This window comes from Colobus angolensis, unplaced genomic scaffold (genome assembly GCF_000951035.1).
Source record: "Colobus angolensis palliatus isolate OR3802 unplaced genomic scaffold, Cang.pa_1.0 Scaffold385, whole genome shotgun sequence".
Taxonomy (NCBI): domain Eukaryota; kingdom Metazoa; phylum Chordata; class Mammalia; order Primates; family Cercopithecidae; genus Colobus; species Colobus angolensis.
In genome coordinates this window covers 795,503-848,080 of record NW_012117210.1, presented here as the reverse complement: position 1 = coordinate 848,080, position 52,578 = coordinate 795,503, and the positions used below count along the sequence as shown (strand labels likewise).

The 52,578-nt window shown below is 43.5% G+C and overlaps 4 protein-coding genes and 1 long non-coding RNA gene across 10 annotated transcripts in view; 3 read left to right on the top strand and 2 right to left on the bottom strand.

Annotated features, from left to right (window-relative positions):
* The window catches only part of BTK (Bruton agammaglobulinemia tyrosine kinase), a 38,465-nt gene extending 31,882 nt beyond the window's left edge, over window positions 1–6,583 (bottom strand). For 2 of the 3 annotated variants that reach the window (XM_011954545.1, XM_011954543.1), the window contains exon 1: window positions 6,421–6,583. The gene's annotated coding sequence lies outside the window, so the exon portion shown is untranslated. The remainder of the gene's footprint in view (window positions 1–6,420) is intronic. The other variant, XM_011954544.1, reaches the window with a different exon arrangement.
* Window positions 6,584–11,474: 4,891 nt separating this feature from the next.
* On the top strand, window positions 11,475–16,254 carry RPL36A (ribosomal protein L36a). Its single transcript, XM_011954542.1, is given in 6 exon segments — window positions 11,475–11,673; window positions 11,675–11,701; window positions 12,110–12,215; window positions 12,406–12,473; window positions 15,803–15,925; window positions 16,187–16,254. Coding segments are annotated over 6 exon segments (432 nt in total). The 5' UTR covers window positions 11,475–11,586; the 3' UTR covers window positions 16,208–16,254.
* Window positions 16,255–18,262: 2,008 nt separating this feature from the next.
* GLA (galactosidase, alpha) lies at window positions 18,263–28,201 on the bottom strand. Its single transcript, XM_011954536.1, has 7 exons — window positions 27,777–28,201; window positions 24,561–24,735; window positions 22,370–22,547; window positions 21,108–21,199; window positions 19,244–19,405; window positions 18,829–19,026; window positions 18,263–18,559 (listed from the first exon to the last, which is right to left on the bottom strand). The coding sequence occupies exons 1-7, from the start codon at window positions 27,968–27,970 to the stop codon at window positions 18,269–18,271; spliced, it is 1,290 nt and encodes a 429-aa protein (XP_011809926.1). The 5' UTR covers window positions 27,971–28,201; the 3' UTR covers window positions 18,263–18,268.
* Window positions 28,200–34,380, top strand: HNRNPH2 (heterogeneous nuclear ribonucleoprotein H2 (H')). Of its 4 annotated transcripts, XM_011954541.1 has the most exons (3): window positions 28,289–28,386; window positions 32,179–32,273; window positions 32,401–34,380. In XM_011954541.1, exon 3 carries the CDS (start codon window positions 32,463–32,465, stop codon window positions 33,579–33,581), a length of 1,119 nt encoding a protein of 372 aa, XP_011809931.1. In that variant the 5' UTR covers window positions 28,289–28,386; window positions 32,179–32,273; window positions 32,401–32,462; the 3' UTR covers window positions 33,582–34,380. The 4 variants fall into 4 exon arrangements, with proteins under 4 accessions (XP_011809928.1, XP_011809927.1, XP_011809930.1 ...); XM_011954538.1 differs by having other exon boundaries at window positions 28,200–28,374; window positions 32,179–34,380; XM_011954537.1 differs by having other exon boundaries at window positions 28,200–28,386; window positions 32,179–34,380.
* A 4,156-nt stretch (window positions 34,381–38,536) lies between these two features.
* LOC105520676 lies at window positions 38,537–39,410 on the top strand. Its single transcript, XR_001003173.1, has 2 exons — window positions 38,537–38,608; window positions 39,138–39,410. It is a non-coding gene; the product is annotated as an uncharacterized LOC105520676 (long non-coding RNA).
* Window positions 39,411–52,578: the final 13,168 nt, after the last annotated feature.

The window sequence follows — 52,578 nt, the reverse complement described above, 5'->3', positions numbered from 1 at the left end:
TCTCTCTTTCTTTCTTTCTTTCTCTCCTTCCTTCTTTCTTCCTTTTTTTTTTTTGAGACAGAATCTCATATTATCACCCAGGCTAGTGTGCAGTGGCACGATTATGGCTCATTTCAACCTCTGCCTCCTGGGCTCAAACGATTCTCATGCCTCAGCCTGCCAAGTAGCTGGGATTACAGGCATGCGCTACTGCACCCAACTAATTTTTTGTGTTTTTAGTAGAGACAGGATTTCACCATGTTGGCCAGGCTGGTCACAACCCCAAGGTAGATTTCTTTGGAGATTTTCTTGAAGATATACCCCCCACCAAAAAAAAAAAAAAAAAATCATGCCCAAGAAGATTCTGTCTAACTAGTGAATTTCTAGAGTCGCTTGTTTCCTTTCCTGGATGTTTCATTGTTGATGGAATGAAAGCACAGTGTTTAGGTGGAACATCCACCCTTCTCTGTCCCTAGGGTTCTTATTGCTTACTGTGAATATAAAACTTTGATCAAATATACCTTCTATTTTTTTGAGACAGGGTCTCACTCTGTCTCCCAGGATGGAGTGCAGTGGCAGGATCACCACTCACTGCAGCCTCCACCTCCCAGGCTCAAGCGATAGTCCTACCTCAGCCTCTCAAGTAGCTAGGACTACAGGTGTGCACTACCACACCCAGCTAATTTTTAAATTTTTTTTAGAGACACGGGTCTCACTTTGTTGCCTAGGCTAGTCCCAAACTCCTGGATGCAAGTGATCTTCTTGCCTCAGTCTTCTAAAGTGCGGGGATTATAGGTGTGAGCTGCTGCACGTGACCTCAAATATACTTTGTTTTATATTATGAAATATTTCAAACAGAAAGTACAGAGTCTATAACATTACAATCATGGACTCACCGCTTAGCTCTACAAAATCCTAACACTGTGCCATATTGCCTCAGGTGTTAAGAACTCAAATACTATCTATATAATCAAGACCCCTTTATGTACTCCAAAATCTTAGTCTTCTCCCTCCTCAGAGATTACCAATATCTTGAATTTGGGGTTTATCATTCCTAAGTATGTTTTCATATTATTATTACAGATGTAAGTATCTGTAAAAGATATATAGTATTGGTTTACATGTTTAAAATTTACATATGGCCAGGTGCCGTAGCTCACACCTGTAATCCCAGCACTTTGGGAGCCTGAGGTGGGTGGACGGCAAGGTCAGGAGTTCGAGAGCAGCCAGCCTGACCAACATGGTGAAATCCTGTCTCTACTAAAAATACAAAAACTAGCTGGGCCAATGCTACTCTCCCAGCTACTCAGGAGGCTGAGGTGGGAGAATCGCTTGAACCCGGCAGGCGGAGGTTGCAGTGAGTCCAGATCATGCCATTGCACTCCAACCTGGGCAACAAGAGTGAAACTCCGTCGCAAAAAAAAAAAAAAAATTATATATATATATTTATATATATATAAATTTATATAATATATATATGGTACACATTCTTCAGCAACTTGCTTTTTTCCCCTCAATATAATATGTTAGGCTTTATTTATCTGGGTAGTTCTACTTCATATGTTTTAATTCATTTTTACATGCATAAAATATTCTATATGATTAATACCTTCCAATTTATTTATTCATTCTCCTGTTGATGGACTTTAGGTTGTTTGTTTTCAATGATAAACCATGCTGCTGTGAACATGATTGTGATTTTTTTATCTCAGAATGAATTCTCAGTTACTTAGACAAAGTGGCAAACCCAGGTCCAGCTTATCTGTTGGACTATGCACTTTGCATCATTCCTTCTTGCCTTTTCAGTCCTGTCTTCCCGATGCTTCACTATGAAATGTGGTAGAATTATCAACTATCTCTAGTGGGAGCCTAAATTTGGCCTACAGAAAATCTCTTCCCAGTCCCAAGAAGCATCCTTCAGGTTCTAACTGAGATTTCAATTGAGAATTCCTTGGCCTTGGGACCAAAAGAGAAGTCTTCTTTAAAATATCATAACCGGCCAGGCATGGTGGGTCACACCTGTAATCCCAGCACTTTGGGAGGCCAAAGCAGGTGGATCCACATGGTCAGGAGTTCGAGGCCAGCCTGACCAACATGATGAAACTCTGTCTCTACTAAAAATACAAAAATTAGCCGGGCGTGGTGGTGCGCGCCTGTAATTCCAGCTTCTCAGGAGGCTGAGGTAGGAGAATCACTTGAACCCAGGAGGCGGAGGTTGCAGTGAGCTGAAATTGTGCCACTGCACTCCAGCCTGGGTGACAGAGTGAGACTCCATCTCAAAAAAAAAAAAAAAAAAGAAAAAAGAAAAAAATCATAACCACGGCAACAAAGCAACCTAATTAATCTTGTTAAATTCCCAAGATGCTTTTGTTCGGGCCCCAGTGAAACCTAATTATTTTATGATAAGCTTCATAGTCAGGGCTACAGGGGACCAAATTTGTGATGAAGGCATCAAGCCAAACTCAATTTTCTGGCTGCATGCTGACCAGGGAAACTCTCCTGCTGTAGTCATTTACAGGAGGCCGTAGGACTCTCTGGTTCTTCCATAGCAGTTCATGTTTTATTTATTTATTTATTCATTTATTTTCGAGACAGAGTCTCGCTCTGTCATCCAGGCTTCAGTACGGTAGTGCAATCTTGGCTCACTGCAATCTCTACCTCCCAGTTTCAAGCAATTCTCGTGCCTCAACCTCCTGAGTAGCTGGGATTACAGCCACACACCATGACGCCTGCCGCGGCCTCCCAAAATGCTGGGATTACAGTCTTGAGCCACTGCGCCTGGCCTTATGTTTTTAGCATTTTACATTTTCTTCTGTGGTTTTGGAAACTTCTAGGTCTCTGTGATTCATCATCTCTTTTTGTCTTGCACTAGCGACAATATATTCTGGCCAACTGATGATGGAAGGAGAGCCAGAGAGCCAATCTGCAAGTTTATAGTCAGTGCCAGATCAGATCGGTGGTAATACTTTCAATATTTTCCCTCTGCTCTGAAGGTGACTGCTGGGGTGTCTGTCTTTCACTCTGGACTTGTGTGCCCCTTTGGCCTTCTTTTTCAACCTAGTTTTTGTTTTCCTTGGCTTAAACATTTTATTTATTTTTTCCATCGATATCAAAATAACACACGCAGCTGGGTGCAGTGGTGTGCACCTGTAGTCCCAGCTACTTAGGAGGCTGATGTGGGAGGATCGCTTGAGCCCAAGAGTTCAAGGTCAGCCTGAGAAACATAGGGAGACCCTTATCTCAAAACAAAACAAAATATAGTAAAATAAAACATGCGTATTGTAGAAAATATGTCAAGTACAGGGATATAAAAAAGAAAAAATCAATTATAAACTCATCCAGAGGCATTAATATTTTGGCATATTTCCTTCCATTTTTTTCTGTGCATGTTTCTTATAATATTTGAGATCATATTGCACATTCAGTTAATTTACCTATTTTTCGTAACATCTATGTATGTATGTATGTATGTATCTATCTATCTATCTATCCATCCATCCATTCAAGGTACCTTTTTCCAAAAAAAATCTAAGATTCTTATTTAACATTATTCCTAATTATTTTCCCATGTTATTAGGATCTCTATACAAGCATCATTTCCCGAGTCAAAAAAGTATGTGCATTTTGCATTTTGATGCATACTGCCAAAATAGTTTCCAGAAACATTGTCCCAATTTCAGCTCCAAATAGTTTTAGAGAACCCTCTTTCTCATTATCCTCATCTCTTTTCTGGTCCATTTCTAATCATTTTTAAAACTCTGGTTTTACTGCAGACAAGTCTGTTTTTTGTTTTTTTTTTTTCATTGAGTCAATGATCTTAAACTCCAGTATATTCCAACCTCCAACTTGTCTAAAACTTAACTTCTCTTGACCCTAGAATTTCCTTCTTCTAGGGTGAGCTAACAGACTACAGTTTGTTTTCAGTTCAGGGAGGTAGGGCAGTGAGATCAGCTTCTCCTTGAGATTCAAATAACCAATATAATCCTAAAGATATCTTGTGAGAACTTTCTAAGAGCAGATAGAAGAGCCTGGGATTAAAGCTTCTAGGTTTCCAATGCTCTCAGATCACCCTCAGCCACTGCACATGAATCTCCATAGAAACTGAAAGTCACACGTGGCCCAATTGTTTCAGGGTCCTCAGAGGAGTTCTCCCTCCTCCTTCCCCTCCCCAGATGGCTTCATGCATAACCAAGTAGCTTTGGAGTCAAATATGTCAAGGCCTCTTTTCTAGCTTCTTGTTGAGCACTGTGTCACTGAAAATTCTAGTTCTTCCTTATTTTCAGTAGTTAGCAATCAGATCTCAGCAATCAGATCATTGCGGGAGTAGAAGGGGGTATCTGATAACTCTTTGGAGAACACCCAAACTTTGGTTTTTGAAAGCTATATCTTCCCTTTATACCTAAGTCACTTCCTGATATGGGTCCAGTCCACTGAAAGAAAACACTATAGGAAATTTGCTCGAATGGAAATAGCAAATCATACTGATAATTTAAAATTGCACCAATCCCCCATAAGTGGATGGAAAGTTACATTAGTTCACACCATAGGAGTTTACAAAGAATTCCAGATTGGTTGTGGTGGCTCGTGCCTGTAATCCTAGCACTTTGGGAGGCCCAGGCGAAAGATCACCTGAGGTTGGGATTTCAAGACCAGCCTGACCAACATGGAGAAACCCTGTCTCTACTAAAAATACAAAATTAGCGTGGTGGCGCATGCCTGTAATCCCAGCTACTTGGGAGGCTGAGGCAGGAGAATCGCTTGAACCCGGGAGGCGGAGGTTGTGGTGAGCCAAGATCGTGCCATTGCACTCCAGCCTGGGCAACACAAGCAAAACTCCGTGTCAAAAGAAAAAAAAAAAAGAATTCCAAACAAAAACATCAACAGCCATATGCAATGGAAATTTGGACTTCAACACAAGCAAGCAGTTTAAATAGTTTGAATATAAAAGAAATCAGAATAGATACGGCAAGCCCTAAGGGACACTGTTTGGGTATAATGCTTTAGGTTGCCATGAGCAAAGATGACAGCCACTGAGCTGTGTAGACCCCCCACAGCCGCTGGGCCTTGCTGCTGCCCTGCCTCTAGACATGCATGGCATGAGACAGAGACTTTCAGCTTTGAGAGCTAGGTGGCCAAGATATTGGAATTTCATTTGGAGTCTGGGCAACTCATCCAAGGATGTCTTGATTGGGGTCACCAATCACTTTTATTCTAAATGTCCTATAATTTGCCCTAGGTAGGCCCTCTGGGGGACATTGGCAGGTCTGAGGCAGAGTAAAAATTATAGCAAATACTGAGATCCAGCACTTACCATTGCCAGGCCCTGTTCTAAATGCTTTACATGTATTTGCACATTTGCTGCTCACAACCGCCTTATGGGGAAGGTACTAGGCAGGCAGGGAGGAGGAAAGGGAAAGGGAAAGAAAAAGGGAAAAGAGCAGGGGAAGAAAGGAGCAAGAAAAAGTCAATGTAATTCGGCAACTATTTATTAAGTGCTAACTGTATGTCAGAGTCTATGGTAATCAACAGAACAGAGGAGGGTATAGTGAAGAAGGGATACAGGTAGAGAAAGGAGGACGAGTGGGAAGAGGAGGAGGTTGGAGAGGAGGAAAGGAAAGGAGAAATAATGAAGACAAGAGAAAAGCAAACCATGCACATGTAGGGCAATGATAAGAGGAAAGGAAAGGAGAAATAATGAAGACAAGAGAAAAGCAAACCATGCACATGGAGGGCAATGATAAGAGGAGAAACCTTTGCCAGAACCTCAGGGGTTGGCCGCACTGTCCGGGCTGAGGCAGAGGCTGCTTTCTCCTGGCCCAGTCTTTTACTCATTGTTACCACGAGGCTGGCACAGCTTTCACACAGTCCTTTCAACAAGCCGGCTCTGATCCTGGCAACCTTTGGCCTGGTACAGCTCAAAGCAGGGAGCCTACACCCTGGCCTAGCCAGGCCTTTCCCTAGCTCACAAAGGTCAACTGCATAATGTGGAGCATGAGCTTTTACCATGTTCTCAGAGAATCTGCCTCTTAGTATTTCTTTTTCTAAGGGCTTCATTGACCCATGTATCCCTATTGAGTCTTCAAGCACTATTTGACAGAAGAGCTTGTTTTTATCTGACTGCTCCCTGCAATATTACTTTTCCACTAAGTTTGCCAGCGGTACCCCTTTCTAACATTTGCTACCTGTTCGGATGGTCACCTCATGTTACATTTTTCTCTTCCTGTTCACCCCACCCACAGCTCTTGTCAGAAAGGACCTTTTCGGCCTCTCTAATCACCAGACAGGACTGCCAGGCCCTTGTGCTGATGACACTCCCACCCTCCGTCAGCCTCCTCTGCTAGCTGATAAATGGCACCAGCCATGCTGTCTCTCTGTTTTTTAGGGGTCCCAAGAAAGGTACATTGCTGCTGCTGCCTAGCCCCTGCCATACCCCAGACCCACCTCAGTCCTGACTTAATGCAGGTAGCTTCCCAGATGCATTGAGATGCCAGGACTTGGAAGGTGGGACTCGATCGCAGCAGACACTGGCCCTGGAGACATATTCTTACAGTCCAGAGAGGAAGGACAGTCTGAGCAAACCCCACCCTTTCACAGCCACTCAGTTCCCTTTTTTTGTTTCCTGACCTAAACCAATGTCTTTTTTTCTTCTCAGCAGCATGCTATCTGGTTCCCTGCTGCCGTCCCTATTCCACCCCCTCAACTGTCCCCGCCCTTCATTTGCTTGGGACCTCTGACACTACTATCTTGAGTCTGTCTCTGAAAGAACCTTTCTCAACATGACTGGGGCCACTGAGACTCTAGATGGGGCTGGCCTGAGCAGACAGGTCATCAAGCTATCCTCCTAGAGGTAAAGAGACAACATACCTGAAGTATTATGAAGACAGTCAGCACAGGGAGAGGGTCTTACAGGAAAGAGGAGAGATGCTAGGGGCTGGCAGACACAGAGCAAAGAGATTGGCCAGGAAGAGCGTTTTCGAGTCTCCTGTCCTCCGGGGCAGAGGAGTCTCAGGGACACACAGTTGAACTTGATAGTGAAGGGACCCCAAAGGACAGAGCCAGACAGAGGTAGAGACAAGACTTCCCCCTGCTGAGTCATTTTCTAAGAAAGCATTTTTCCCCTACAGATAAAAATGTCGGAATATAAGCCCACAGAAATACTTGTGCCCTTCCCCATTTTCTGTGGATGTTGATTTTCTTCTTTTAAGATTCAGCCTCAGGGATTATCTCTCAATGTACACCTTTCTCTTGAGTCATGTAAACCGGTAAAGCAGACTAGTGTCACTTGAAGCCTGGAGGTTTTCTCAGGGGCCCCCTACTTTATGCTCCAACTGCAATGTTTCCCCCAGGGATTCTTCTAGGAAATGCAACCAGTATTGAATGCAGGCCATTACACTGGAGCCCCTGCTGACTGATCTGCCTGCCCACCTTGACATCTTGGGCACTACCATATTTCCTAGACCCAAGGCACTGTATCCTAGTGTAGAAACAGATCACAGGTCCCACTACAAGTTCATCCCAGCTTTTAAGTCAACAGGACCTTATTTTTTTTCTTTATTTCGTCTAAAAAACAAACAAACAAGCAAACAAAAAAATGGGATATATGTGCAGAAGGTGCAGGTTTGTTACATAGGTATACGTGTGCTGTGGTGATTTGCTGCACCTATTGACCCATCCTCTAAGATCCCTCCCCTCACCCCCAACCCCCAACAGGTCCTGGGACCTTTTTTTTTTTTTTTTTTTTTTTTTTTTGAGACAGGGTCTTGCTCTGCAGCCCAGGCTAGAGTGCAGCAACATGATCATGGCTCACTGAAGCCTCCATCTCCTGGGCTCAAGCAATCCTCTCACCTCAGCCTCCCTAGTAGCTGGGACTACAGGCACACATCACTGTGCTGGGCTAATGTTTGTATTTTTTGTAGAGGTGGGGTTTCACTATGTTGCCCAGGCTGGTCTCAAACTCGTGGGCTCAAGCGATCCTCCTGCTTCAGCCTCCCAAAATGCAAGGATTACAGGGGTGAGCCACCTCTCCCCGTCACCAACAGGACTTTAAATAAAAACATTTAAAGCATTTGTAGACTGATGATATAGTGGTTGATCCTCACATTTGCACAAGATAGATGGACAGCATGTGTTGTACGATTGCCTTACTTTATTGACAACTTCTATCCTTTTGCTAGTCACCCCCAATAGCTGCTCCACTCACCTGTCTGAGGGTTGGTCACAGGCATTCACCTTCCCTCCTCTTTTCTTCATCTTATGTCACTTGTTGTCACATGCCCTGTCCCTTCTCAAGGTCCATCTTGGGGTGGGGACTGGGAGGTGACAGGCATCCAGTGGGAGAGCTAAACAAGAGAGAGAGAGGAGCACAAGGGAAAAGAGTAAGTAGACGTAGGCTCTTCTTCACCCTCTGCCCACGACCACTCCCCTAGCACACTCATCCATACTGACAGGAGGACTGTACTCAGCACAAATGAACAGCTGAGTGTCACCTGAACAGATTCCCAATGCAATATAAGGTTCTATTCTTGGTGCTATCCTGTTCGACATTTTTGTTGATGATCTTTGAAGAAAATATAAAAAGTAGCCCAGTTAGTTTATGAATGGTGCAAGGCTCTGTGTGCTAGACTGGATGACAGAAGAGGGCAATTAGTTTCCAAAAAGATCTTGATCACCTGGTGTGAGAAGCCAAAATCCACAAAGTGTATTTTACCGGGGCTAAAGGTGATGTATCACAATTGGGCCCCAAATTTGAACTTCAAATGACTCCAGGAGAAAGTGGAGTAGCAGTAGCATTTGTGAAAATGTTTCAGGGGTTTTTGCTGATAGTAATCAAAAGGCATGTCATGTCAGTTAACACGGCTTCCAGAAAAGCCAACGTGACATTGAGGCTTCCTTACAGAAGTAAAATATCTAGACAGAGGAAGGTAACATGCCACCTACTCTGCAAAGCCAGACCACACCTAGAGTCCTGCATCCAGTTCTGAGTACCTCGTCTTAGGGGAAATTAATGAGCAGGAACATGTCCAAAACAGAGAACAGCTCAAGTGATCCTCCCACCTCAGTGTCAGCATTGGTGTACAAACTTTCACTTATAGGATGTATAAGCTCTGGGGATCTAATGTTCAATATAGTGACCATAGTCAATAACATTGTATTATTGAAATTTGATAAGAGAGCAGATTTTAAGTGTCCTCACCACCCCTATGGTAACTATGGATGGTGATGGATGATAAATGTGTTAATCAATTTGACTGTGGTAATCATTACACAGTGTATACACATATCAAATCATCATGTTGTACACCTTGAATATAAACAGTTTTTGTCAATTAAATATTTTTAAGTAAGCAAAAACAAGCAAAAACCCCACAAAGCCATGTAACACGAGGTATGATAGAAAGAACTAAGGTTGATTAAATGAAGAGGGGCCATGTTCATGGTCTTCATATTTCCATGTTACTAACATAAACCCCTAAAGGCCAGTGAGATTGCTTAAGAATCTGGAAAGAAAAAGAAAATGCTGGAAGTTTGGCAAAGAAACTTTCAGGAAATGTAGCAGGTAGTGGTAATATTTTTATTATCTCATTCCCAGAGACCACCCAACAAAAAAGGGGGTGATCAGAGTGTCAGCTCAGGTCCCACGCGTGTTCCTGGAGGGCTGTGCAAGCAAGATACCCCAGACTGTCATGGTTCGTCGGTCCCTACTCCACTGCCACCTCCTCCTGTGTCTCAGCCCAATTCTGTCTCCTCACCATCCTCTACACTGCAGATGCCCCTGCTTCCTTTGTATGATGTAGTGGTTAAGTGCAAGGCTGTAGTGTTAGACTACCTAGGATCAAATTCCAGCTCCACAAAAAAATAACAACCTGTGTGACTTCAGGTAAGTAAACTTAACATCTCTTGTGCCTTAGTGTCCTCACCTGTTAAATACTAATACTGGTACATACCTCCTGGGGTTGCTGTCGGGATTAAAAGGGGTAGTATGTAAGGTGGTTAGGAGAATACCTGGCATATAGTAAGTGCGCCATATTTTTTTTTTTTTTTTTTAGCTATTATAATTACCAGGCCACAACAGCAGTATTTTATAATGTTAAAGGAACCCAGGTTCTAGAGCCAGTCTACCCGGGTTTGTATCCTAGATTCACTAAATACTGTTGACATTGGGAAAATCGTTTAACATCCTACGACCTCAATTTCTTAATCTGTAAAATGGGAATAATAGTACCACCTGTCTCCTAGAATTACTGTGAGAATTGTATGACACAATCTATTTAAAATGTTTAGCACCCTGCAGTCTTTCTATGCTGGACTCTCTTGAAACCTAGTATATGCCTTCTGCCAGGTCTGCAAGGAAGGGAAGAGCCACTGGATACTTTCTACTTCTAGGCTTGATGATTGCTATTACAGGAGCCGAACAATTTCATTGTCACTTTTCAGAACCTAGAGCAGCTGACTTACTCCCTCAACAGAAGGGTGCTGCTATAACGCCAATCATTGTTCCTTTTCTTCAAAGTACTTGGTTCATAATTGTACATTTATAAGCCTATTAGATTACTGTATCCCTCCCCTGAAAAGTGCCTGACACATAATGGGCATCTAATGACCATTTGTTGAATGGACCAACTGGCCATGTGATTGATGAACTGGAGCAATTGGCTCCCTCCAGGCCTTCACTGAATCAGCAGTTTGCTGCGAAAGATGTTCCTGTTATGCCCAGACCGTTTATTCCCCAAAGAAGACCACCAGAGTCCAGAGTCAAAGCCAAGTGGCAAGGATCTTTAATGCAAGTTCGAACTTGGTCCCTCCGTTTCTCAACATACAAGAGGGCCTCGAACAATGCGTGCGCTCGCTTTTTATAGTCCAATGAAAATAGGACTTGTAAGGTTACAGAGGAACAGGGAAAAAGGGAATTCTTTAGGTTACAGCATTACAATTGGTTAACATATTAAGTTATACATTTAGCAGTTATCTATTGTTCCCGTGCTTTCAGTAAAACTACAAACGGCGGCGCCCTTATCGGGGATTTCCCAGGATTTCCCAAGCCGAGATATATGGAGAAATGTATTTGCACTGGGCCGTGTTTGCACTGGGCCCAGGAAATTGAGAGATATATGGTGTCTGTATTTGCACTGGGCCGTGTTTGCACTGGGCCCAGGAAATTGAGAGATATATGGTGTCTGTATTTGCACTGGGCCGTGTTTGTACTGGGCTCAGGAAATTGAGAGATATATGGTGTCAAGCTGAATGTAAATTTGCTGGGCCCAGGACTGAGGAATGTGCCTGATTTCTTTCATTCCCAGTGACCTTGAGGTGGAACAGGAATGGAACGTGGAGGTGGAGGACCCCTCCTTTCGACCCCAGTCCTGGCTTCCCTCGGGGAGGGGGAGGCCAGAGGATCTGGGAAAAACACTGCTCCCTTCACTGAACGCCACTATGTAGCAGCGTCCACCAAAAGAGATAAAGTGACGAAACGCTGCAAAGCTGCAGGGCGGGAGGAAGTTGGGGTGAGTGGACCACCCTTTAGGCGGAGTCCTTCCTTAAGCTCCCGCCCGCGGCTCGGAACTGAGTCCTCTCAGCAGCCGGAGGGCGCTGCGCCGAGCCTTACACTCTATGATTGCTCCTACCGACTCCCAAGAGGAAGTGCCGTCGGGAACCTCCTATATACTTCCGTTTGCGGCGCGGCTTCTTTCTTTCTTCCCGTGCCGATATCGCTGTTGCAAGCATGGTAGGACTTGCTGGTGGGGCCGAGTAACATCCAGCTTAATCTTTCCCCCCTTCGTCGCCGGTGCTATGCCGGGATGCGTCCAGGCTCCTGTGTGGACTCGATATACCGGAGCAACCCAATTTTGCCGGGATCAACCCTAAAGGGACCGGGCTACCGGGCCAGGAATTGAAGTGATGGGTTCAAAGAGGTAGAGTTAGCCGGGGGTGAAGTTAATAAGATCTTTTCCCTCTTTGGGGCTCGACGGAGGGAGGAAGCTCTGCTTGAAGCACATGGGGCTGACCCACCCTGTAGTCAGTCAGCATGTAGTGAGGAGTACTCCTGGAGTGCTTTAGCTTTAGCTGGGTGAGGTAGGGCGTTGTGCCATTGTGGTCAAATAACACTGCACGTTCTGAACGGTTTCTTTACTAGGTTAACGTCCCTAAAACCCGCCGGACTTTCTGTAAGAAGTGTGGCAAGCACCAACCCCACAAAGTGACACAGTACAAGAAGGGCAAGGATTCTCTGTATGCCCAGGGTAAGATGGCTTCTGCATAATTTGGTGTTAATGTGACATTTGTGTTGTAGAGTAACATATGGGTCCAGGTCTCTTCCCCCCCACGCCCGACTTGAGCGTTAATATTTCTGCTGCAAAATTAAGATAAAACCTGTAAGAATTACTTGCTGATCTTCAGTATTTTATAACAAATACCAGTTCGTTTTCCCAGGAAAGCGGCGTTATGACAGGAAGCAGAGTGGCTATGGTGGGCAAACTAAGCCGATTTTCCGGAAAAAGGTGAGTGGTAATTACTATTTGACGTTTCCCACTTAATTGCAGTAAGGATGTATACTTGTCTCTAGTCCACACACTTCATGATATAGGTATAGCGTTAGTTTAGCGAAGTTTTCACAGTTGACTGCAGTGATATATCTAGTAGGTGATGGAGCTGGGAATGCAACTCAGGTCTGATTAGTCCACAATACTGCACTATTTCAGTGTTTACGATTTTTTATCCTTTCCCTTCTGAAGAGGCAAAAAATTGAGGAATGTGCCCTGCTTTCCTAAGAACTGAGGTGTGAGTACGCTTGTAAATCCTTTCATTTGCCTTGTTCCTTATCTGTCATCATGTCTGAATCCTCGACTGTTGGTTGCACTAAGTTCTGTTGTTTCTCATCACAGAAACCTGCAGTCAGCTACCTGTTCTCGTGAAGTCTTAAAACTCTTATAGAATAGCCATTTAGGCCTGTCTGCTAGCCTCCTGAATTCTGTATTCTCAGGCTGAGCAAGTTTCTGTTTATTCTCAAACCTTAGGTGATTTGGCTAACCATTAAAGTAATTAGCACGATGATTGGAACCGAGCATTCTCTCCAACACAGCATTTCTTTTGGCACTTTGCCTCTCATGCAGTTTAGCTCCAGAAAGTATTAAGGAATGACTTTAGTGCTCATTTGGGTGCAGTAAGTGGTTTGGTCTCAGGGTGGCAGAAAGAATGCTTTTTATACCTTTTCACATTTGGATAACTTGTTTAGAAGACAGGTTCTAACTAGGTTTTGGCCTGTTAAGAACTGCAAGCTAGCAGCAGTAGCAGAACTCTTGCTAAAGGGGCAAGCTTATTAAGAAATTTGAGTATTTAAAAATTGACCTACCATATGATCCAACAATCCCACTGCTGAGTATATACCCTGAAGAAAATCAGCATATCCAAGAGATACCTGCACTCCTATGTTTGTTGCAGCACTGTTTATAATAGCTAAGATTTAGAAGCAACCTTAGTGTCCATCAGGGGATGAATGGATAACAAAAACGTACCTATATGCAGCTGGGCGCAGTGGCTTGTGCCTAGCACTTTGGGAGGTCGAGGTGGGTGGATCACCTGAGGTCAGGAGTTTGAGACCAACCTGGCCAAGATAGTGAAACCTCGTCTCTAGTAAAAATACAAAAATTAGCTGGGCGTGTGGTGCGGGCCTGTAATCTCAGCTACCCGGGAGGCTGAGGCAGGAGAATCACTGGAACCTGGGAGACAGAGGCTGCAGTGAGCGGAGATCACACCGCTGCACTCCAGCCTGGGCAACAGAGCAAGCCTCCATCTCAAAAAAGAAAAAAAACAAGAAAAAAAGAAAATGCACCTATATGCAATGGAGTACTATTAACCATAAAAAGAATGATATCCAGTCATTTACAACAACATGGGTGGAACTGGAGATCATTATGTTAAGTGAAATAGGCACACAAAGACAAACATCACATGTTCTCATTTGTGGGATCTAAAAATCAAAACAAGTGGACTCGAATATAGAGAGTAGAAGGATGGTTACCAGAAGCTGGGAAGGTTAGTGGGGGGAGGTGGGGATGGTTAGTGGGTACAAAAAATTAGAATGAATTAGACCAACTATTTGATAGCACGACAGGGTGACTAAAGTCAATAACTTAGTTGCATATTTTAAAATAACTTAGAGTGTAATTGGATTGTTTGTACCTCAAAGAAAAAATGCAATAAAACTTTACAGTGGAGAAACCTAACAAGCACTACCTCAGCCAGGTAATCAAGGTTAACATCAACAGTCATGAGTCATGTTGATATATACCCTTGATAAGGTGTGATGAAAATGACACTAAAAAAATCCATAACCCTATCTAATCATGAGAAAAACAAATCCCAAGAGGGGCATTTTACAAAATACCTGACCACTAGTGCTGAAATTGTCAAGATCATCAAAAAGGTCTGAGAAATTGCCACAGCCAAAGGAGTCTAGAGACATGATGACTAAATGTTAGGTTGTGTCCTGGATGGGGTCCTAGAACAGAAAAAGGACATTAGGAAAATACAAGGAAATTTTAAAAAGTATGGACTTGAGTTAATAAGGCATCAGTGTTGGTTTGTTAATGAGTCATACTAATGTAAGATGAGAAACTGGTTGTAAGGTTTATGAGAACTCTAGCATGTTTGCAATTTTTTGGTAAATATGAAACTTGTAAACAATAGTTCTGGTTAGGTAAAAAGCGCAATCAAGGCCATGCGTGGTGGCTTACTAAGCGCCTGTAATCCCAGCACTTTGGGAGGCCGAGGCGGGTGAATCACCTGAGGTTAGGAGATTGAGACCAGCCTGGCCAACGTGATGAAACCCCCGTCTCTAGTAAAAATAACAAAAAAATTAGCTGGGCTTGGTGGTGGGCACCTGTTATCCCAGCTACTCAGGAGGCTGAAACAGGAGAATTGCTTGAACCCAGGAGAAGGAGCTGAGATCACGCCATTGCACTCCAGCCTGGGCAACAAGAGCGAAACTCCGTCTCAAAAAAAAAAAAAAAAGTAACAATCAAAAAAGTTGAGTATTAGTGGGGAGTGTAGTTTGAGTTAAATAATTCAGTTGAATGCACATAAATTCTAGGTAGTCTTAGAATTTATTGATCTTCTATAGAGATGGGGTTCTCACTGTGTTGCCCAGGCTGGTCTCAAACTCCTGGGCTCAAGTGATCCTCCTGCCTCAGCCTCACAAACTGTTGGGATTAAAGAACTCTGCAGAGCTGCTGAATGGCCACAAGTTCAGGGTGGCCCATTTGATAGGAATCTTTAGGATGTTTGATCTGAATGGGGTTTGGATTCAAACTCGATGACATGCCATCTTTGCTATTACCACGTTTTCTCTTTTTATATATATATAGATTTTTTTTTTTGAGATGGAGTCTTGCTCTGTCTCTCCAGGCTGGAGTGCAGTGGCTCGATCTCTGCTCACTGCAACCTCCGCTGCCTCTCGGGTTCAAGTGAGTCTCCTACCTCAGCCTCCCGAGTAGCTGGGATTATAGACGCGTGCCACCACGCTCGGCTGACTTTTCATATTTTTAGTAGAGACAGGGTTTCACCATGTTGGTCAGGCTGGTCTCGAACTCCTGACCTCGTGATCTGCCTGCCTCGGCCTCCTAAAGTGCTGGGATTACAGGCAAGAGCCACTGTGCCCAGCCTTTATTTTTTTTAGTCCTCAAGTTCTACACATTTTCTCTTAAATTCACTGATTTTTAGATTATTTTCTCCCTATGGCTTAAGAGTACACTGAGTACTATTTAAAGCAGTCATTTTTGAAGAAAGTGATCTTCTGTAGTTATTTATTAAGGCTTTAATTTTTTTGCAGGCTAAAACTACAAAGAAGATTGTGCTAAGGCTTGAGTGCGTTGAGCCCAACTGCAGATCTAAGAGAATGCTGGCTATTAAAAGATGCAAGCATTTTGAACTGGGAGGAGATAAGAAGAGAAAGGTATATAATTGCGGGTGCAGTATTTTTCATAGCTTTATTATTTGAAAAGGTGAACATTCATTGTGGCATAGAGCTCAGGGGTAATCCTCTAAAAATACTAGATCTATAGCTAAAGGTATGGGAGGTTTTCTGCTACAAGGAGGAAAGGAAAAATGAGGAAGCTTTACAGCATGGTGAACATTTTAGGAACAGATAATGTTCTTGATGGGGCAGTAGTTCATGGCAAAATACAAAACTCAACTTTTTTCTGTTCTGTTACAGGGCCAAGTGATCCAGTTCTAAGTGTCATCTTTTATTATGAAGACAATAAAATCTTGAGTTTATGTTCAGTTCATTTGTTTGCCATTCATCTTTTGGGAGGGAATAAGCTAGAGCCATCAACACAATTCCGCCTGTGGGGAAATTTATGCCTCTTCCTGGTACTACTTGTTTTGGATTGAAGCTGACTGGTTGAGTTCACATCGTGTGTTGCAATTTTCTAATTTGGCACTTCAATCACTGGGGGCCTTATGCAGTTTGCCGTTATACAGTGGTTATTGGTTATGTGAGTAGACACATTTCAGGTTAATAGTGAGAAGTCAGTAACACATTCATAGTGAATATGAGATGTTTTTGCTAAGAGTTAAGTCTCAGATCTTTGGTTTAATAGTTAATTTAATAAAGAATGTTGGCAGTGTTCTCCAGACACAGTTACGCTGTGTAATATATATAATATTGTCTATGGACTTGGTCTTACACTCTTTTTTTTTTTTTTTTTTTTTGGGCAAGGGTCCCCCCGGGGGGAAATGGAGGGGCCGGATCTCAGCTTACTGCAAGCTCCGCTTCCTGGGTTTATGCCATTCTCCTGCCTCAGCCTCCCGAGTAGCTGGGACTACAGGCGCCCGCCACATCGCCCGTCTAGTTTTTTGTATTTTTGACTAGAGACGAGGTTTCACCGTGTTAGCCAGGATGGTCTCTATCTCCTGACCTTGTGATCCGCCCGTCTCGGCCTCCCAAAGCGCTGGGATTACAGGCTTGAGCCACCGCGCCCGGCCAGGTCTTACACTCTTAAACATTTTGACATTCCCCCTCACATTTTAAAGTAGACATATTTATGCCAAAATAACTACAAAGAACAGGTTTTCTGGTGTATGAAACTCTCCAGTGGAATTTTTTTTTTTTGAGACAAGGTCTTCCTCATGTGGACTGGAATGCCAATGGTATGGATCATAGCTTGCTACAGCTTTGAGCTTGCAGGCTCAAGTGGTCCTGCCTCAGCCTCCTGAGTAGCTGGGACTAGAGGTGCCTGTCACCACACCTGACTACTTTGGTTTTTTGGTGGGAGTCTCTCTTTGTTACCCAGCTGGTCTGGAACTCTTGACCTTCAGTGAAATTCCCATCTCAGTGTTCCAAGATGCTGGGATTACAGGTGTGAGCCACCATGTCTGGCTAAACTCGGTGGAAGAATCTTAAGAGACAAAATAACCATTCATTAAAATGCCTCCTAACAGTTCCAAATTATACATCTTTTTTTTTGAGACGGAGTTTTGCTCTTGTTGCCTAGGCTGTAGTGTAATTGGTGCAATCTTAGCTCACTGCAACCTCCGCCTCCCGTGTTCAAGTGATTGTCCTGCCTCAGCCTCCTGAGTAGCTGGGATTATAGGTGCCTGCCACCACGTCTGGCTAATTTTTGTATTTTTAGTAGACACAGGGTTTCACCATGTTGACCAGGATGGTCTAGATCTTCTGACCTCGTGATCTGTCCGACTCAGCCTCCCAAAGTGTTGGGATTACAGGCGTAAACCACCGCACCTGGCCTATAAATCCTTATTACATTTCAGTCTTAGTGATGTTTATAGCTCTTTGTAGTTAAATATGTTATACATTTTGATAATTGGGAGAGAATCTCAACAAGGGGGGTGGGTATCTGGATGAGTAAATACGGGTTTAATAGTTTTAGTACCAAAGTTTCAACTTTGGAAAATTTTATTCAAGGAAATATAACTTTTTTTTTTGAGATGGAGTCTCACTCTGTTGCCCAGGCTGGAATGCAGTGGCATGATCTTGGCTCACTGCAGCCTCCACTTCCTGGGTTCAAGTGATTCTCCTACCTCAGCCTCCTGAATAGCTGGAACTACAGATGCCACCACACCTGGCTAATTTTTATATTTTTAGTAGAGACGGGGCTTCACTGTGTTAGCCAGGCTGGTCTTGAAATCCTGACCTCAGGTGATATGCCTGCCTCAGCCTCCCAAAGCGCTGGGATTACAGGCATGAGCCACTGAGCCTGGTGGAAAGGGAGCTTTTAAAGTGAATAGAGAAAAAGGTGGATGGGAAGTAGTAGTTGGCAACAAAATAAACATTTTAAAGTAAGTCTTTAATTGACATCTGCACTGTATTTTCTAGCCGAAGCAAAACAGTGCCTGTGGGATTTACGTGACTTCTTAACCTTGAAGTCCATTCATAGAACCCTAGCTTCCTATTCACAGGGAGGAGCTGTGTGATGAAGCAGGCAGGATTACAGGCCACTCCTTTACCCAGGGAAGCAACCGCGATGGTATAAGAGCGAGGTCCACCGATCTCCTGCCGGTTTATCATAGCTACAGCCCAGGCTAAGTCTGAGAGAGGTCGTTCCCACACTTCAAAGTTGTCTCCCTGAAAAACCAAGAAAATAAGTGTGATTGCTTCGCAACTAGTGATAAGTGGCCCTATTAGTTTGGCATTAATTCTTAATGTCAGAACTATCAAGCACTTGTAGAAAAAATTAAAATGATGCTGTGGCATTATTTTGAAAATAATGGTTCTAGCAAAAAGCTTTATTACTGATAGTAACATCAAGAGCAAGGGAAAAAAATAGATTTAGGCCCAAGACAAACTTGGTACTGGGTATATAAAGCCATCTTAAAATATATACCCTTATTTACCTGTCTAAGCTGGTACCCCTGCTTGCCCAAGGGGTCCTGATTGATGGCAATTACATCCTTATCCTGAAGGAGAGCTTTGGCTTGAGGGCTGATGTGTCGGAGGTCATTAGACATGAATAAAGGAGCAGCCATGATAGCCCAGAGGGCCATCTGAGTTACTTGCTGATTCCAGCTGAGGCCAAAGTTGCCAATCACTAACTGAGACAAAGAATGAAATAATTCAAACAACAGAAGAGGAAGCATTCTTAAAGTTACCTAGATGACCCATATGGAGAAACCACTTTCCACAGCATCCTGCTCTAAATACTCTCACATAAAGCCTCCTCCCAGGAAATTTACCTCTATTTACCTTGAATGTCAAAATAGGAAACAAGGCTACTGCAGGGTCTTGAACAAGGAGAGCTCAAGTTTTTACCATATCTGGGTCATTCCAACCCCCTGGTCCAGCAACATCAACAATTCTCTCCTGGTTAAAAGATGTCCAGTCCAAGATACTCTTTATACTTTTCCAGGAATCATCAATGTCAGCAAAATTTCGCCAGTGATTGCAGTACTGTCGGATTTCTGTATAATTGGGCTGTGAAAATAGATATGACTCTTCTGTTTACTTTCTACTAACATCCTTGTGAGATGAAAACAGTCAAGTTTAAAGGAGGCACTTGTAGCCTTGAGTTTACAGATTGAAGGTCTCCATAAGGAGGTCTAAACCCTTATAATGAATTTTCACTGTAAGAAGTCTGCTTCAGAAGTAGGCCAAATAACTTGAAATCCCTTAAAGTTAATTTACTTCTATAATCAGAACTAAAATGATCTTAATGAGTACAATTAAAAGCTGCAAAATTACATAGGACTCCATCAAACATTAAGAAAACTTAAATCCTAGGCATATAGTTTGTTAATGGAATAAAAAGTTTGTAGAGGCTGGGTGCAGTAGCTCACGCCTGTAATCCCAGCACTTTGGGAGGCCGAGGCAGGCGGATCATCTGAGGTCAGGAGTTTGAGAAAAGCCTGGCCAACATGGTGAAACCCTGTCTCTACTAAAAATACAAAAATTAGCCAGATGTGGTAGTGTACGCCTGTAATCCCAGCTACTTGGGAGGCTGAGGTTGCAGTGAGCCGACATGGTGCCAGTGCACTCCAGCCTGGGTGACAGAGTGAGACTGTCGCAAAAAAAAAAAAAAAAAGTTTGTAGATAGGCAGGTGGGATATCAGGTTTAAGATGCTGAGAAAAAAGACTGTTTTGCAGAGATGAGGGAATAATAGGGATTCATTCCATAAATAACCATTCAACACTTAACCATATGCTAGGGATACAGTCAAAGTCAGACAAGGTCCCTGCCCTCATGAAACTTACACTCTAGTGGGGAGACATGGTAACAAGTCAACAAATACTTCCAAATAGTGCAGAGCTCTGAGAAGGAAATTAAACAGGTTAATGTGATAAAGAATGAATGGACAGAGGGCTATTTTAAAGTAGTTAGAGAAGAACTGTCTGCATATGTGGCGTTTGGTCTGCGACTTCGATGTTAAGGAGCCCGGCCCTTTAAAAATATTTGGGGAAGAACTGTTTCAGGCAGAAAAAAAGCAAGTGTAAAGGCCCTGGGGCAGCAATAGGCTTGCAGTGTTGAGGGACAGAAAGAAAACCAGTGTAGCCAGGGAAAGAGCCATGACCCCTTGGACGTTGGGGAGGCAGGCAAGGGCTGGATCAGTGTGGTTTGGTTTCATTCCAAGTGCAATTGGAAGCCAGTTAAGGGTTTTAAGCAGGGAACTGATGATGCCATTTATATTTTTTATAACTCTGCTAAGTCTCAGGGTTTTTTCTTAAAAAAAAAAAAAAACTGATATTTACATTTTAATAAGATAACTCTAGTGCTGCTTGGAAAATAGATGGGGGTTGGGACAGAGTGGAAGCAGAGAGATCAGGCTGTCACAGCAGTCTGGGTGAGAGCCGATAGTAGCTTGGAAGGCCAGGGTGCATGTAGTGGAGATGGAAGAAAGTGGGCTGATTGAGGAGATATTTTAGAGATACTGGTGGAAGGACTGTTGATAGACAGGACATGAATGGTGAAATAAAGGGGAAGACACAAGGATGACTTTCCAGGTGATGGTAGCTTAGACTGTAATTATAGCAGTGGGGATGGTGAGAAGTGGTTGGAACCTGGGAGAGATGGTAGGATGATATTAAGTAATGTTGGAGTTTGAAGGAGACCTTGGTTTCCTTTGTTGTCAAGTTCTATTTATCAGCACGATTCTATTGGATTCCAGGCTTACTATCTCACCTTTTGAAAGGGCCACATATAAAGAGGCCACTCACAGGAGTACACAATGCTTCTGCCAGTCCTATTCAGGGCCAAGGACATGTGCTTATAACCTGTATGAGAAAACAATGGGTGAAATAAGGGAAAGAAATGAATTTCCAGCTGGGGCTATATATATATATTTTTTTTATTTTTATTTTTTGAGACGGAGTTCACTCTGTCGTCCAGGCTGGAGTGCAGTGGTGCAATCTTGGCTTACTGCAACCTCCGTTTCCCGGGTTCAAGTGATTCTCCTGTCTCAGCTTCCCAAGTAGCTGGGATTACAGGCATGTGCCACCAAACTCAGCTAATTTTTGTATTTTTAGTAGAGATGGGGTTTCACCATGTTGGCCACGGTGGTCTCGAACTCCTGACCTCAAGTGATCCACCTGCCTCAGCCTCCCAAAGTGCTGGGATTACAGGCATGAGCCATCACATCCGGATGGGGCTGTATATTTTAAGAAGAGGCTACCTGGAAGGTTCATGTTTAAACTAGCAGCAGGGACAGGCAGTTGCTCATGCTTAAATTGTGTAAAGTACCTCCCAGACTGCTGGGATTGTTCTGAGGAAGTAGTGCAGAGATGGTGTGTATATCGAGGAAAGGCAGGAATGAAGATGCTTCTTTCTTTGTGACCAACTGACAACCTGGACTCTCCTAAATGGTGTTATAGAGAGTTACAATCACTAATTGACTCTTAGAGCCCTCTTGAATTATAAGTGCACAATATTAGCTATGGTTAGGCATGCATGGATTTTACATGAATTAATTAATTTTTTTTTTTTTTTTTGAGACGGAGTCTTGCTCTGTCACCCAGGCTGGAGTGCAGTGGCCGGATCTCAGCTCACTGCAAGCTCCACCTCCCAGGTTCACGCCATTCTCCTGCCTCAGCCTCCCGAGTAGCTGGGACTACAGGGGCCTGCCACCTCACCCGGCTAGTTTTTTGTATTTTTTAGTAGAGACAGGGTTTCACCGTGTTAGCCAGGATGGTCTCGATCTCCTGACCTCGTGATCCACCCGTCTCGGCCTCCCAAAGTGCTGGGATTACAGGCTTGAGCCACCGCGCCTGGCCGAATTAATTAATTAATTAACTGAAAGAGAAGAGATGGGAGCTCTGGCACATGGAGAATAATTACTTCCAGTATTGTGACAGGGTATTTAAAATTCTGAAGATTGGTTCTTTGGCTCAGCTACCTTGGCCTCAAAGTTCTTCCCTTTGTGGCTAAATCTCTGGAATGAAACATACCATCTGCCAACTTTTCCAAACTGTCACAGTAACAACCATCAAATTTTAGCAGATCTACTCCCCAGTCAGCAAAGGTCTGGGCATCAATGTCATAGTATCCAAAACTCCCAGGGAAGCCTGCGCAGGTTTTATTTCCAACATCTGCATAAATCCCTAGCTTCAGTCCTTTGCTGTGAACCTGAAATGAGAGGGAGGAAAAGAGTCACCATCGTAGAAGCACAATCATGAGGTAGCAGAAAGAGAGAACCATTCCAGGCTGGGGGAAGAGACAAGGTGACTTCACCAGGTATTGGGGGCTTTTTCCCACAAACCCCCAAAATCACCCAGATGAGTTTGTTGGCAGACAAAGAATAAATCCCCCAGTTCTGCTGCGCTAGTTCAAACTATGCGTGTGAGCTATAGCCCAGAACTGAGGAGGAAGCTAGCAGCCATGCTGATCTTCCTGATGGGATCCTGAAAGTTACCTTTTGAGGGCAATGATAGATTTACCTTGGCAAAGACTCTCCTTGACCAAACTTTGGTTAGGCTTCTCTGATGAGCCTTCTTTTCGACTAGACCTCCACCTTGGCTTCCTATGTCTGTCCTAGCAAGCCCCCTTAGCAAGAATCCTGCTAAGTCAATACTGCCACCATTGATATCTGATCAATTTCCCTCATTCCCCACCCTTCATGTTTAAGTTCACGGTCTGCCTTTAGCAAGAAGCTCCCTACCCTTGATGTCTTCTTACATATTCCATGCACTGACCCCCTCAATCTGCTCATTGGCTACAAATCTCCACCTGTCTTTGTTGTATTTGGAATTGAACTTGGCTCTTTCCTCTACTGTGGTAGTACTGAATAAAATCTGTCTTCATCGGCTGGGCGTGGTGGCTTATGCCTGAAATCCCAGCACTTTGGTAGGCCGAGGTGGGCGGATCACAAGGTCAGGAGTTCAAGACCAGCCTGGCCAATATGGTGAAACCCCGTCTCTACTAAAAATACAAAAATTAGCCGGGCTTGGTGGTGTGCGCCTATAGTCCCAGCTACTTGGGAGACTGAGGCAGGAGAATCACTTGAACCCAAGAGGTGGAGGGTTGCAGTGAACTGAGATTGTGCCACTGCACTCCAGCCTGGGTGACAGAGCAAGACTCTGTCAAAAAAAAAAAAAAAAAAAATCTGTCTTCATCATCTTTAACTAGTGTTGGACTCTATTTCTCTTCAATGATCTCCAGAATATTTTCCTTCTGTCTTCTAAAATTCTAGTTTATAGTACCATTGCAATAGCTTCCCAAAGGTTATATGGAAATGCATGCACGCTTATGTCAAGAACCAAGTTCCTTTTTCCTCCTAGAGAGTTCAGTCGTTTTAGCAAAAGGAGAACTCCAAGATGGGCCTCAACAGCTATTGCAAAACATTTGTAGGCCGGGCGCAGTGGCTCACGCCTGTAATCCCAGCACTTTGGGAGGTTGAGGCAGGCGGATCACGAGGTCAGGAGATCGAGACCATCTTGGCTAACACGGTGAAACCCCCATCTCTACTAAAAATAGAAAAAATTAGCCAGGCGTGGTGGCGGGCGCCTGCGGTCCCAGCTACTCGGGAGGCGGAGGCAGGAGAATGGTGTGAACCCGGGAGGCGGAGCTTGCAGTGAGCCGATATCACGCCACTGCACTCCAGCCTGGGAGACAGAATGAGATTCCGTCTCAAAAAAAAAATTGTCTGCTGATGGAATGCAAAGTCCACATGATAAGCCTTACAATTTGATGTTCAGATAACAGCCAGCTATTCTACTTTCTAAGTGTCATGAGGGTTGTTTCTTTTTTTCTTTTCTTTTCTTGCTTTATTTTTTTGAGATGGAGTTTCGCTTTTGTTGCCCAGGCTAGGGTGCAATGGTGCAATATCGGCTCACTGAAACCTCCACCTCTTGGGTTCAAGCGATTCTCCTGCCTCAGCCACCCGAGTAGCTGGGGTTACAGGTGTCCATCACCATGCCCAGCTAATTTTTTATATTTTTAGTAGAGTCGGGGTTTCACCATGTTGGCCAGGCTGGTCTCAAACTCTTGACCTCAGGTGATCCACCTGTCTTGGCCTCCCAAAGTGCTGGGATTACAGGTATGAGCCACTGCGCCCGGCCATGAGGGCTGTTTCTAAACAAGCTTCTGTACAGAAGTGCTTACAGTCCTCTGAATGAAAAAGAACATTATCTATAAACTCACATAATTAGCTAGCTGGCGAATCCCATGAGGAAAGCGCTGAGGGTCTGCCTGAAGTCTGCCTTCTAAATCTCTTTGGGGAGCCATCCAACAGTCATCAATGCAGAGGTACTCATAACCTGCATCCTTCCAGCCATCTGAGACCATGAACTCTGCCATCTCCATGAAGAGCTTCTCACTGAAAGAGAAATTCCAATAATCATTACAATTCATTAAGTGAACACTTAGGTACCTATTAGGCACCTTGGAATTTCACAATGTTTTCCAATCCAGTAATAGTGTGGTAGTAATCACAAGCAATGTAAGGTAAAATGAATTGTTTTTCCAGATTTTCTTTTGTCTCTCTTATCCCCTTAATACTTCTGCCCTAAAAACTTCAAATAAAATAGGAATGAGAAATACATGATGAAATTGAAAAGATTATTAGATCTAAGAAGACAGTTCAGTAAAGTAAGAAACTACAAAGTTAACATAATCAACAGATATCAACAATAATCCTATTTGGAGAAAAAGATCCCATTCACAAGAACAACTGAACAACCTAAAATGCCTACAGATAAATTTAGGATATGTGCAAGGCCCATATGTTAAAACTATGATGCTTCTAAATGATTTGAATAAATGGACAAATATTGTTTTGCTCTTGGATAAGCATACTCAATATTAAAAATAAGTTAATTCTCCCTGCAATCCTTTATATATTTAACAAAATCCTTAACAAAGCCCAAAAGTACTTAGGTTTCTTTTTTATCTTTTTTTTTTTTTTTTGAGATGGAGTCTCCCTCTGTCGCCCAGGCTGGAGTGCAGTGGCGCCATCTTGGCTCACTGCAACTTCTGCCTCCCAGGTTCCAGCGATTCTTCTGCCTCAGCCTCCCGAGTAGCTGAGATTACAGGCATGTGCCACCACACCTGGCTAATTTTTGTATTTTTAGTAGAGACAGGGTTTTGCCATTTTGGCTAGGCTAGTCTTGAACTCCTGGCCTCCAGTGATCCACCTGCCTCAGACTCCCAAAATGCTGGGATTATAGGTGTGGGCCACCTGCCCAGCTTCCGAAAGGGCTTTTTAAGGAACTTGGCACAACATCACAAAAGGTTCACCTAAAAGATTACATACATGCACATTAATTAAAAGATAAAGGAAGGCTGGGAGCAGCAGCTTACGCCTGTAATAACAGTACTTTGGGAGGCCAAGGTGGGCAGATCACTTGAGGCCTGGAGTTTGAGACCAGCTTGGGCAACATGGTGAAACTACGTCTCTACTAAAAATACAAAAATTAGCTGGTTGTGGTGGCACGCCTCTAATCCCAGCCACTCGGGAGGCTAAGACAGGAGAATTGCTTAAATCCGGGAGGTGGAGTTTGCACTGAACAGAGATCACACCACTGCACTCCAACCTGGGTGACAGAGTGAAACCCCCTCTCAAAACAAAAAACAAAAAACAAAAAACAAAAAACCTAAGGTCGGGCGCAGTGGCTCATGCCTGTAATCCCAGCACTAGCACTTTGGGAGGCTGAGGTGGGCGGATCACGAGGTCAGGAGATGGAGACCATCCTGGCTAACATAGTGAAACCACGTCTGTACTAAAAAATACAAAAAAAAAAAAAAAAAAAAAATGAGCCAGGCGTGGTGGCGGGCGCCTGTAGTCCCAGCTACTCGGGAGGCTGAGGCAGGAGAATTGTGTGAGTGAGACTCCGTCTCAAAAAAAAAAAAAAAAAAAAGTGTAATTTACCCAATATCACAGGGTTAAGTAACAACGAGGCAGAATTTGAGCCCAGGCTGGGTGCCAGGATCTTGTCATTAGCCAAACATGACATAAACATGATCCATTTTTTATGGAAAATAATGAAAAAAAGAAATCTATGTTTTCATTTATATAGAAAACAATTGCAAGGTTGTATATTAACATTTTAACCATGGTTATTTCTGGGTAGTGGAACGGTGGGGGGAAATCTTTATTTTCATTTTGCTCTTCTTTATCTACATTTTTTGCAATGATCATGCATTAGTTTTCTAATCAGATGCAAATACCACTAAAAAAAAAAATCCGTGACGGGCAAAATTGCCACACATACTGTACCACAGGGTCACATGAAACTTAGAAGGCCAATTTCTTCTGTGAGGTCTGACCAACATCCTGACTTTATCTGTAAAGATATTCATAGGAATAACTTAAGAACACAGAAATGTACTGTGACTGCCACCTTTTACCAATATCTATCAGTGATTCCTAACCTTTTTAAAGTCACAGAGCCCTTTGAGAATCTGAAGAAAGGTAAATATCCTCTCTCCAGAAAAATACACATATTCATTCAGATTTGCAGGTTTACATTCATTTTCCCATCGATTCCAGGTTAGGGAACATTTGCTCTGTACGCGCAATTGAATGGTCAAGCACTGTGCTATGTACTTTAAATAGGTTATCTCCTTGAAAGTTCACCTGTGTGAGATAAGAACTATTTTTCAGATCTTTTTTTTGTCAGCTCCCTGAAATTAAAAGGTTGTAATCCCAATTTACAGTTAAGGATTGTGAGGGTCAGACACGTTCAATACCTATCTAATTCAGCCTCAACCCTCACCCAAAGGTGTAAATGTATAAAGTTCCTCCATGTCAACCTTCCAGCCTGATGCCACGCTCATAGGCGAGGTGGGAGAGATCTCAGCGACCTTAGGGTCTCTCTCTCTCAAGATACTGCCGAGAAATCCACGACCCCAAAAGGAGAAAAAATGGCACGAATCTTAGCCCCCATTCCTCCTACCCATCCTAGATGTTCTCACGGTTAGCATCCGGCAGAGGAAGAACAAAAGTTCACAAGAAGGGTCTGAATAGAACCGGGCAGGGCTATTTTGGGCACACTGCCTATGGGGTGGCCCTGCTCTGCAAGGAGCAGTGAAAAAGGAGAACCGGGCAGGGAGAGAGAGAAAGAGAGAGGAGAGAGGAGGAAGAGAAAGAGAAGGGGGGGAGGGGGAAAGAGAGAGAGAGAGAGAGACAGAAACAAACAGGGGCTGCTGGCTGGACCCCCATCCCAGGAAAGGTCACACAGAGAAAGTTTAGGGCTAGTCCCGGTTCGAGACAGTTTGCTGGGGATAAAAAAGCAGCGGCAGAGTCGGGTCGGGGAGCGCTCCCTCGGGCTCAACTGTTCCCGTTGAGACCCTCCAGTTCCCCAAACACACCCAAACACATGGAAAAGCAAAGGGAAGGAAGTACCCAATATCTGATACCTGATGCAGGAATCTGGCTCTTCCTGGCAGTCAAGGTTGCACATGAAGCGCTCCCAGTGCAGCCAGCCCATGGTAGGCGTCCTCGCCAATCCATTGTCCAGTGCTCTGGCCCCAGGGATGTCCCAGGAAACCAGGGCCAGGAAGCGAAGCGCAAGTGCGCAGCCCAGATGCAGTCCTGGGTTCCTCAGCCGCATTGTCACAGTGATCAGACAGCGTAGATTTCCGCGGGTAACCTAGGCTTTTAAGTTTAACCTCAGGGGCGGACCAATCACCAATTACTTATTAAATAATGACGTTACTGTTTCTCCGGCAACTGGGACGGTTATCCCCAGAGGTAGACCAATAATCAGTCACGTAAGACGTTCCGCTAACCAATCACCCTCTTTCTTTCTTGATCTTGACCCGCCCTATTTCCATACCAGAAGGAAGTGCGGCACCTTAGTGATCCCGAGTTTAAGCCGAGAGTTGCTCACGTGACCGAGATCTCACATGACGTAGGCGCTCACGTGATTACTCGCTTACGTGAGCAGAAGTAGTTCTGGTCGTCGTCTACCGTCTCGCTATAGCCGTTTGAGGGAAGAAGGAGGAAAATTACCCGGTATCGTTAGAGGTTGGTGTGTGGGTGGGAACTGGGGACCCAGGGGTGGTGATGATGAAGACCAAAGCGGGGTTCGGGGGCCGCCTCCGCCTCTTTCGTTCTCTGCTTTCCCCTCCCCCCTCGCGCTCTCTTCCCTCCTCCCCCCCATCTCAGTGCCGGGAAGCCGCCTGTGCTGCGCCTGGTGGGGAAATGGTGGACGCTCATGACTGTGTATGTGTTTTTGTATATCTGTCTGTCTGGGCCGGTCTCGGGTGACCCCTAAGGGTGACCGTAAGGCGAAAAACGTTTGAAAACCACAGCCCTTAGTTAAGAAAAACAGATACTGAAAATAGTGGTCTGAGTGCTGGTCTATCTATTCAGGCACTCAGTCTCCACTGCCTGATTGTCTGTAGGGGGAGGCCCCAAGTGAATTTTATCTGTAGAGTCACATCTAGGCAAATGCGTGCTTGACAAAGGCGCCCAATAAATTACTTCACTGAATTGAGTATTCGAATAATGTTTATTTTTCTGCTGATAACAACAATCTACATACTCAATTTCGAACATTTGAAAAATAACAATATATATAAAATTTAAAAATACACGTAATTCACCACCCAGAGACGACTACTCAACCTTATGTCGTTACAGTTTTTTTAAAAATGTGTGTAACACGCATATAAATACACAAATTCTTAACTCACAAAGAGTCCTGGTTCCCACTTGAGCCAGCAGTCCTGATGGCCTTCCCAGGAGACGCAGTAATGAAGTAGAACCTCTCTGCCCCTACAGAAGGGCTCTTAAGGGATAGAGTGGTGCAGGGAATTAAATGGGATGGGTTATCCCAGGGATAAGGCAAGCAAAAAAAAAAAAAAAAAAAAATCGTACAAAATGTAATAAAAAACAGCCTGTAAATCTGTCACTGAGACCTTAGGATGGTTAATAGGAAAACTGTTATCACTGCAGATGCAGTGTGCTAGGCACATAATATGCAATCAGTAAATGTTAAATCGTTTCCTCAGTGTAGTTTTATGGCCGTTATTACACTTTGTACTTTGTTTCCAAGAGGCCCAATGCTCCCAGACCATATCAGATAACCATCCACATTGAAAATTGGACAATTTTATAAAATTTCCTATACCAAATCCCAGAAATGCAAACATTTTAATTTGTTTTATGTTACTTTTTTGCTGAAGTAAAAGTAATTATTTCTGTAGAAATTTAAGACTGCATAAAAAAATTGGAAAAATAACATGGAAAATCCATAAACCTACCGCTCAGAGTAACCACTAATATGTTCTTTCTAACTTAAAAAAAATCCCAGTACAGCAAAGTTTAAGAATTAAAACTGTATAGAAGTATATAGGGTAAAAAGCGAAAAGCCCACTTCACTCCCCCTACCCTTCAGTTCTCTCAAAAACAAGTTTGCTTCCAGATCTTCTTTTATTTATTTACATACGTATATACATGCATGCTAATCTTTTACTATAAGTAGGATCATACTATGTATGTTCTTTCATTTAATGTATTTTGGAGATCTTTCTGGGTCAAGGCAGATAGATTTTTTTTTTAAATGGCTGCATTGCATTCCATTTTAAGGATAAGGTATAATTCATTCAGCCATTCCTCTAATGATGGCTATTTAGGTTTCCAATGTTCTGCCTTTACTAACAGTGCTGCAAGGAACATTTGTAAGTATTTCTGTTGACTAGATTCCTGGAAGGATTCTAGCAGTGTCAAAGGGTATGGGAACATGTATTTTGTACATAGTTGAGATTGTAAAGCAGCTCTGCTCTTGGGTCACTTATAATTATAGCATAAGTAATTTGTCATGTTATTAAATATTTTTGTAACTTTTAAAATTAAATGCATAATATTCCAGTTTTCTTAATAAAGTACTTTTCAAAGAATATATAGCTCCATAAATCTTTGTCTGAATTTCAGATCATCTCCTTAGGGCACATAACTGAAGTGTATTTGCTGTCAAAAGGCGTAATACGTATTATCAAATTGCTTTGAGGATATAGTGGGATTTATCAGAAAGGAAATAGTTTATATCAATTATCACTCCTCTAGTAGTGTATTATTAGTTTGTGAACTCTGCATAGCACTGATTTACTGTCACCGTTTAATTTCCATTATCTTGATGGGTGAAAAATAATGATTAGTTCTGGTTTTAACTTGCTGGAAGATTGATTAAATTTGAACATTTCCCAGATTGCTCTCCTGTATCCTCCTATACCTGTATTCTCTCATACTTAATCTATTATCAAGTCCCACAGATTCCACTTTTTTTGGTATGTGGAGATACAGCTTTTCTCCATTTTACTCCTGTTGCCTTAGGCGATTACTTTAACATATATTTAAGAGACAAGTTCTAACTAATCTCCCTAGTTCCACCTCTGAGTACCACACTGTTGCCGGGGTGATCTGTATGAAAGAGTTTTGGTGAAGTCATCCCACATACTCCCTGGTTTAAAAGTCTTAAAAGGTGCTTAGTGTATATACTGTGTATATACTTCTATACAGTTTTAATTCTTTAAATTTGCTGTACTGGGATTTTTTTAAGTTAGAAAGAACATATATTAGTGGTTACTCTGAGTGGTAGGTTTATGGATTTTCCATGTTATTTTTCCAATTTTTTTATGCAGTCTTAGCACTGCATAAAAGTCTTTGGGATCTGATCTATGCCTTGCCAGCCTTTTCTCTTGCTTTTCGCTCTCCTATTTGTGCTTTATCATAATTTTAAAAAATAGTTTATGGATCCCTGGGCAGGTTAGTCTGTTTCATTTAACCATTTGACCTCCAACCAATAGAACTGATCAACTAGTCTCTCCTTGATACTATGCTTATACCCCACCCAGAGGGTCATGGCAAGTATAATGTATATTTGCATTTACATCTTTAATAATGATATTTGGTGCTCCTGTAGGATCATAAGCCCCTTCTGGGCTTATTGATTCTTGTATGCCAGAGCTGAGTATTGGATATGGCAACTAAAAAATGTTTCTAAAATGAATGTGTGATTTCCCAATGATGTCTTTATTTCATTTATCTCTGAAGCCCAAATATTTCCCTGATTTTGATTTGCATACATTTGTATATAATAAGGATATTATATAAAGAACTTATATAACCTGTGTTTTGTGTCTTAATGTTTTAATTGTTGTTTAATCTTTTGATCTAGTGAAGTTTTTTATGTGTGTATATTCAGATATAGCCATCTTTTATTTGTTGACCTATCCCACTGATTTGTTGCTGTTATTTTATTTATTTATTTATTTATTGAGACTTAGTTTCGCTCTGGTGGCCCATGCTGGAGTGCAGTGGCCTGATCTCGGCTCACCTCCACCTCATGGGTACATAAAAGTGGTTTTCCTGCCTCAGCCTCCCGAGTAGCTGGGATTACAGGCGCCTGCCACCACGCCCAGCCAATTTTTTGTATTTTTAGTAGAGACAGGGTTTCACCATGTTGGCCAGGCTGGTCTCTGACCAGGGGTGGTACACCCGCCTGACCTCAGGTGGTACTACTGACCTCAGGTGGTACACCCGCCTCAGCCTCCCAAAGTGCTGGGATTACAGGCGTGAGCCACCACACCCGGCCAATTGCTATTAATTTTTATTGGTATCCAACACGTAATAGGTGTTGAATAAATAACTTAAAAAATGAATGAGTTAAAAATTTGGTGAACTCTTTTTGTTTATACAGACATCTTACAGAAAAGTTGTCAGCATAGTTGAATTTTCTATTAATAGTTTGCTTTTTTATCTTACTATATCACGGGCATTTTTCCATGACAGTAGTCTTCGAATTTTTTTTTTCAGCTACACTAAAATTGCATTGAGCCAAACTTGCCACCAAGAGCCCAACAGTCACCATGATGCTGAGCACGGAAGGCAGGGAGGGGTTCGTGGTGAAGGTCAGGGGCCTACCCTGGTCCTGCTCAGCTGATGAAGTGATGCGCTTCTTCTCTGATTGCAAGATCCAAAATGGCACATCAGGTATTCGTTTCATCTACACCAGAGAAGGCAGACCAAGTGGTGAAGCATTTGTTGAACTTGAATCTGAAGAGGAAGTGAAACTGGCTTTGAAGAAGGACAGAGAAACCATGGGACACAGATACGTTGAAGTATTCAAGTCTAACAGTGTTGAAATGGATTGGGTGTTGAAGCATACAGGTCCGAATAGCCCTGATACTGCCAACGATGGCTTCGTCCGGCTTAGAGGACTCCCATTTGGCTGTAGCAAGGAAGAGATTGTTCAGTTCTTTTCAGGGTTGGAAATTGTGCCAAATGGGATGACACTACCAGTGGACTTTCAGGGGCGAAGCACAGGGGAAGCCTTTGTGCAGTTTGCTTCGCAGGAGATAGCTGAGAAGGCCTTAAAGAAACACAAGGAAAGAATAGGGCACAGGTACATTGAGATCTTCAAGAGTAGCCGAGCTGAAGTTCGAACCCACTATGATCCCCCTCGAAAGCTCATGGCTATGCAGCGGCCAGGTCCCTATGATAGGCCGGGGGCTGGCAGAGGGTATAATAGCATTGGCAGAGGAGCTGGGTTTGAAAGGATGAGGCGTGGTGCCTATGGTGGAGGGTATGGAGGCTATGATGACTATGGTGGCTATAATGATGGATATGGCTTTGGGTCTGATAGATTTGGAAGAGACCTCAATTACTGTTTTTCAGGAATGTCTGATCATAGATACGGAGATGGTGGGTCCAGTTTCCAGAGCACCACAGGGCACTGTGTACACATGAGGGGGTTACCTTACAGAGCCACTGAGAATGATATTTATAATTTCTTCTCACCTCTTAATCCCATGAGAGTACATATTGAAATTGGACCCGATGGCAGAGTTACTGGTGAGGCAGATGTTGAATTTGCTACTCATGAAGATGCTGTGGCAGCTATGGCAAAAGACAAAGCTAATATGCAACACAGATATGTGGAGCTCTTCTTAAATTCTACTGCAGGAACAAGTGGGGGTGCTTACGATCACAGCTATGTAGAACTTTTTTTGAATTCCACAGCAGGGGCAAGTGGTGGCGCTTATGGTAGCCAAATGATGGGAGGGATGGGCTTATCCAACCAGTCTAGTTATGGAGGTCCTGCTAGCCAGCAGCTGAGTGGTGGTTATGGAGGTGGTTATGGTGGTCAGAGCAGTATGAGTGGATATGACCAAGTTCTGCAGGAAAACTCCAGTGACTATCAGTCAAACCTTGCTTAGGTAGAGAAGGAGCACCAAACAGCTACTCCATATATAAAAGCTGTACATTTGTGGGAGTTGAATAGAATGGGAGGGATGTCTAGTATATCCAGTATGATTGGTAAATGGGAAATATAATTGATTCTGATCACTCTTGGTCAGCTTCTCTTTCTTTATCTTTCTTTCTCCTTTTTTAAGAAAACGAGTTAAGTTTAACAGTTTTGCATTACAGGCTTGTGATTCATGCTTACTGTAAAGTGGAAGTTGAGATTATTTTAAAACTTCAAGCTCAGTAATTTTGAACACTGAAACATTCATCTAGGACATAATAACAAAGTTCAGTATTGACCATAACTGTTAAAACAATTTTTAGCTTTCCTCAAGTTAGTTATGTTGTAGGAGTGTACCTAAGCAGTAAGCGTATTTAGGTTAATGCAGTTTCACTTATGTTAAATGTTGCTCTTATACCACAAATACATTGAAAACTTCGGATGCATGTTGAGAAACATGCTTTTCTGTAAAACTCAAATATAGGAGCTGTGTCTACGATTCAAAGTGAAAACATTTGGCATGTTTGTTAATTCTAGCTTTTTGGTTTAATATCCTGTAAGGCACGTGAGTGTACTTTTTTTTTTTTTTTTTTGAAGGATACGGGACAATTTTAAGATGTAATACCAATACTTTAGAAGTTTGGTCGTGTCGTTTGTATGAAACTCTGAGGCTTTGGTTTAAATCTTTCCTTGTATTGTGATTTCCATTTAGATGTATTGTACTAAGTGAAACTTGTTAAATAAATCTTCCTTTTAAAAACTGGAAAAAATCTTGTGCTGATTGATTTTTATTATGTTCTGTCATATGGGCACACTGATTATAATTCCCTCAAAATTAAAATTTTTAATTTTAAAATTATAAACAATATATTTAGCATCTTTATATGTTCATTGTTGCATATATCATTAATTATTTCTAAGATACATCCCTAGAAATGGGATTGCTGAGTCAAAGATACACTCATTTTTAAGGCTTCTGATTTGTGTTACCAGAAAGATTCTGGTACTTTATCTTTTTACCTGGAGTGTGTGCTTTATTTTCCCCCTTATGCCCTCCTTATTGATGCACATTATTCTTTGTGATCTTTGCCAGTTTGTTAGTTGAGAAATGATATCTCATTGCAATTTTAATTTGTATTTTTTTGATTAATATTAAAGTTGAACATTTTCTTCTTTTTTTAAAAAACTTACCATGTCTACGGGACTATTGAGCTACTTTTGGAGCCACTTACCAAGATAGTATTCTCTAAAATCCAAATAAGTGAGAGAGAATGAATAATCCTTTGTATTTCATCACAAACTAGAAGACACCTTTGTATGTTAAAAAAGAAGTAGGCTTACAATTATTATGTGTCAAAAACAAAACATAAAAAAGAAGCAGGCTTATGTTAAGGAAATAAATTGTCTCCATGAATTCATTAGGAGATTCTCTAAACACTCTCAGGTGTATTTTAGGGCATCTAAAGCTTATCTTAAACCAGCGGTTCTCAAACTTTTCATGTGCATCAGAATCATCTGCAGGGGTTGTTTAAACATTCATTTCTAGGCCCCATCCCTAGAGTTTACAATTCAGTAGTTTTGGGATGTTGCTTGAGAATGTGCTGATGCTGCTGGTCTCAAGACCACGTTTTGAGACCCATCACAGTTCCCCAAACAGCAACTTGAAGGAGCAGCTTCCTTTATGATCCCTGATCGCCTCCCCTTTGTTCCCATAACAAGTAGTTTAAGTTTTCTATTAAAGTCCAAACCACATGTTTACAATACCTCGCACCTCTCATGAGGATTCTGAGCACCTGTGGCATTGTGTGCTGATATCTTAGATTTTTGTCTGGATCACAGTGGTCATTAACAATTCCACCCCTCAATGACTTTAAGACCCTGATGTCCCTCTGATCAGTACCAACTGTACCTTGAACTACAGATCTCTTTGTAGTTTCACTGACCCCTCGGGAACTGTATTGCTATACTTGGGCTGTTCAGAGCTTGGGGCCCAGAGAAATAAGATAGGAGGCAAATACCAAGTTGGTATTACCTGACTCCATTTCATTCAGGAAATGAAAATCAATTCTGGAAAATCATTCAAGCTGAAGATGCGGTGGGATGTGATTGAGATTCTTTGATGACTTCTAATTTTTATCACAGCCTTCAGGAGAGCAAGAAATCCATTTTGACTCCTATCATGTTGAGCCAGTCCTTGTCCAGGAAGCCTTTCTCAGAGGGTAAACAAGTAGGTTTTTTTGCCTTCCCAGGCTACTTAGTTAATTTTCCAGAAGTTTCTCTAAGTCTGAGCAAAGATTCTCAAGGTAGCCACTAGATGGCACCAAATCCCAGGAGACAATAAAGGGCTCCTTGTGATCTTAGATGTTCACTTACTCTTCTTCGCTGGATAAGAAAACTCAGAAGGGCTCTGGGGAGCAAAGGAGAGAATCTGTAGAAGGTCAGTGGTCAGCACTAGAGGTTCCAAAGGGACAGCAGTACAGCTGGTGTGCACACACACCACCACTCATGCTCTAACACTCACATCTAACACTACTACCCAGGAAAGTGCTGGGAGGTAGAGTGGGCAGCCCACCCACAACACCCCCCAAACGCTGAGTCAGAGGATTTATTTTCAACTACGTGTGTGAGCTATTTGGCAGGATCAGGCAGAAAATTTGCAGCCACAATTATCATGGCCTAAGAGTATCGGATGGCTTGTGCCAGTGGTTCTCTGGGTGTCGTGCCCAATCAGTAATAGCATGAACCTCCACCTGGTTAGATATGCAGATTCTTTTTTGCCCTGCCACCCCATCCCCTTTCCCCCAACGACTGAATCAGAAACTGGGGGTGGAGCCCAACAAGCTGTGTTTTGTTTTTTGTGTTTTTCTGAGACAGGGTCTCGCTCTGTTGCCCAGGCTGGAGTGCGGTGGTGCGATCTTGGCTCACTGCAGCCTTGAATTCCAGGCTCAAGTGATATTCCCACCTCAGCCTCTCGAGTAGCTGGGACTACAGGTGAGTGCCACCAAGCCCAGTTATTTTTAAAATGATTTTTATAGAGACGGGATCTCACTATGTTGCCTAGGCTGGTCTCGAACTCATAGGCTCAAGAGATCCTCCTGCCTCGGCCTCTCAAAGTTCTGGGATTACGGGTGTGAACCTCTGTCTGGCCAATAAGCTGTGTTTTAACAAGTGCTCAGGGTGATTCTGCTGCAGGAAACTACTGGCTGATGGATACATGGATTTCCTTATCCACCCATTCATTGATTCCTGCATTCACTCATCCAACCCTAAAGGAGGTAACCAAAACAAAGACAATTCCATGTGTAAGCATGACATATCTTCTCTGCCTTCTCTACCCAGCAAAGTGATATGAAAATGCATTGTGAATGTGTTTATAAATCAAGCTCCTTTTCCATCAGGTAGAATTCCTAGCGCTCTCAGCTAAAATGAAGATTTCTTCAAGATGGGCCTCCAGGGCTATTGCAAAACAGCTGCTGATGGAAGGAAATTCCACTTGCTGTGCCTTATACCAGGCCGGGAGTGTCACAAGAGCCCTTTACAAGCTGCTCCCACACTGACCAAAATTGTCTTCTCGTGAGTGCAAAGCAGGCAAGTCCAAGGGGCTCAGGTTAGCATGGTGCAGGACTCCGCTGGGAAGGTGAGGGGTTATCGTCGCGGGGGAGTGTTGACTAACTGGGCTGGTGGTGCAGGGGTAAAGAATTTACCAAGACAGTTGTAGGTAAAGAAAGGCAGATTTATTAGAGAAAGTTGGAAAATACATTTCGAGAAGGCAACGGGCAGCCTGCAAGAGAGGAGCTGACTGCAAAGAAACAAAGGCTTGCTGGAGATTTTACAGGATGGTTTTTGGGCTGATTGAGAAAGCCAAGGCAGTAGGGAGCTAACTTGCATTCTTCTGTCAGCTGGGGTGTTTGATAAATGGAGGCGTTTGATAGTGAGCAGGAAGTTTGTGAGTTATGTATGTTATCTGTGCAGGAAGCCGCATATCCTGGGCTATAAAGAAAAGCAGACCTATAGCTTATCTGCTTCCTCTTTTTGTTTACATGTTCTGGACCATGAAGAAAGACAAATTTGTAGCTTATTTGCTTTCTCTTTTTGCCTTCCCCTGCTCCAGCCAGCCTGACTTCTTTTTTCTAATTAGGACTCCACAGTTATGTTGTCCCTGTGCCTGCAGCCTGTGAATGTACGCCCCACCACCTCCGTGACAGCAGTGGTCAGCACAGATAAATACACAGAACACACATCGCTCTGGCCCTCTGAGAAGAGAATGTTAGGCTTCTGAAAGAAGAGATAAGTACTGAGAGATAACATCTAAGAATCAAAATAATATATTCAGTAATTATTTTCTGAACCACTGACCTATCCTAATGCTCTGACCCATACATTCTTTACAACATCTACCCCTACATCCCAGGGCCCTTTTCCCAGGGCCCTTTTTCTCCCTACATCCCTCTTCCTGCCCCCCCCTCTTTTGCACAGGGCATATTTCACATATACAAGATGTCTTTACGTGTCGTGTCATCCCACTTTAGAGATGAGGAAATTGAGTCTCAGGGAGGGTAAACATCAACTTTGTCTTGGGGAAAGGGCAGGAAGCTGGAGGAGAGGAGGAAATGAGCTCTGGCGAAGGACAGAGGACATGGCTGGGATCCTTATGGGGTGGTGTAAGGGTACCCGTGCCCCAGGATCTGTGGGGTGAGGGTGGCGGTGACCAGTGCTGGGACCAGCTCCTCCTCTCTCGCTCCCAAGCCCACAAGAAGGTGGGGAGAAAGGGTGAGGTAGGGGGCTTCGGGAGAGCGGAGAGAGTTTGGAAAAAATACATCTCTCCTCCCCGGCGGCTTTCCGGAGACCCTCACACAGCGCCCCCCGCCCCGCCCCAGTACATTTCCTTTCAGGGAAAGGCACAGGGAAGAGGCTGCCGGGAAATGGCGTCCGCGGCCGGGCTGGGGCTTCAGCGGGAGGCAGCAGAGGGGAAGTGGCCAGCGTGGCGAATGACGGAAAGTGGCGAAGGAGAGGAAGAGGGGTCGGGTGTCCGCGGAGCTCCTAGAGGGAAGACAATCGCTTTGCCAAACATGGCAGGGCATCTGGAAAGGCCTGGGAATCTCACCCGCCCTCCCTGGCCCTTCGGGCTCTTTTCGGTCTCACTGGGAGGAGGGGGAGGGCGGCAGGTGGGGACCGGGCGCAGGCCTAGTCGTGCGACAGGAGAAGGGAAGGAAGGGCCGACCCCAGCTATGTCCCCCTTGCGTCTGACCTGTGCCGGGCGCCCGGGCTCCGAGTGATCTCGGGCCGGTCCCTGGGGGAGTCCAGCTTCTTGCGCCAGGGGCGTTCTCAGCCCCAGGGCAGTCCAGGGAGTAGGTGGAAGGGGGCTTGCAGCCACCTGGCCGCGGCAGGGGGAGCTGCGGGGAGCCGTTTTTATCCTACGCAGAGCCCCTTGCTTGGCACACAGTAGGCGCTCAATACATGTTTATTTTCAGTTGAGTGTTTCTTCAACTTTTATGGCTTGCGATAAATCCTTATCCTTCTGTTCTAGAAACTCGCATTGCTTGCTGGATCAAGGACAGACAGCTCACCGAACATGACAGCACCGTATTGGAACTTCAAAAAGTTCTGAAAACATGTTGGTTCGTTCGTTGAAATATTTTTCAACTCGAATTCCTTTTCCTTTTTTTTTTTTTTTTGCGCACTTTTTCCTCTGCAGAAAAACCTTAAAATGTTCTACCTTTTCCTTGAAACCTCCCACTCCTTAGTTCACATTGATTTGTCTTTAAATGTTTTTGAGCAAATAATCAGAAATGCACAATTAGTGCTTGGTGGTTCTCAAATTATTTCACGCGTGGTAGTTTTGATTTTTGCTTTTCCAGTGAGGCTGTACCTTTCATCCTCAGGCAAATATGATGGCTTTCAAAAGCAGCTATGGGGTGGGAACTGGGAGTGGCTGCAAATGGGCATGGAGCGTCTTTTAGAGATAACGAAAATGTGATCGTTTGCACAACTCTAAATTACTAAAAACTATTGAATTTGCAATTGAAAAAGAGGAGAACTTTATGAAATATAAATTATAACTCAAGCTCTTAAAATGCCTATAGAATAATAAGTAAAGAGTAGTGGGGATATGATCTATTTTGTGGGGAGACTAGCAGCAAAGTAAGACGTAAAGATAAAGAAACATACACTGGCCTGAGGAAGTAACAAAGACTCTCTCTTTGAGCGAACTTTGGACAGGCTCCTCTGAGCCTTCTTTTCAACTACGCCTTGTCCTTGGGCCCTGTCCTCGGCCTGCCTAGCCCAATTTTAGCAAGAATCCTGCTAAGTAATTCCCCCACCCTTGATACCTGATCACCTTGTCCTGCCTTGAGCAAGAATCCTCTTTAGTCAGTTGAGCAAGAATCCCCCTACCCTTGATGTCTCTCTCCCCTTAGGAATTTTTTTTCTACTGGCTTCCTCACTCTGCTGCTTGACTGTAAATCCACACTTGTCCTAGTTGTCTTTGGATTGAGCTTAATTCTATACTAAAGTCTCTTTTCCCCTATTACAGTAGTACTCAAAATATGTCTTTACGTCTTTACTGCTTTTGACTAGTGTCTGGCTCTGTTTCCCTTTGGCAGAAGACACTCTCAGACAGTGCTTCTAGTAGTATATATTAGCCTGACCTGCTGGGGTACAATTCTTTTTAAAAAGTCTACCAATTGACCGGGTGCAGTGGCTCATGCCTGTAATCCCAGCACTCTGGGAGGCCAAGGCGGGTGGATCACGTGAGGTCAGGAGTTCGAGACTAGCCTGGCCAACGAGGTGAAACCCCTTTCTCTACTAAAAATACAAAAATTAACTGGGCATGGTGGTGTGCGCCTGTAATCCCAGCTACTTGGGAGGCTGAAGCAGGGGAATCACTTGAATGCAGGAGGCGGAGATTGCAATGAGCCAAGATTGCACCACTGCACTCCTGCTTGGGTGACAGAGTGAGCCTCCGACTCAAAAAAAAAAAAAAAAAAAAAAAACACCAATTTATTGCCAGGCCTTATGCTGGGTGCTGAGGAAATTTGAGCAAAAATACCTATTAAGTCCCTGTCCTCAAAGAGCTCATAGTACAGTGGGGAGCCAAGTTGCAAGCAAATAGCCATACAAGTGTATTGCAATGAGGACAAGTATGAAAAGGAGGGTACGTGGTACAATGAGAGCCTATAAAATAGGGGTATTCGACTAGTCAAGGTGGTCAGGAATTGCTTCAAAGAAGCAACTATTGAGCTGAGAGCTAAAGGAAGAATAGTGGCTAATGAGATTGGAGGTGAGAATTGGAGGAGCTGGTTTGAGGCTATGTGTTCAGAGATGGCATGGTGAGTAAAAGAGACTGAATGAAAGTGGCTGGAGTTCAACAGACAGTAGGGACAGCAGTGTGGTGGGGGTCAGGGCATGCAGGGCCTTACAAGCCACCTTAAGCCATTCAATCTATATCCTGAGAACCATTGGAAGTCCTGTGGGATGGGGAGAAGAATCAGATTTGTCTGAAAATATTGCCCTGGGGGCCAGGCGCAGTGGCTCATGCCTGTAATCCCAGCACTTTGGCTGAGGCGGGCGGATCACCTGAGGTTGGGCGTTGGAGACCAGCCTGGCCAACATGGTGAAACCCTGTCACTACTAAAAATACAAAAAGTTAGCCGGGCGTGGTGGCTCATGCCTGTAATCCCAGCTACTTGGGAGGGTGAGGCAGGAGAATCACTTGAACCTGGGAGGCGGATGTTGTGGTGAGCTGAGATCACGCCATTGCACTCCAGCCTGGGCAACAAGAGCAAAACTCTGTCTTAAAAAAAAAGAAAAAGACAAGAAAAAGAAAATATTGCCCTGGCTACAGTGTGGTGGATAAAGGATTGGGAAGGAGTCAGAATGTACTGGAGAGTTTCATTAGGAGCCATTTCAGCAATCTAGAGTAGAGGTAATAGTACCTTGCGCTACAGTAGCTGTGGTTTACATGGAGTGGATTGGTATATTTTAGGGTTTCTTAGGTGGTAAAATCCGCAGGACTTGGCAATGGATTGGAATTGGGAGGGTGAGAGTGTGATATTGTGAAGTACACATTTAGTCTTTAGTTTGTTTTGTGCTGCTATAACAATACCTGAGAGTGAGTAATTTATAAACAGAAATTTATTGCCTCACAGTTCTGGAAGCTAGGAAGTCTAAGGTTAAGGTGTGGGCAGGTTTGGTGTCTGGTGAGGCCATTCTCTTTTTCCAAGATGGTCCTTGCACACACTGTGTCCTCCAGAGGAGAGGAAGGCTAGATCGTGACATGGCAGAAGATAGAAAGAAGGGCCAAGAGATAGAGCAAGAGGAGACCTATCTTGCCCTTTTATAATGGCATTAATCCCACCTGTGAGGGTAGAGCCCTCATGACTTAATCACTTCTTAAAAGTCTCACCTCTTAACATTGTTACTGTAACTGCCCAGTGGGTTCACCTTGCCTGCTGCGTAGACTGAGCCAATTTATCAAGGCAGGAGAGTTGCAGTGGAGAAAGAGTAATTCACACACAGCCGACTGTGCAGGAGACCAGAGTTTTATTATTACTTAAATCAGTCTCCCAGAGCATTTGGGGGATCAGTTATTATTATTATTATTATTATTTTTGAGACACAGTCTTGTTCTGTTGCCCAGGCTAGACTGCAATGGTGTGATCTCGGCTAACTGCAACCTCTGCCTCCCGAGTTCAAGCGATTCTCCTGTCTCGGCCTTCCGAGTAGCTGGGATTACAGGTGCCCGCCACTATGCCGGTCTAATTTTTGTATTTTTTAGTAGAGATGGGGTTTCACCATGTTGGCCAGGCTGGTCTCGAACTCCTGACCCCAAGTGGACCGCCCACCTCAGCCTCTCAAAGTGCTGGGATTACAGGCATGAGCCACTGTGCCTGGCTGGGATCAGAGTTTTTAAAGATAATTTGGCAGGTAGCGGCTTGGGAAGTACGGGGTGCTGATTGGTCAGGTTGGAGATGGAATCATAGGGGGTTGAAGTTAGTCTTTCTTGCAGTTTTGTGTTCCTGGGTGGGATGGCAGAACTGGTTGAGCCAGATTACAGGTCTGGGTGGTGTCAGCTGAACCATGGACTGTAGGGTCTGAAAAGTATCTCAAGCGCTGATTTTAGGTTTTACAATAGTGATGTTATCCCCAGAAGCAATTTGGGGAGGTTCAGACTCTTGGAGCCAGAGGCTGCATGACCCCTAAACTGTAATTTCTAATCTTGTAGCTAATTTGTTAGTCCTGCAAAGGCAGACTAGTCCCCAGGCAAGAAGGGGGTCTTTTCTTCGGGAAAGGCCTATAATTCATTTTGTTTCAGAATCAAACCACAAACTGAATTCCTTCCCAAAGTTAGTTTGACCTACGCCCAAGAATGAACAAGGACAGCTTAAAGGTTGGAAGCAAGGTGGAGTTGGTTAGGTCTGATTTCTTTCACTGTCATAATTTCCTCAGTTATAATTTTGCAAAGGTGGTTTCATTATAATGGCGGTTAAATTTTTTATTTTTATTTTGTTTATTTATTTATTTTGCGATGGAGTCTCACTCTGTTGCCCAGGCTGGAGTGCAGTGGTGCAATCTCAACTCACTGCAACCTCCACCTCCCAGGTTCAAGCAATTCTCCTGCCTCAGCCTCCCTAGTAGCTGGGATTACAGGCGCTTGCCACCATGTCTGGCTAATTTTTGTATTTTCAATAGAGACAAGGTTTCACCATGTTGACCAGGCTGGTCTCGAACTCCTGACCTTAGGTGATCCACCTGTATCGGCCCCCCAAAGTTCTGGGATTACAGGTGTAGAGCCACCATGCCCATCGGGCAATTAAATTTTAACATGAGTTTTGGAGAAGACAAACATTCAAACCATGGTAGTCTTTATCCTCATTTTCCCGAATTACAACTTTTAAAACCCTTAGAATCTCTGAGGTGATAAGAGTATCTTTTGCCCCGGGTGTGGTGGCTCATGCTTGTAATCCCAGCACTTTGGGAGGCTGAGGTGGGTGGATCACCAGGGGTCAGGAGTTTGAGACCAGCCTGACCAACATGGTGAAACCCCATCTCTACTTAAAATACAGAATTAGCTGGGCGTGGTGATGCATGCCTGTAATCCTAGCTACTTGGGAGGCTAAGGCAGGAGAATCGCTTGAACCTGGGAGGCGGAGGTTGCAGTGAGCTGAAATCGTGCCAGTGCACTCCAGCCTGGGCAACAAGAGCGAAACTCTGTCTCAAAAAAATAAAAATAGAAATAAAAAAGAGTATTTTCTGCATGCTAAAGAGATAACTGGTGGCTGAGGCTCCTAGGTAGATTTAGGATAGGGGGCTGGTCAAGGCAGGATTAGAGAGTTGAGACTTTTTTACCACATCCCCAACCTCTGGGGAAGGGAGAGGAGCTGCAGGTTAAATTGACTAGCAGTGGCCAATGATGTAATCAATCATGCCTACGTAGTAAAGCCTCTATTTTATTTATTTTTAATTTTTAATTTTTATATTTTGAGACAGAGTCTCGCTCTTGTTGCCCAGGCTGGAGTGCAACGGTGTGATCTCGCCTCACTGCAACCTCCATCTCCTGGGTTCAAGCGATTCTCCTGCCTCAGCCTCCCAAGTAGCTGGGGTTACAGGCATGCACCACCATGCCCAGCTAATTTTGTGTTTTTAGTAGAGATGGGGTTTTGCCGTGTTGGCCAGGCTGGTCTCGAACTCCTGACCTTATGTGATCCGCCCACCTCAGCCTCCCAAAGTGCTGGGAGTACCAGCCACCGTGCCTGGCTGTAAAGCCTCTATAAAAACATGAAAGAACTGGGTTTGGAGAGCTTCTGGATAGTGAACACATGGAGGTTCCTGGAGGGTGCTGTTCCTGGAGAGGGCATGGAAGCTTGGTGCCCCTTATCCTGTACCTTGCCCTATTGACTGTTCCATCTGGCTGTCCATCTATATGCTTTGTAGTATCCTTTATAATAAACCTGTAAACATGTTTTTCAGAGTTCTGTGACCCTCTCTAGCAAATTAATCAAACCCGAGGAGAGGGTCATGGGAACCCTGATTTATAGTGGGTCAGTCAGAAGCACAGCTTACAACCTGGCATCTGAAGTGGAAAGCAGTCTTGTGAGCCTGAGCTCTCAAATTGTGGGATCTGACACTATCTCCAGGTAGGTAGTGACAACTGAATTCAATTAGAGGACATCCAGCTGGCGTCCGCTGCAAAATTGATTGCTTGGTATATGGGAAAATTCTCCTATACATCTGGGGCTACAGAAGCATTCTGTGTTAAATAGAGAGTATAGGAAAATCCGCACTTTGTTTACAACCCCCCCCCCGCCATATCTTACAGTGAGAGTGAGCAATCAAGGGTGACTTCTCAGTTTCTGGCTTGTACAACTGGATGTTTGGAGTAACAGCATTAAGAAGCAGGACCTTTAAGATCACATTGAATACTAAGTTCAGGTATGAGGATTGTGAGTTTAGTCTTAGACATGTTGTGTTTGACGTATCTTTGAGAACACCCAAGAGAAGTTATATAGATGGATGGATGGATCTAGAGCTCAGAAGGGGCCTATATACTGGATATATAAATTGTGTGCTGTATGGATATAGGTGATAATTCAAGCCATGTGTGAGGATAAGGTTGTCTAGGCCAGAGAGTATCAGAATGAGAATGTAGGAGATCAAAGAGGGAGGCTTGAGAAACTCCAGTATTTCATGTTGAGTACAGGAGGGTCAGGCTGCAAAGGAGACTGGGAAACAGCAGCAGGGAGGTTTAAAAGACAGTTAGAAGGGACTTGTGTCATTGAAGCCAAAAAAGAAACTGTTTCAAGAAGTAGGGGATGGACTGTTAACAATGTCCATTGCTGCTCAGAGGTCAAATAAGATGTGGACTGGTAAAATTTAAGAATATGGAGGCATTGGTGTCCTTGACAGATCTATTTTCATGGAATGACAGGGCAGAAATCTAGAATGGAATGGATTGGAGTGTGGTTAGCAGAGAGAGGAACGCACTTTTTTGGTTTTTTTTTTTTTTGAGACGGAGTTTCACTCTTGTTGCCCAAGCTGGAGTGCAATGGTGTGATCTTGGCTCACTGCAACCTCCGTCTCCTGGGTTCAAGCAATTCTCCTGCCTCAGCCTCCCAGGTAGCTGGGATTACAGGCGCGCGCCACCATGCCTGGCTAATTTTTTGTATTTTTAGTAGAAAAGGGGTTTCGCCATGTTAGCCAGGCTGGTCTCAAACTCCTGATCTCAGGTGATCCGCCCACCTCAGCCTCCCAAAGTGCTGGGATTACAGGTGTGAGTTATTGCGCCTGGCCAGTAGGCAAATTAATGGAAACAAAGAGTATAGGCAACTATTTGAAGCAGTTTGGCTGTGAAGGGCATGGAAAAGTCAAGGTAGAAGCAGACGTGAGACGAGGGGTCAAGAGAGGCCTTTTAAATTTATTATTATTATTATTTTTTGAAACAGGGTCTCACGCTGTTGCCCAGGCCGGAGTGCAGTGGCATAGTCACAGCTCACTGCAGCCTTGACTTCCTGGGCTCAGGCAATTCTTCCACCTCAGTCTCCTGAGTAGCTGGGACTACAGGTGCACACAAGAGCACGCTGGGCTAATTTTTGTATTTTTTGTAGAGACGGAGTCTCGCCATGTTACCCAGGCTGGTCTCGAATTCCAGGGCTCAAGCAATCTGTCTGCCTTAGCCTCCCAAAGTGCTGGGATTACAGTCTTGAGCTACTACACCCAGCCGAAGACTTTTTTTAATAGGGAGAAATTTTGTGGATGTGTAAAGTTTACAATTAAGGGTCTATAGGGAGTGAGTGGTTAAAAATACAGCAGAGAGATAGAATAAATCGTAGTGTACATTTGTTAAGAAAGAGGAGCATCTGGAATCGAAAGCTTAGGTGGAGAAATTAGTGTTCATTAGAAGGCAAGAGTATCTGTCTTAATTGAGGAACTAACTGCTGGTAGGATGTGTGCAGGTATAGTTGATTTATTTTGGCGTTAGGAAGATGAGAGATAACTTCCTTCTGAAGAGTCCCCCAACCCCATTATTTTTTCTGTAAATGAGGGTGTGGTCATCTGCCTGTAGAGATAATAAGGAGGAGGAGTTGGAAGGCTGAAGAGAATGGAGAAGGTTCAATAAGTTGTAAGGGTGAGGGCAGATTGTAGGTTGACCAGAGAAATATAGAAGGACTGCTGAGAAATGTTGATGGCTCACTTCTGGTTGTTGATGGTAAATTTACTATGAGCCAAGCTTTATTTTTTCTAAGTGCTTCTCTAAGTGTTCTAGTGTTTTATTTAATCCCCTAAGCAGCTCTATGAGGTAGGTATTATTATTATCACCCCCTTGTCACAGATGGTGAAATGGAGGTACAGCAAAGTTGTGTCATTTGTTTAAGGACAAAGAGCTAGGTTTGGAGCCAGGTAGTCTGACTCTAAAGCCTATGATCTTAACCATCACTCTAAAATATATCCTAAAAATAGGTCCTGATCATACTTTTTCATTGATAAACATAGATCTGTATAATCACATTTAAGGACTACATTGCATTCCATTGTATGGGTGTAGCACATGTTAAAAGGTGATCTAAGCATTTTTTTTTTCTTCAGTAGGCACAAGCTCAGTTGCCAGAATAGGGATAAACTGTGCTTTGTGTTTCTTTGCCCACTGGGCTGTGTAGTAAGAATGTTTAGGAAGGCTGGCAGTGAACATGGAGTTGTTTGCCTTTCTGGGCCTGAGTAGAGGCTCTGTTCAAATCAAGCCTTTCAGTATATTAGACTCTGACTCTTTCAGAAAGACCATCTCCATGGATTTGTAAGTTGGTTTTATGCTTGATGGTCTGTCCAGTGACTTTTCCAGAAACTCTGTAGCTGCATTCTCGAGTCAATGCCAAATCTCAGAAAGGAGAGAGCTTATTTGAACCCTAGGTTACAAGAGTTTTGATTTCCTTTCCTTCTAGTTTGCTGTATTTTCCAATTTTCTATAGAGAGTACATATAATTTTCATTTTGTGGGGAAAAATAAAGTTAACATCCCTAAAATAAAAAAGCCAGGCTAGGAAGGGAATAGAGGTCTAAGACTCAGTGTTTTTAAAATATACTATAGCTAAACATGTTTACTCTGTGTCTTAGTTTATTTTGTGTTACTATAACAGAATACCTGACACTGTGTAATTTATAAAGAAAAGAAGTTTATTTAGAGGTTTATTTAGTTTTGCAGACTGGGAAGTTCAAGGGCATGGCCTCAGCTTCTGGTGAGAGCTTTCTCTCTCTCTCTCTTTTTTTTTCAAAACAAAGTCTTGCTCTGTCGCCCAGGCTGGAGTGCAGTGGTGCAATCTTGGCTCACTGCAACCTCCACTTCCCAGGTTCAAACAATTCTCCTGCCTCAGCCTCCTGAGTAGCTGGGACTACAGGTGCACACCACCATGTCTGGCTAATTTTTTTTGTAGTTTTAGTAGAGATGGGGTTACACCATGTTGGCCAGGCTGGTCTCGAACTCCTGACCACAGGTGATCTGCCTGCCTTGACTTCCTAAAGTGCTGGGATTACAGGCATGAGCCACTACACCTGGCCGAGAGCTTTCTTGACATATCATAACATGGCAGAGAAGGTCAAAGGGGAAGTGAACACATGTGAAGAGGCAAAACCCAAGAGGCATCCTGGCTTTATAAAATCCTACTCTTGTGGGGAACTAATTCATTCCTAAGGGAATGAATCCAGTTTTGAAAGAGGGAGAACTCACTCACTACCGTGAGAATGGCACCAAGCCAATCATGAGGTATCTGCTCCCATGACCCAAACATCTTCCATTAGGCCTCACCTCCCAACATTCCACATTAGGGATCAAATTTCTTTTTTTTCTTTTTTTTTTTTTTTTTAGACGGAGTCTTGCTCTGTCGCCCAGGCTGGAGTGCAGTGGCTGGATCTCAGCTCACTGCAAGCTCCGCCTCCCAGGTTCACCCCATTCTCCTGCCTCAGCCTCCCGAGTAGCTGGGACTACAGGCGCCTGCCACCTCGCCCGGCTAGTTTTTTTTTTGTATTTTTTTAGTAGAGACGGGGTTTCACCGTATTAGCCAGGATGGTCTCGATCTCCTGACCTTGTGATCCACCCCTCTCGGCCTCCCAAAGTGCTGGGATTACAGGCTTGAGCCACCGTGCCCGGCCAGGGATCAAATTTCAACATGAGTTTTGGTGAGGACAAACTATATCCAAAGTAGAGCATTCTATAACTCAACAACTCCATTCCTAGGAATTTCATTTCAAGAGAAATGAAAGCTTATGTGTATATGAAGATGTGTACACCAGTGTTCTTACCAATTTTATTTATAATTGCCCCAAACTAGAAACAGACAAATGTGCGTAAACAAGTGAGTAGATAAACTGTGGTATATCAATGCAAGGGAATACTACTTAGCAATAAAAAGGAATAAATCCTTCATATACACACTAACATGGACAAATCTCAAAATAATTATGCTGGGTGAAATATGTCAGATTAAAAAGGAGAGTATATACTGTATTACTACATTTATATATTATAGGAAATGCAAATTAATGTGTATTTTCAGTATTCAGATCAGTGGTTACCTCTGGAGGTGAGGATTAACTAGGAAGGGGCATGAAGGAATCTTATGAGGTGATGGAGATGTTCTATATCTTGGTCTAGTTACACCAGTCTATACATGTATCAATTTCATTAAGCTGTGCATTTGAGATTTGTGCATGTTATTCTGTGAATGTTGTATCTCAGTAAAAAGGTTAAGACAAAGGTTAGCTCCTTTTGTCAGTCTCCTTTCCCTTTCCCTTGACCCTTTCCTATATTTCTTTTTCTTTCCATTCCTCTCTGTTCTTTACTTTTTGTGTCCTTTTGAGAGAGAGTTGATGGCATATCAGGCACTCATGCTGACTCTACACTTAACCCTGCCAATTAAATGTTCATATCCCTTCAAATGTACAGTTTATTCAGGAAAGTAGGATTGAAGAAGTCTGTGGTTAAAGAATAGCTCTTAGGAGTGAACATTTCTTCCTTTTCCCTTGCACTTGAATTAGATATGTATCCTTGGGCCTTCACTTCTGTTTTGGTATTTCTTTTCCTTTTTTTTTTGAGACAGAGCCTTTGTCACCCAGGCTGGAGTGTAGTGGTGTGATTACAGCTCACTGTAGCTTCAACCTTTCAGACTCAGGCAGTCCTCCTGTCTCAGCATCCCGAGTAGCATGTGCCACCATGCCCGGCTAATTTTTTAAGTTATTTGTAGAGATGGGGTCTCCCTATGCTGCCCAGACTGGTCTTGAACTCCTGGACTCAAGCAATCCTCCTGCCTTGGCTTCCCAAATTGCTGGGATTACAGGCATGATCCACTGTGCCCAGCTCTGTTGTGGTATTTCTTTAAGAACTGGTGTCATAGGAATCAGACAGACTTGCTTTTGAGTCCCTGCTGCACCACTTGTTAGCTATTTGATCCTGAGACAATGACTTATCTTCTATGATCCTCAGTTTTCTCATCCAGAGCATGGGTATAATAATGCCTACCTCCTCGATTGTCTTTTTTTTTGAGATGGAATTTCGTTCTTGTCGTCCAGGCTGGAGTGCGATGACGTGATCTTGGCTCACTGCAACCTCAGTCTCCTGGGTTCAAGCGATTCTCCAACCTCAGCCTCCCGAGTAGCCGGGACTACAGGCATGCGCCACCACGCTCGGCTGATTTTTGTATTTTTAGTAGAGATGAGGTTTCACCATGTTGGCCAGGCTGGTCTCAAACTCCTGACCTCAGGTGATCTGCCCACCTCGGCCTCCCAAAGTGCTGGGATTATAGGCATGAGCCACCATGCCCAGCCAATTGTCTTAAGAATTAAATGAGATAATATTGGTAAAGCACTTTGCCTGCCACCGAGAGGCCACTTAATTTTGGATGGCTTTCTTATTTCCAAAGATTGTGAACTTGTGACTTTTGATTCTTGGATTGACATCTAGCCCTGCTCCATTAGATATTAAATAACTCTTTTTATTGTTACTACTATAACAACTAGGGGGAGGACTTATACTTGCAATATGACTCTTAAATCTGTCCATGGGCTCACATAACATGTTTCTTACCATATAAGAATGGAGAAGGCTTTTTTATTGGCTTCCACAACATTCCTGGGTGGTTGGTTTGACACAGCTACTTGCTGCTATCCTGTTACCGAGGTGAAGACAGGAGAGGCATCTTGACTTCACCAAGGTCTTATATCTTGTATGGTGATAGGTCTGGCACTGACAAATGTTCTATATCTTTCCTTGAGCAGATGTAATAAGACATTACAGACATCTGAGTAAATAAAAATAGGGCTATGGTTTTTCTTCCTACTGCAGACTCTACCAGATGACTCATTCCTACTACATAGGAATAACAGTGAATGTCAACCATAACACAGATGCCTATTTATTTCTCTCCTTACTGACTCATTTTTGAGAGCTTTTTAGCTAGCTGCACTATTTAGCTGATCACAAAGTTTTATCTTCTGTAGGGAAGTTTTGGTGGAAAGAAAACTGATACTTGCTGAATGATTGCTCTGTGTCAAACATAGGGCTAGTTGTTTTTAAGGAGGTCTAATCAACTCTGAGGTAATAAACACTATTGGATTTTGGAGAATGAGAAAACTTGATTGTGGAAAAGAGAACCAGTTTCTAGACCACTCAGCTAATATGTGACAGAAGCAATATCCCTTATCCCCATCCATTGATTTTATTTATTTTTGCTTCAGATTTAAAGAGCGTGTGACAAATAGTCTAGCCTTTCTCTTTCTTAGCCCCATTGCAGTCACTGTTAACCAACTATGCTTGAAACCAAAATGACTCAGCCTAACCACAGAAGCAAATCAAACACTGATGGCCCATAATCTCCAGACAAGGCTTTAACCAAACCTTTGTCTATCCATCTATCCATTTGTTCATTCATTCAGCAGATATTTGTTGAGCATTGACTCTTTGCTAGACATTGTGTGAGGGGTTGCTGTTGATCCTAGAGTAGAACTATTTATCTTCCACAAATGAGGCATGGCCCTGCTAGGGACCTGTGTTACTAGCAAGCAGCTTTGAGGTTAGTGTAGGAAGTGAGGATAGAGTCTCAGAAGGAAGAAAATAAATATTTAGAGAGTATGGATTGTATCCTATTCATGGGATCCTGGGAAGTTCATTAACTGCCAGGAGGATTCCTAGTTCTCAGCTCTAGGCAGCAGCATCTTGGAAGGCTTCTCTGAAGGGTCTAAGCCTCAGATGTTCCCCTTTCAGCTTCTGCCCTCCATTCCTTGCACTCCTGGGTCTTAGATGGTCATGCTTGTCTCTGCATCCAAAACCTACTTTTTGGCACATGTTTATTTCCTTCCAGCTGTAAGAACAGCTTGTTCACTTGGGAAGGTCAGACTTCAGACTGGAACTCCTTGCCATTTCAGAGGGGCTGTGAGGATACATAGTATACCTGGGGGAATGAAGGAGTTGGGTCTCACTCCCCAGGATAAGGCAAACAAAAACAAGTACAGACACATATCACTATGACTTAGGTATGGATTAAAGATTAACTGCGCCTTGCACAGAGGTGGCTCTCAATACATATTTTCTGCATCCCATCTTGAGCATCATTTTTTGGCTCTATTGTATTCTACACTTCCTTCCCAGTTCAGCGTTTCCTAATTCACTGACAGGCAGTTAAAAAATTGCCCCACATTTGGTATTACAAAAGTTTATGCACCATGTTTCTTTCTTTTGTTTTCTTTTCTTTTCTTTCTTTTCTGAGACGGAGTCTTGCTCTGTTGCCCAGGCTGGAGTACAGGGGCACGATCTCAGCTCAGTGCAAGCTCCGCCTCCTGGGTTCACACCATTCTCCTGCCTCAACCTCCTGAGTAGCTGGGACTACAGGCGCCCGCCACCACGCCCGGCTAATTTTTTGTATTTTTAGTAGAGACGGGGTTTCACTGTGTTAACCAGGATGGTCTTGATCTCCTGACCTCGTGATCCGCCCG

Excerpts from the sequence above, each read along its gene's own strand:
- GLA (XM_011954536.1), bottom strand. The coding sequence starts at position 27,970 with ATGCGGCTGAGGAACCCAGGACTGCATCTGGGCTGCGCACTTGCGCTT. Across the intron at positions 19,406-21,107 it reads ATATGTGGCCCTTTCAAAAG|CCCAATTATACAGAAATCCG; the intron begins GTGAGATAGTAA and ends CTATTTTCACAG. Across the intron at positions 18,560-18,828 it reads AGGGGTACCAGCTTAGACAG|GGAGACAACTTTGAAGTGTG; the intron begins GTAAATAAGGGT and ends TTGGTTTTTCAG.
- HNRNPH2 (XM_011954538.1), top strand. The coding sequence starts at position 32,232 with ATGATGCTGAGCACGGAAGGCAGGGAGGGGTTCGTGGTGAAGGTCAGG.